Raw genomic sequence first — 66,830 nt, 5'->3', positions numbered from 1 at the left:
CATTGCGGAAAAATCCATCGTATAAGTGAATCTGGACCGTTGTCATCCGGACACTGACGCCAAACATCGAAAAATTGAACTCGCGGCACAGAAATCTCGATTCCTGAAAACAGCAAGTTAGTCTCGAAGGTCTTACGATCCCCCTGTTTGGGGCATTAGAACTCGAGAAGCGCTACGAAGCGCGGTCTCTCAACAACTTTTCTGGGAAGTTTAGAGCCGGAACTTGAAAAGAAAAAATATTTCAGGGAGGGGACACGGGGGGCATGTCTCGTATTGAATAATCTACTTCCTCCTGATTCTATGGAAATTAGGTTTCGAAGAAACACTCTATTTAAGACCGTAAACACCGATCGTCCGCTCTCAAATCGTCTTGAATGCGGACTTAAGAAGAACTTCAACTCACGGCGTGTTCCTTTTTCCATTCCGATATGTTTGTCGATACTCTTTCGAAGCAACAAAACACAAATGAGAAAAATCGCGGAAACAAGCTCCTCTGGAATCGTATGACCCATCGACTTTGGCTGTCTCTCCACTTCATTTTGATCGAAGCGGAGTCGGAAAGGATTGTTGCCCGCGTCTTCCCATGTTCCGACGAGATTCCGACGCTATGTGGGGTGTCAAATTTCGAGCTCGACTTTTGTCCGCCTAATTCGGCCATTTGGCCCACTGTGCGCCGATTGGAATGCGACAAGACGCCCGTGTGATTTTCTAACACGAGCATCCTCGGAGTGGGCTCCTCTCTCTGAGTGGGAGCTTTGTGGGTGGGACTCTCGGTTGTTCGGTATTGTCAATCCGTACGTCAGCCCTGACAGCACAAGCTTCACACATCAGAAGTGGTCGACTCGCGGCAATTTCGGGATTGATTGACAACGAGAGGTTGGTCACTGGTCACCATCGGATGATTACAAAGATGGATGATTACACCAATCATTGGTGTAATCGGTAGGACTGACGTGTGTGAAGCACGAGGACGGATCGAAAGCATTTAAAGCAAGGAAGTCATCAGGAAAATGCCTTTGAAGGATCAAGATCTGGCGAAGGTCGCAGAAATTATCGCAGCGGCGATCAGAATGGGTCTCGAGAGTCAAGCTCTGCCGATGAGCTCGGATCACAAAGCAATTCGGGGTTGAGAGCGGAGCCGTGGTTGAATCAATTGATTTTGGCAGAGCGGGTCGGTAAATGGTCGAACGAATTCGCTATGAGCGTGGTCCTGGCGAAGATGGCTGGACCCGCTAGAACCTGGCATAGAAATCATGGAGCAGACGCCGAAGATTTCGATGCGTGGATCGAGAAATTCAAAAAGGCATATGTACCGAAACGGACCACATCAATGCTGATGGATCAACTGTTTCGGTGTCGTCAGGGAAAAACGCATGGATTGGAAGACTTCGCTCGACGGACGGAAGACTCGGCTCTTCAGCTCAATCTCGAGATGGACGGAGTGAAAGACCACATACCGAAGGGTTTGTCATCAGAGTATCGATTCATAGTCAACGAGATTAGGGGGCGCTCTCACAATGATGTTTCCGAGCTAGTTCAAGATATCACTGATTTTATGAATTTCAACCGTCTTCGCAATGGCTATCAAGTGCATAGACGAGACAATAAGCCAATGTCGTCGAGCAGGAACGAAGAATCGAAGGGGTCCGACAGAAGAACCACTTGCTACAAGTGTCGAGAAGACGGTCATAAAGCAGTCGATTGTCGGAACGGAGGGCAGCCGTCGCTCGTCAGAGCAATCGAAAGCGGAGACACGAGCAGTAGTCAAGGGCGGAGTGCACCGGGACCTTCGGGAACAAAAACGGATGCTGCAGGACGAGCGGCGCCACCGAGTACGGACCCAAAGAAGTCGTGGGCGACTAAATCCAAGGTGAGTGTCACGTGTTACAGATATAACAAGCCTGGTCGTTACGCCTATCAGTGCGCAGAAATTAAGAAAATCGATACGTCGCAGGGAGAACACCCTGATGGGAAGCCAACGGTGAACAAACAGCCGAAGGGGGTCCTCATCAACGGGGATCCCTGGACTGCAAGAGTAGACAAGGAAGCCGAAGTTACGGTGGTCAGCGAAGAGGCTGCTCGGAAGCTGAAACTCAGCGTGACACCGAGTTCGCTCAAGTTCGTCGCAGGAATTGGCGGCGGTTCATGTACGCCAGTGGGACAATCAATCGTAGAGCTTGAAGCAGACGGACTTGTACACGAAGGAGTTAAGGTGACAATTTTGCCGAAGGAAGCGATGTCGAGTGGTCCTTATCGGGAAGGATCTGTTAGACACTGGTGTGGTTACAATATACTACGCGGGATCGGCGTGGATTCTGACGGCGGAAGCGTTGCCGAAGGAGTTCAGTTTGCCGGCAAGGTACTGCAAGATAGGACAAATCAATCCCGGATGAAGGTCACCATGCCCGAAAACGTTGAGCTACCAGCGAGGTCGATCAGTCTTGTCAGAGCTGAGCCAATGGAAAATTTGGATGGCACACTACTCATCAAAAGGGCGAATGATGGCGGAATGCTTTGTCGAGTGGGAAAAGGAGAAGTATAGATGCCGGTTCACAACAGAGAGAGAAGAGATAGGACAATCATGAAAGGATCGATTGTGGCTAAGAGTCAGATGATTGATGAAGCAGAGGTTTTCAAATTGGAGATGGTGCAGGGAGAGGACAGTGAGGCTCAGGTGCGTCAAGTCAAGGCGGCTTCGAAGATAGAGGAGAAGGACATCTCGGTAGGCAATGACGTTCCGAGGAGAATCGTGGAAGATCTCCTCGCGATGCTGAATGAGAGCAGCGACGTCTTCGTACGAATTTTCCAATACCGCTCATAGATGACATTCTGGACGCCATCGGAGGGAGGCAGCTCTATTCGACAATGGATCTCGCTTGGGGGTACTTCCGGGTCCCCATGGTGCCCGGTCACGAGAAGAAGGCAGCCTTCATAACTAACGCTAACGCGCTAACCTCTTACCGAACTACCGAGGATTCCTGTTTCCGTCTTGTTTAATGAAAGATACGTCATTCAGTATTGGAAATCACCCATCGAGTGTCGAAAAAGTAAGCTTCAATGAGAATGCGGAACATGCATGTCAATCAGTGTGAAGCACGAGCCGCAGAGTTCCGAGTTCCGAGAGCTCGCGCTGAGATCCTATAATTCCATCTGAAACTACAGTTGTTATGATTTATGAAATACATTACATGGTGCCCCCCCCCCCTCTTAGGGTAGGCGGCTACAATCTTAATTCTCCATAGAGATTTTTCCTGCATACGCCAGTGACACCGACGGATAGCCGAGTGGTTAGAGCGGTCCGCAGTTCCGCAGTCCGCACCGCACGTCACATGCAGATTTGCGCTAGCCACTAGCCACATCGACGCTGTCTCGTGCCGCACGAGTTGTGCGTCGTGCGGGAGGCAGCATGGGTTCGATCCCTGCAGCCGTCCACTCCAAGCATGGTTTCTGTTTCTAGTTTCTATGATATTCCCTTCGGGAAAGGGTGTGATCCTGTGAGATCACGGTGTGATCCTGCGAGATCACGGTGTGATCCTGCGAGATCACGGTGTGATCCTGCGAGATCACGGTGTGATCCTGCGAGATCACGGTGTGATCCTGCGAGATCACGGTGTGATCCTGCGAGATCACGGTGTGATCCTGCGAGATCACGGTGTGATCCTGCGAGATCACGGTGTGATCCTGCGAGATCACGGTGCGATCCTGTGAGATCACGGTGCGATCCTGTGAGATCACGGTGCGATCCTGTGAGATCACGGTGCGATCCTGTGAGATCACGGTGCGATCCTCTGAGATCACGGTGCGATCCTGTGAGATCATGGTGTGATCCTGTGATCGAGACGTTCTCGAACCACAAGCGATGTTTTTATGTCTATAGATTTCTAAGTAACACACTAGGAAAACGGAGCTGTATGAACGCATGAACCACATGAACTATGAAATACAATGTGACCACAATGAATGATGAACGGGTAAGCGGTCTATCTACAACGGTAATATACTCGGGTTTGAGCTACGGGCGCCTTCGGAGATGCTCTTCCTCGCATCCGAAATGGGCCACGTACTAGCAGATTCTCGAGTCCGCAACTCGTGTCGATTCAAATCTGTCAGTGCAGTGGAGGAGCCCTGCGTGAGACAACTCTCTGTTCAAATTCCTCATCACCAATACGATTGGCGCGGGGCGCATTAATCATCGACGCGTAGGAAAATAATCTCTCCACTTCTGCGCGCGAAGCCCGGGAAACTTTTTCGTCTGCGCGGAATCCTGCGATGCTGGAAGCTGTGACTACGGGTATGATCACGCCTGTGATTATGATTATGAATTATGATTTCAATCCCAATCATCATTATGTTTAATTATTGAATAATCCTGTATCCTGTGGTGCTAGAAACTGTGATTACGGGTATGATTACGCCTGTGATTATGATTATGGTTATGATTTATGATTTTCCCCAACCCGGAAACACCCGTTTCAGATCGCCGCTGTCTGCGACGTTGGCCTCGACTAGTGTCCGTTGCCGGACGAGTGCCTTCTCGAGTGTTTTCTGAAGACGTTTGCATTTTGCGAGCTCATGTTGGCTTTTGCTAATTTCACGTTGAAGCCTGGAGATGTGGCCGTTGATGGGTCGTTGGCCGGGCGATGATCGGAGAAGGACGAGGTCTTCAATGTTCCTGTGAAGGTGTTTTAGGAAGCGGTCGCAGGTCGATTGAAAGGGAGGTTGCAAGAACTCTGTCCCAGACGATTTCGCTGAGGGTCGAGGTGACAAGGTCATAGTCAGCTCTATCAAAGTCGTGGCCGATCGTGGAGTAGGTTTCGGACTCGTTGAGCTTGATTTTAAAGAAGATGCCGAGATGATCGCTTCGGCTCGGCGGAGTGTGCATCCTCACGCTCGTGTCTATCACAACCTCATCTTGACGCAGAACCAGGTCAATGAGGTTACCTGAGTTCGGGGTGAAGTTTGAGGGGCGGGTCACATCGGTTACGAGTTGTGAAAGATCGTTATCAATACAGAAATCGCGGAAGATCTCCTCCCGGGAGGAATCATCGCGCGATTAGAGACAGCTGAGGTTTGTCCAGTCAAGCTTGGGAAGATTAAGGTCTCCCACCAGAATGACGGGTTGTGGTACTCCACATATCGAGTCCAAGGTTTCGGTCAGCTCTAACATTGCATCCCGTTCATCCAGTAAACTGGACGTTCCGGCAGGCGCGTTTCCAGAATTTTTTCTTGGGGGGGGGGGGCATTTTTTCCGAGGACTATCTATATTTCCGAGGACAGAGCTCTTGCTTTGTTGTGACAAGCTGAGAGAAGACGAAGATTGAAGCTATGACAAATTTATGGTCTATATTTTACTTTACTCATGTCAGTGTATTCTCACAATGCCTGCCAATACAAAGTTCCATTTTGTTCACAATCATATCTCTTGGCTTTTGGAAGAGTTACGGATCGAACAATCCGTGCGTGACTTACAAAACTGAGTCCATCTTCCTCGGATCCGAGGCGATGACGTCAAGTACTTTTTCCGGAGTGAAAAAGACTGCACGCTCTATGTTCATCGAGGCAAGCCCATTCAATCGTTCTCCGCCCATCGTAGATCTAAGATAAGTTTTCAACCGCCTCAAGGCGCTAAATGTGCGCTCTTCTGAGGCGGTCGTTACTGGAAACGCTGCAAATATCTGTAGCAAGAGGGCGATTTTTGGATACGCAGTTGCGCAGCACTGATTCTAAGCCTCAATCGCACTCTCCGGGCGTTCATGTGGTCGGACTCCGGACCACTTCGCTTTCCACCGCTCGAATTTCCCTCTTATGATGCTCACGCTACAGTCCAGATCTTCTTCATAGAATTCGATAGATTCGATCAAATCCTCGAAACGGTTCTCGACGACGAATTTAGGCACCAAGTACTGAACCTTCGAAGCGTTCTGCCGAGCGTCGGCGAATAGTGAGATAAATCCTTCGATCAGATTGTCGAGGTATCGAAGGTAGCACGAAACGCGGAAGTAGTCTTCCGCGGACTCAGCGGTCTGGTTGTCTCGGTGTGACTATCGCTCACAAACACGTGGGGCCGAACATCAACATCAAGGCTGAGGCAAATTTCTCTTAATTCGACGAAAAGATTTCTAAAAACCGTATCAGCCTTCTCCCGTCGTTCTCTCAACACACCCAGGACACTGTCGACCGTCGATATCCCAGCGAAAATGTCGAGCTCTTTCGCTTGGAGACTAATGGAGAGAGGCACGAATAGCGAAGAAAAGCTTTCGATGACATGTAAGGAAACAAGGAAATCACACTTGCAAATGGAATTCAAGAGCTGATATGCGCGGACTCCAGAATCTCCTCTCTCTTGACTGAGTTCCCGCAAACTTTCGACCGCGGGAATCAGAAGCTCCTTGAAAGTTATGAAGGCATGGTGGCTTTCCACCCATCGGGTAGCGCAGAGAGTTTTCAGTCGACGTTTGTGTGAATTTGGTACGAGAGCTTCCACCTGATTCTCCAGAAGTCTTGTACGCGCGGTGGAGCTTTTGAAGAAGTTACATATGCTCCCCACGACACCTGCCGCGAGTCTGATCAAGGCAACCTCGGTGGAATGTACAGGATACGCTCCAAGAGCTTTCTTTGCATGTGAGCTGTCATGATTAGCTTGAGATGGGGCGAATGGAGAGTTCTCCGAATCAGAGGTTTCTTCCGATCACAGCGCAGTGCGCGAAGTGTTCCTTGTCGGTGTTGATGTTTCGCTCTCCGGACTCCGGATTTGCTCTATGGATCCGATAAATAGCGGAGAGTCCGGAACCCCAGCTTCACAATTTACAACTCATCAACAGGGAAAGGGGGAACAGGGGGAAACTCATCCTTGTGGTTCGACCATACTCGGTGGAGAGTGGCACCGACGGGGTGGAATTCGGGATCCTTTAACCTGCGGCGGCGGTGACCGACCCCCTCTCTCTCTGAATTCGGCAGAGATCGTCGGCGTCATCGCTCCATCTTTATTTGTGTCTCTAGCAAGAGAGGCTAGGCGCGCGGCGGATCTTGGAAGAGGTGGAGACACGCAAACACTGTCAGAAGATCTTCAGGACGGAAACTTTCTCACAGATATTTCGGCAAGTGATGTTCTGGAATTCGTGAAGTGATACCGGATTCAATGTTTTGAGGGAGGAGGTGGGGCAACGGTGAATTTTGACAAATCCAGGTGGTTCTGGACCGGTGAGAAATAAAATACCATAAAGAAGTGCCTTCTCCGTCGGCTCGAGAGATACAAGACAGGACCTCATATCGAGGGAAACTCGGTACCAGAATGCGTGACTAGGAATCGACTCCGCTTTCCCGCGAGAAATAACGTCTTCGATTTGGCCAACGTTGACGCTTTTTTTTCCATTGTAGCTCGAGACGCCGTTGCGAGTGATTCTTCGGATCGCTGATGCTTCTCACCAGCTACCTCACTCATCATACCCTCAACTGAAACACTCATCGTGCTCCAATCGCAACGTTGAAGACTCCGGATCTTAGATGATTCCGAAGAAAGGATGGGATCACACGAGAACCGGCCCTTCCGTCGAGCGGGTTCTATCCTGAAAATCAAAAGACTTCATCAATATCCAGTGAGGATGAACATGACTACAAGGAAGATGAGTTCCCTTCGGGGCATCAGAGAGAAATTAATCAAGATGTCGCAGGAAAGCGATGCCGAAGAACGAGCCTCACAAGCAGATGACCGGGATTCATGGAGATTCTGTATGAGACGCGCTGTGGTATATTTCCTCGTTCATTTTTTCACTTTTTCATTGGCCTATATCTCGCTGATCGCCTTCGGTATAATTCCTTTCGATTTCTGTTTGTGCCGCTGCCCTAGGTTCTGAACCCCCAGTTCACGTCCTGAGGAAGAACGACGCAGATAACGCGTGTATGAGACTGTAACAGCTTTTATTGTGATTGCCGCTTCCTTATAAAGGATTTCATAACGCGCCGGGGAGAGGGAACGAAGTAACTTATCGGCTTCTCGCTCTCCTCTGATTGTTCTAGAACATTCAATCACTTCGTCCACCTCGTAATCACCATAATGTTCAACCTAGAACCCATCATTCACCCTCCCTTCGAGTTTACCCTTCGGTCTGCTTATCTCTCTTCGTTATATGTACTTCGGGTTTTTCTTGATATTCCGCCCATGACGGCTCGTCGACGGCAGGAAATTCAGCCGGGGGTTCCAGAAGCCGGTTTGGCTTTCCTATTCTCTGGAATTTTGTCCCCTTACCTCCGTTTCCTCCCCTCGGAGTTCGGAAGGTTCCTGTCCCGGTGCTCCAAGGTCTTCTGAAACGTCGTTGATTTCCTCCGGATGGTCTTCCGTTTCGGCCTCCTCGTCGCTGCTGCTTTCTCCGGTGGGTTCCTCGAGTTCGGGGAACCTTGTGTCAAGCACATCGAGGTTGCCGTGCTTCAGGAAGAGCCTCAAATGAACGCCGTGATAAACCCACCTTCAGCCGTTCATCTTCGGTACGTAAGTGGGCGGTTCACACTCAGCAATTGAGTATGGCCCTCTGTGAAGCGGGACCAACTTTCTCCTTTCTCTGCATCGCTTCGGTTTTCCTCATCCTTCACGATTCTTTCGAACGACAGTTTTCTCCATTCCTCTGCCATTCGCTTATGGTCCATTTATCCATTTCCGTCGGTTCCATGTCGTCTCCGCTTCCCAAGAGCACCAGATCTCTGGGCTTCCGGCCAAAAACTAGCTCATATGGACTGAACCCTATTGAGCTGAACCCCGCCGCCAATCGGAAAGCGGGAAACGGGAAAGCGGGGAAACGGGAAACGGGAAACGGGGAAACGGGGAAAGCGGGGAAACGGGAAAGCGGGGAAACGGGAAAGCGGGGAAACGGGAAAGCGGGGAAACGGGAAAGCGGGGAACCGGGAAAGTGGGGAACCGGGAAAGCGGGGAAACGGGAGAGTGGGGAATCGGGAAAGTGGGGAACCGGGAAAGCAGGGAAACGGGAGAGTGGGGGAAATGGGAGAGTGTGGAAACGGGAAAGTGGGAAAACGGGAAAGTGGGAAAACGGGAAAGTGGGGAAAACGGGAAAGTGGGGAAAACGGGAAAGTGGGGAAAACGGGAAACGTGGGGAAAACGGGAAAGTGGGGAAACGGGAAAGTGGGAAAATGGAAAATGGGAAAAGGGAAATTGGGAAAACGGGAAGTGGGGAACCAGGAAAGCGGGGAAACGGGAAAGCGGGGAAACGGGAAAGCGGGGAAACGGGAAAGCGGGGAAACGGGAAAGCGGGGAAACGGGAAAGCGGGGAAACGGGAAAGCGGGGAAACGGGCGAGGACAGCGACTCCACGGGACCCAATGTCTCATTCGTTGGATCCTTAAGTGCTTTCGATGGTGGATGATTCCGACAGACCTATAAGGTTTCGTGCCGCGTCGCCTCTCAACACTCACCCCTCGAAATCCTTTGTCGGAATTCTTCGGTAATCTCCGTAATGAGTCGGTCGGTCGACAGACTGGTAGGCAGGCTGGCTGGCTGTCTAGCCGGCGAGCTGGCGGGAACACGTCAGCCACGCCTAGCTTGCGCACTCTCCTTAAGAAAGCCCAAAGTCTTTGAAAGGCTCGGTTCATGTTTGGGATCCGAGGAGCCCCAATCTCCTATTTGGCTCTGAAGAAAACATCCACAGCCATGAGAGCTCTGACGATGACAAGGAGCCGCCGCGTTTCCTCACGAAGAGCAAGAGAATAATTGTATCGGAACGACCGTGAAAATTGAGAGATGACTCTGAGCATTGATTCGTTGCAATAGAATCTTTGGAGCTGTCCTGATATCAGCAGGGTTATTCCCTTTCTCTCTGAGCTTTCGATTGCGTTCACATCATTCGAAAAATTCTGAGGAGTGAAACCGTGGGAAATTTTGGCGTTCACCTCAAGCTCAACACCTCATCGCAATGAATCAGCAATCGAAGGATTCCATCTCCGACCGGGAGATGGCGAGGAAATATTGCGGAAAGTTCGCGAGCCGCGCAACGGTCCTCAGCCAGTCGAACCCAACTCTCGTCGGACAGAATTATCGCACCTCTGAGATTTGGTATCGCGATATGAATCCGGAGACAGAGACACGGCTCGTTTGCGGTGCAAAGAGATGTTTTCTGCTCTTCCCCCTACCCCACCGGGCCGTCCCAACTCGCAAAGAGCTCCTTCCTCTACAGGTCCTCTCGGAAGGTAGTGGGCTATCAGATTCTCGGCACCGCGAATCGCCACTCTGTCTCAGATCCTCTAGATCGGTCTATCCAACCACCTTCAGGTCGTAGAATCCTCGTATTAGGAGCGGTCGTCCAATGCCCGTGAACGATCATTCAATTGTCTGAAGGTCCGTCTAATCACTTTCAAACGTGTGAGCATGCCGAGCAACTCGAGACAATATAGACGCGCTCAAGGAAATGGGGAGCTCGAATCGGCTCGTTGAACGGCGGCGGAGCGCGAATCCGAGGTAGATTCGCGGCAAGATATCTCAGGCTCTCAACTCTGATCGATGGAGCCGGAAAACCGAGGTGTCCGATTAGATGTGCAGTACAATAGTAGCGGACTAGGGGAGGCAGGGGGCAACGAGGGCACATTTCCCGGGCTCCAATTCCAGAATGGCGCGGAATCGAGATCCCGGTCCGCACTATTTAAGAGAGAGCCGTCATTCGAACTCAGAAAAGTGAATCCGATTCTATCCTATCACCGGGCTTCAAAAGGGCAAGGTAGATTGACATACCTCGATCGTGAGAAAAGGGCGAGAGAGGCCATCAAAGTATTCGATTACGGAACCTTAATAGACACCTTGGATATGAGTTCGTAAAGTGTCACTCCAAACATGTGGTATGACTGCAGCCATTGAATTCTCTCTGAAAGGGGAAATACACGAGACGAGGAAGGTGCATTTCTGTCCTTCTCCAAGGGCGTCGTACGGGCTAGGTAGGCCACGGATACAGCACAACCTCCTCACGACGAAAAGCGTTCGACCGAATTTTTTCCCCAAGATTTCGGTCGGCTTTCGGAAGAGCTGAGGGTTGACCAACTTCGCTACAACGAACATCCAGGTACTAATGCGGCCGACCGTGACGAGTCTTTCAAGCCAGGGAGCCTAGGATTGAGAGGGGTGCTCCTTCCATTAAAACCCATAGGACAAGCATCGACTATGGGAGAAAAATATTCGAGGGATGATTGTGGCCATTCGAAGGCTCTGCCTGGCGACAGTGGCGAACCTACTCCCGATGCTGCCCGGGACGGACCCCTAGCTCGATGCCAGCCGATTCTGGACTCTCTGGGAAGACTTTTTCGCCGAGACGAATACGTTCGGGGATTCGTGAAATTCTCGATGTCAGAAATGCGGTGTCCCCACGTGTTCCCCCTCTGATTTCTTTTATGGGGAGCTTCGGACCTCTGCAGGCCGCAGGAAAAAAATCGAGGCGCGAAACCCAGCGGTTCTCGAATACTGTCCAGCCGAAGTTGGGAGCCGATCTCGTGGATCGGGACCTTTCTCATGTAGTTTTTCGAATCCAACCCAGCAAGTCCAGAATCGGCTGACTCGACCGGAATCATGTGGGATTGCGAGATCAGGATGGGAACTGAGCGCAGAATATAATTTCCCCCCAATGCGGGGGCACGAAGTATGGTCATTTCCGAGCATCACCGATTGGGGGGAGAAATTCATGAAAATCGTCGTGAAAATAAAAAAACAATTTTATTCTCGCAGGTGCCAGGGTGGCTGGGGGATGCGGGAAATGCGGTAATCATGGTTTCCCCGCGACTTTCAGAGTCTTACGAACATTTTCAAACCCATAACCAATCAAAATTCCGGGATCGATTTCCATGGACATTTGTCCACCTAAAATTCGATTTGGCCCCACTGTGCGACGCCTTCGATCGCATTCAGGAGCAGCCGGTGGATACTAGTCGTACGGATTCCAGCCAGCAATCGTCCGAATCGCCAGTGAGTGCCAGCGTCGGAATGGTGAGCGACGGGGACACCGTGAAGCGTTGTCCAGCCTCATGAACAGTCAGTGTTTTCCGAACGAATTACGCATCCGTCAGGTATATGGCGCACAGCCGGTTCGCCCGCTGCATCAGCGGCCCCATCGCAACAGCATTCTGCACTGAGACTGGGTGGCGCGGAATTCGAATTGCTCGGTACATGACAACTCGAATCATTAGACAGCTATTTCGATACACGGCGGGGTCTCAAATATGAGAGAGGTTTCCCTTTGGAACGGCGCTTTCCTGTTTGAGCTCTCTACACGACTGCATGTACTCTCAAATGAGTTGTGGAGACAACCTAGACGATGACAGACGCTAGTCACGTTTCTGAGATTATTGCAAAAACTCGGGTTCTCGGCTCCCGGGTGACAAATCGTTTGTGAGTGAACACCTCTCGTCCCGTGCTCGAAAAACAAACACCGAAAGGAATCGGTGAAATATGAATTGACTCTCACGCGGATTTGACAACATCAAGTTGGAAAATTCCCCCGTCGAGGTGATTACCAACGACTTTAGATGCCGTGTGGGAACGCTCATTGAGACTCTCCTAACCTATTCTGAATTGTATGACATATATGACAAATGACTCTTGAGGGTGGAGTTGAAATGATTCGGAAGCTCGCACTGGGAATCCGAGAATCTGCGTTGACGGTAGATTCCATTGATCCCCCTGTACTTCAATGAGAGCAACAGCCTTTTTCGCTCGATGGGTTCGAGTGTGCGCAAGATGTTTGCTTCCCGAATGATTTTCTCTGCATGTGAGCCTTGGTGCAGCACTATTTCGGTCGGGCGATTCGCATCAATGTCTCATCGTCTCATCCGATGCGAGCGGCCCAAGCGTTCGGCAAACCTCACAAGGACAGCACGTGATCGCTTTCTATATTCCGTCACACTCAATCGACGGCGCTCGTTTTAGAAAAGTTCAAGTTTCGTCTCATGTGCCTCGTTGCGACGCTCTCGGGTGTAGGTTCCTCTCTGTGCGAGCGAAGAGAGCAGCTCGCCTTTTTTGGCTCAATGTTGCGACAGATATACCTGGCGTGAAAAACCCCCATGCCATTATTGAATCTCCTTCCGTGAGCAGGATCGTCGCTCTATCGGAATCTCTCGAGAGTGCAGAAGCGTCCGGCGAGTACGATCCCTCGTCTGGGATTTGGGGTTCACTGAGCAGAGTGCATCGATTTGATTTCGGGTCGTTACTCGAAACGTTCATAAAGATGGGTCGCCCGTAGTTGCTGCCTCGATCAGCTTGATTCTTATTCGAGAAAGGCGGTGAGACTCTCTTGAGGGTCGTGGATGGCATCGGAATGGTTGGGTCACGCGGGGATCTCCGCGTATTCAAGCAGCCGGAGTTCACCGTCCGGCCTTTCTTCTCGAATCCTTGCGCGTCGTGGCCCATTGAACGATTGAGGGGTCTCCCACTCCTCGGCTAAGAAAAGATCGTCGCTGTGTATTAGGAACACCTCCTCGAAGTTTATCCGAAATTCGAAGATCAATGCTGGCTCTGGTTTTACAGGATAATCGCTCGTATGGGACAATGAAAACAGACGGCGTCCCATCTGTAGTCGAAGAACCGGATCCTCGAACATCCATTCAGGATGAGTCTATTGAGCAAACGGAGGAGGAGAGGAGATCGTTCCTCAGCCTGGAACAGCGTATGCGGCGGAGACTCCGATTCTTCTTCATGAATCCCATAGAGAAGTTTCAAGCGAAAGGTCGACTACCTTGGAAACTGGGTCTACAAATCTCAAAAATTATCGTCGTCACGCTGCAGCTGGTATTCTTCGGCTACGATAGCTACGCCTTCCAACAACAGCATCGAGATACGAACATCGCTCTGGACCACATGTTCCTCGAAGGTTGGACTTCGATCCGGGAGGTGGCGGCGTACCCACCGTCGTCCGGACCATACGCGGTTTATACGAAAACCGACTTTTATACACACGTCAACAGCGTGATCAAGCGTTATTCGAACGTTACGCAGACTGCTATAGCATCTCTAGGCTACGACACAATCGACGGCTCGTTAGGAAACGTAACGTTCTACAAAACTCAATATAGGAACGGCCAGGTCTTCCCGCACAACGAGACCCTATCGTTCGATAATACCGAAGAGGTGACTCCTCTTCCCATCGATCCGAAACTCTATCCGATGAACGATCCACGATGGCAGAGCTTCTCGATTCAAGATTACATGAGGCAGCATAATTTCTCGCTTTCGTTCGATAAACTCATCCGAGCCAGCATTCACTTCAATTTGAAAACTGTTTATCTTAAAAGTCTGAGCACGTTCGACCTGCCTGAATGCTACAAGTATTCTGTGAGGATCATTTACAATAATGAAGCACACGATGGGCAGCTATTAATCACGCTGACAACCGCGAGTACTAAACTCGAATGTAAGACAAATGTGCATTACGCTGAAACGGGGCAGCTGGAGTTCTTATTGCGGCAGCTGATGAATGTTGTCGTCATATTGATATGTTGCGGCTCCTTAGTCCTCTGTGCTAGATCGTTGATGCGAGGCCAATTGTTGCGCAAGAAAACCGAGGCGTTCTTCTGGACGAAAAATCAAACTACACTCACGTGGGAGGAGAAGCTCGATTTTGTGGACTTCTGGTACGTTATGATAATGATGAACGATATCCTAATTATAATAGGGTCTCTGATCAAGATGCAATTAGAACAGCGCATCATCGATGGTGCACAATATAACTTCTGCAGCACTTTGCTGGGCTTAGGGAATCTGTTAGTTTGGGCAGGAGTGCTGCGGTATTTAGGATTCTTCAGGAAGTACAACATTCTCATCTTGACCATGAGGCGAGCCACACCGAACATTCTGCGTTTCCTCCTCTGCGCAGTACTGCTCTACATGGGCTTCTGCTTCTGTGGTTGGGTTGTGCTTGGTCCGCACAACATTAAATTCCGATCCCTGAGCTCTACTTCCGAGTGCTTATTCGCGCTGATGAACGGTGATGACATGTTTGCAACCTTCGCCATAATGGGCGAATCGACCGGTATCATATGGTGGTTCGCGCGGATATATCTTTATATGTTCCTGATATTGTTCATCTATTGTGTAATTTCCTTGTTCTTATCGGTGATAATGGACTCTTACGAGACCATCAGGGAATCCCATGAAAACGATGCCCGACCCTCAGACTTGTGGAAATTCATTCAAGAAATCGACGGAGATGGCTTCCCGGGGGCCGACCTAGTACGCGCACAAGGCCGACCTGAGGGTATGAACGAATCGCAGACGGCTCATTGTCTCTCATGGAATGCGCTGTGGCGTCGTCTAAGGTCTCAGCAAAGTCGAGACGGACAAACCCCGTACCGAGAAATAAGTTAGGCTGAAGCATCCTGGAGAGATAGGGACTCGATCGTCGTTTTAGCTTACTTCGGAAGGATCGATATGTAAAAATGTACATGGATGAAGCTAACGCTCTCGGCGCTGAGGAAACGCAAAGCGTGACGACCAATATGATCTGTTGGAATTCGTTTCCAGCAGCGGAATGTCCCCAATCGAAACGCACCGTGTGGAATTCTCTTAATAAAAGGAAGGTCTTGTTTCTCGCTTGAAGCTCCAGACTCAAAAGCGACTCCAGTCTTTCTTCCACTTTCGTTGAGATGAGCCGTCATTGTATTCAGGTTTCGGATCCTTCCAGCTCATTTCCGATACGGAGCATATCCGAGGAGGCGATGAGATCGCAATCAAATTCTCGTAGTCGTCCGTCCGGAACCGGTGATGGGAAACCTTGACATTATTGTTCACTTTCGATATCACCATGAGAAATTGTGAGGGGATTTTGATCCATCATGAAGAGGGTCACAGATTTTGGCCTCGAACTTCTAAGTCATCTTGTGTTTTATCGGCTCAAATATTAAATAGAAGCAACGATGGTTCGATGAGACTCCGATCCGCGTCTCGGCCCTGATACGTGCATTGCTCACGAGCGATGTTGATGCATATATCATGCGTCTTTATTGCGAAATAACATATTTGAGAGCCCAGTTGCCTTTCATCCACACTGGGCCATTGCGTTCGATATCCCTAATATTGATACAATCTGACTATCTGTCCCGGCTTCCAGATCTGATTTTGTGCCAAAACTTGAATAGGCTCTCACCATAAATAAGATATAACTTGTACCCTCCGAGGTTGTATCCGATACCGTACAGCGCACCCCCGAGGTGGGCTGCGTGATCCAAGAGAGACCATTTGCTTAGGAGACCTGCCGGAAGCCAATGATATTTATGCGGTTCATAGAGATAGCTCCGCTTCATTAGGTTAGGCCTGACCCGAAAATGTGAGTCTGTATCGCAAGTGTTGATCTCACCGATGAAGTCGAAGGCCATGATGCCCTTAATGGCGGTGATCGCTTTGAAAGTCAGCATTGGCAGAAATATGATCTGCAGCTGAGAATCCGGAGATTTCATGCACACGTAGGCGACTACTGAGAAGATCGCCCCGGATGCTCCGAGCGATACAGCTCTGTGGAAAAAAAAGTTGGACAAAGGGGAGCGGTCCAAATCGCAAGTGAATGCGACAGTCGAGCGTCCCTCAAAACTCACCGATTCTGCGTGTACAGCTTAGCGAAGTGGGAGGCCAGGGAAGAAACAACCCCGCCGGTCAAATAGGTCGCTAAAAAGTGCTCCCGTCCCATGAGACTGACGCCGACTTCCATGAAGCTGGAAGGCAAGCGTCGATTACCTCGGCTGATCGCTCCAGTCAGTAGAGGCTCCTAATTCCGTCAGCACTGCGCACGAAGAATCGGCTCCTAGCCCGGTCCTACCTGTATAATGCAAACATGTTGCAGCCCAAGTGAAGAGCGGACTGGTGACTGAATACCGACAGAAGCATCGGCGACACCTTGTTCGACGTCGGTGAGTGTGTGAAGTATTTGTACATTACGTCCGAGTATCTTGGAACTTTCCACATTGCAAAAACGATCCCGTTGACTGTGAGGATGCCGAAGAAAACTTTTTTCGCCGGCGTTAGAGACTTCCACCATCTGTGGGTCGGTGAATCGTAGTACCACGGTCGTGGGGATGATTTTGAAATCTTCGATTTATTTTCCTCTTTTTGTTTCAAGTCCTCGTATATCCAAATCGTTGACCCGGTGTGGAACAATGTCGTCGCACCGATTGTGAAAGCAATGCTCTTTCCTATTCTCGGCTTCAGCGAATTGGTTTCTGGAGTGCAATCTGGAGGAGGGAGAATCATCTTACTACTATTCGGCAGGGGTCTCGCGCGCTCTTGACAGCAGCAGTCGATTCCCCGGGCCGGGTTTCGGAAGCTTCCGTTCAGGAGTTTTTTCCGATCGAATCTGAGCTGCTAGGAATGTATCGATAAGATCGTTTCGGAGACGGTTCCCACGACGAACAAAAAAGTTCGCGCGTTTCTCAAAAGAGGTCCATGGAGGTTATCGAAAATCACCTTTACGCGTTCGGAAGTGCCGAAACCCCAACCTGGCTTGTCTGACCAGGAGTAAAGTACTCCTCCACATGATGAACTCTGTTCAATGGAGCGCACGGAAAGCACTGTGAACGAATGTTTTCTCCCAGAACTGAATTTGTCGCTGGAATTCGAACACAGCTGGCCGGTGCATGCTCATGTTTTCACGCTCTTAAGCGACGGACCGGGCCTCGACTGTCTAAGCGACGGATCCCGGCGGACCGCCGAAGGTGCGCGGAGGAGGCCTTTAACCCGCGCGCCTTTAACTAGACCCTTGGCCGCGGAGCTCCCGCGATCAGTCCGACAGATGATGTTTGAGGAACGCGTGCGGAATGCCATATTTTTCGAAAACCCACCCATTGAAAACACGTTAAGTGAAGCTCGTCTTCGGTGGGGAGGGGGAAGGGCTCATACCCAGCACATTTTATTGAGACTCGATGGAGCGATATCGGAGCACTCTGTCGAAATGAAGCTCTTGTCGCTAGACAGAATACTCGTCGTGATCGAGGACTACCGCGAAGACCGGTCGCTGAATCATACCGCCATTTCCATCTTGATGCTGGGGTGGGGACTGTAATCATTGAGCTTGAAATCTTCTGCCTTCAACGCCCAGAATGGAATAGTTTTATCAGCGATTATTTCGAGGGTGGGAAAATCCTTCGGCTCTCGTTCGATCTGCTTGCTCAGGGGTTCCACATGGTTCAGATAGATGTGGGTATCTCCGGTTGTGTGGATGAACTCTCCCGTTTTCAGATCCGTATAGTGGGCGATGATGTGGGTGAGTAGAGCATACGATGCTATGTTGAATGGAACTCCTAGACCAATGTCGGCGCTCCGTTGATACAGCTGGCACGATAGTTCCCCGTCAGCGACGTAAAACTGTGCAAGACAGTGGCAAGGAGGTAGTGCCATGCTCGGGAGGTCTTTGACATTCCAAGCAGAGAGGATCAAGCGTCGGTCATTGGGATCTTTCCGTATAGCTTCAATCAACTGGCTGACTTGGTCGGTGCCTTGACCCGTGTAATCGGTGTGCATGTCAATGTAAGTGGCTCCGAAATGCCGCCATTGGAAGCCGTAAACAGGCCCGAGATCACCTTCCTCGCGAGCCGAGAAACCCAGTTTGTCCAGAAACGCTCGAGAGCCATTAGCGTCCCAGATCGTGACATTTTTCGCTGATAACTCCTTCGCATTGGTGGAGCCCCTGAGGAGGAGACGCGTTCAAAGACGAACTCATCATAAAATTTTGATACCGAATCAATTTCCGGTCCATTCCATACACAGTCGTCGTGGAGTCCCCTCACGCACCTCAGAAACCAGAGTAGCTCTTCCAGAACCCCTCTCCAGAATACTCTCTTCGTCGTCAGGAGGGGAATGATGTTGCCGCGGAGACAGTACCGGCTTTGAGTCCCGAAAACACTCAAGGTTCCAACGCCAGTCCTATCGTCCTTTCGCCGACCATCTTTCATTATGAGACGAATGATGTCCAGATATTGCTGCTCCGGATGTCTCCGCGCAGCCCTGGGGAGGATTGAATCGAAATCAGCTGCGTCGACGGCGATCGTAGGCAAAAGATTGAATCAGAGGGAACAAACCTCGTCCCGTTGGCCAGGGCAGAGCCCTTACCAGCGCTCCCGTTCTCTGCCATCTTGGCGGGAGTAATGAGGACCGGACAAACGATCTCCAGAGAGCAAGATTCCGATGCGCCTCTGCGAAACCGGGATGCGATGTCGAGAAATCATATGCTTCATTGGACTGACGGTGCGCGGACTTTTTGCCGCCAAAACCTTCACTCGGCATCCCACTAGAAACCACGTCTCTACGGACACCCGTCCAATCGTATCGCGTGCGAGAACTCCCCCCCTCTATGCTCGAGGAACTCATACGAGAGTTGATTGACGGGTGAGCGCAAGATGATGTTCTTTCCTTCTTGACTCTCTCGCTATTCTACTGGATTCGTACGGAAAGTTCGATATTATTCTGCGTACCGCGAAGGTCGTAGAGGGAGTTCTTTAAGAGGAGGGTTCTTGGAGACGAGGGAGACAGCTGTGATTTCTCCCCTCGTTCGAGGTTCGCGAGCTTGGATTCTATGTGAAAATGCTCAGGGCGCTCGGCAAGGTAAGTGATTACAGTCGTCCGTCTTCAGCGTTTCGCCAACGCGTGGTGCCCCATGATCTAGCGGCGATCGAGGCTTCGGGGAGCCGGAGACTGTCAGAGTGGCCAATGAGCAGCAAGATCATATGATGTACTGCACAAGTTCTGATGTCGAAATTCGAATCTGAGATCCTGCCTCCATCGGGCTGCGAAAAAATGACCTGTGAAGTTTATCGGTGAAGAGCGCGGGATCGCAGAATGGCCGATTTTCTCTGTCCGGGGAACTCGATAGGGGGGAGGAGCTAGAGTCGGAGACATGCCGGTCTCCAACCGTTCCGGAGGATGCTTCATCGATGGAGTTTAAAGCTGGTTGATGAGTCCACCCGCGATTCCAGCAAAAAGATGATCGATGTCTCAGGTGGACCCGCGACGCTTCCGGATTACTATGGGCTCTAATGGCCCACGGTCACGAGAAGAAGTGGTCCGACAAGTCAGGAGGTCCCTTTGCGCAAGTGCACCCCGAGTCAGGTTTCACTGTATCTCTATCCCTCATCGCCTCAGCTTCAGCCCCCGAGCCTATCTTCTCCGAGGCTCTCCTGCCGGCGTGATTCTCTGCTCTAAATGCGATACTCGAAGAGTTTCCATATCTCGCGCGAACTGAGCGGCGAAGGAATCTCAATCTGGAAGATGAGCTAATCGACGCTTGTCAAGTTTCCGTGCGAGAGGTGTCCCTTGGACGAAAGCCCCTGGATTGCAAGGGTTTTCCGTTCTCTCGGATCATGAAGAAATCTCTAGGAGCTCGAATGTGATATTCATTTTTTTTGGTGTCTCGATCGAAACGGCGAGCCCGGCTGGCTCGATTATGATCTCGTCGTCAGTCACAGACAGATAAGCGCGACTATAAGATAGGCCTGGCCGTCCTGAGGAGTCGATGAAAAATTGAGTGAGTCGGCAAACGTCCATCGCAGAGGCTTTTTTCTCTTTTCGAAATGAAAAACGCGAGTCATTCGAGCCCACGTAATCCTACGTGGGAGAACAGCGCCTCCAAGAAACAGCTGCCCATCCAGTAGCCCTTCGTTCTTTCCGGGAACATTTCTAGTATGGGACGGCAGATGTCACCACCCTTATTATTCTTGGAGACGTCGCAGGGAATACACGGGATAAGCCCTTGGGCAAGGGGGCCCGCATTGGTCGGACTCGGGAAAGCCGGGCTCCTGAGTCGGATAACTCGTACCTAATCCAAATCATAGAATCATCATTCATTCTCGCTGACGGGCTACAGATTCATACACCTAGTCTCCATTCGCGTGGTACATGGGGTAAGCTGGTAGATATCGAGTTCTCGAAGAGACTCGGAAACCGGCAGACCCGCGAAGAGGGCAGTGTTTTACTCCTCGGGACCGATTTCGTCTCGCCCGGAACAGGGGTCGAACCTGAGCGCGACTCTGAGAAGATTGCCGCCATAAATCATAGGTCTCGCGCACTCGATGCCGGGTCCCTATATTTCACGTCGTTGGTCGTAGTTCTTTATCTCCCGGATCATCTAAACGTCGGAGACGTTGTACTGCTCCTAGCGTAGGAGTGAAGTTGGCCGTTTCTGCCACCGAGAGTGAGGGGCTGCAGTCCCTCTCTCTGTGCGGAGTGGGCACCGGCTCGGGTACAGTCGCCGCAGCCACTGCCGCCAAATAAGAAAAACAGAACTATTCCGGTGTGTGTGTGTGCTCGGGAGCTCGCTCTCTTTCCCATCTTCTTTCAACTGTGCCACGCTTTCCCCCTCTTCTGCTTCCTGATGACGTTCCTTCGTCAGGGTATCGATCTTCGGCACTGAGTCAGTAGAATATTTCTCTGCTTTGAAGAAGTAGGTGACATACAGAGAAAGACGATCAGTTGTCAAACGACTTCCCAGGGAGCTCGGGGCTTCATAATTTAGCCATCCTCAAAGCCGGGTGCTCGAGAGTAGCTCCTCGGAAGGCTCATCGACTCCTGCCAAACCCTCCTCCGGTGCAGAGGATCCCTTTAAAGCTATCAAAATCTTCCAGAATATCGCTGTGACATCATTCCGCACGATGACATCCTCAGCAACAGATGTAAGTCCATACTCTCGGTTCTGATTACGCTCTCAGATCTCAACCTTTTGCTTTCTGAGGATGTCCACTGCCTCTCCTTGAATGGATGATCTGCAGCTGATCGAGCCGCAAATTCACTCGTTCCAAATAGTTGCTGTTATCTCCGCAGGCGGTTGTTATTGTCTCGTACGCTAGAACACCAATCGGAAGTTTCCGTGGAAGTCTCGCGGCGCTCAAAGCCACCGAATTAGGATCCATCGCAATCAGAGGAGCACTCGAGAAAGCTGGTGTGAAACCCGAGCAAATTGATGAAGTTTACATGGGTGAGTGGGATTTTTAGAGCGGCAAAGCATCCGGAGGAAAACGGAGCATCTTCCGAGAGAGGGAGGAATCCTATCTCTGACATTTGCTGGCTCAGCATGGAACTTCCTCCTTCCTCATTTATTGATTAATTTCGGCTCGATGATTCTATTCTGCTCATTCGGCATGACCACCGTATTTCCTCCAGTGAGGGGGGCCTGCCCGTTATTCTTTCAGAAGCTCTAAAGGGGTGCCCAGTAATTAGGAGTGCCCGTTAATAAGAGCATGCCCGTTTAGATAGGGAGATTTATCTATCTTAGAATCGGTTCCTCCAAAGAAAAGTCAGTAACGCAGAACATTTAGCGACTCTTCCGGGGTCCGTAATGGCAACAGAGATCCGCCGGATAGAACACTTTCTGAACTTTCCGTGTGTTGTCCGTTCTGGAGTCTCGGAGGGTGCCCTGCAAACAGAGGTTCGGAAGAGTGCCCGTTAATTAGAGCATGCCCGTCTGGATAAGATCTCCGAAACCATGCTCGGTAAAAAGAGCATGCCCTCCTGCTAGAGGAAATACGGTAACTTGACTCATGTCTTGACTCACCTTTGCGCAAATCTCTGAAAGCTCTCGTGCACACTGGCTTCGGCACGGGACGAATTTATCTGACATCAATCGGCCGGACCTCTGAATATTGTTCGCTTCAATCCGGAAGCATCCGGGTTCATTTACTATACAGCTCCTCTCGAGGACCAGTGACGATAGTCGCAGGCTCGCGGACCATCTCGGCCCCTCTTCGGGGCGCCTGGGAGGACTTTTGAAGCCGCAAGGCATATCCAGGCTCAAATGTTCTGATTCACGGAGCAAAAGAATGCAGAAACCAAGTTACTCCTAATTTGCAGGCAATGTTCTCCAAGCCATGGGAGGGCAGGCTCCGGCGCGCCAAGCGAGCTTGGGTGCTGGGATTCCCACATCGGTTCCATGCACTACGGTGAATAAAGTCTGTGCGTCCGGAATGAAGGCGATAGCAATGGCTGCCCAAAATATCCTCACTGGGGATGCCGAGATCATGGTCGCCGGCGGCATGGAGAGCATGAGCAACGCACCATATTACATGGCGCGGGGTGAGACACCGTATGGTGGGATCCAGCTCAAGGTGCGTTCGGACTGATCCGTGAGATCCTTGCCTCCGTTGCGTTATGACGATGAATAATTCAGTCTCACAATCGATTTCCTCCCCAGGATTCGATCGTCCATGACGGACTATGGGACGTGTACAACCAATTCCACATGGGCATGTGCGCCGAAACTACCAACGAGAAGCTTAATATAACTCGCGAAGATCAGGACACATACGCACAAAAGTCTTATAAACAAGCACAAGCGGCGGCTGCGAACGGGATATTCAAAAGAGAGATCGTTCCCGTTACGATCAAAGGAGTTCGCGGAAAACCCGACACTGTGGTTACCGACGACGAAGAGTACAAGAAAGCCGATTTTGCCAAGTTCCCAAGTCTCCGGCCCGTTTTCAAGAAAGACGGTGGTTCCGTCACCGCTGCCAACGCTAGTTCTCTGAATGACGGTGCCGCTGCGGTTGTACTGATGTCTCAAGCGAAGGCCTCTTCCCTCGGTTTGACTCCTTTAGCCAGAATCGTTGCTTTCGGAGATGCCGCCACAGAACCCGTGGACTTTCCGTTGGCTCCGAACCTTGTCATGCCAAAGGTTCTGAAGAAAGCCAACCTCAGTCTGGATCAGATTTCCATGTTCGAGATTAACGAAGCATTCAGCTGTGTGGCTGTCGCTGCGATCAAGACCCTCAAGCTGGACCCGTCGAAAGTGAATGTCAACGGAGGCGGCGTCTCGATCGGACATCCCATCGGCATGTCTGGAACGAGGATCGTCGGCCACATGGCTGTGAACTTGAAAAGCGGCCAATACGGACTAGCCGGAATCTGCAACGGTGGTGGAGGTGCTGGAGGAATGCTCCTCCAGGGGATTTGATCGGATTCGAATCCAACGAAGTCGGCAACAAATCAAACCCTCAATTGGGGCTCGTGAAACTCCTATGCGACGGATAAGCGAATTTGCAGGAACCTCTGTGAGATCCTGCGGCTTGGGAACACCGATCCTTTCGATTCGGTGTACTTCCCTGCATCTATCGATGCGAACGGAATATTTTGCATAATTTCATCTCAATTCATCGGTGATATGATAGTAAAGTACGAATTTTATTTCCTTCGGCTGAGGTCTTCCATATATCAACGGCAATCCTAATCAATATATCTACACGCGATTCGCTGAACTACCTCTAGCTCAGTACTTCTCGGGATTTGCTCCCAGAATCCTCTAAGTCTCGTTTCCGTCTTTCCTTCCCCCTGAGAATCGCTTCTTTGAAGAGACGGATGTAGTACCTTATGGTCTCGGTGGAATCGTCGTTACCGGGAACAGGGTACGTGATGAGTCGCGGATCCGTGTCGGTGTCCACGACTCCAACCGATGGAATCATGAGTTTTGCGAATTCATTCGCAGCCGTTTGCGAACCTGAAAACATTACCAGATATAGCTCAACTCGATATCGAACAGGAAGGAATGAAGCTCACTCCTTTATCCTAGGTCGAGCGTTCAATATTGCAATGAGAGAGTTGATGGGCGGGAACATTGCTTCAACTCACCCCTGGTCGTTATGAATAAGCCCAGATCCGGCAATCTGATTTCTGTGCCGAAAGAAGTACCACAGTTCGTCAGCATTCCCTGATACCAGGGTCGAACATGGGCGAACTCCTTACATTCCATGGCGCATTTTTCAACCTGCAATGAAGGAGACATGATAAAATGACTAAGGAATTAAGGAATAAGAGGAATACAAGGACGATGGATGGGATCAGGGTATCGAAGAAATTCACAGCATCATTCGAATCGCAACCCCAACTTTGAGAAGATCAAGCCGGCCTGAGCACCCACCTCATGCGCTGTTTCATTATGACGACTTATGAGCAAGATGATACCATCATTGTACGCGATATGAGCAACGAAATTCAACGCCTTCACCATATGCTCGCGACTCTGTTCAAGATCGATGATGAGCTGATCGAAACGACTGCCATAGATGAAGGGTTTCATAAACGGGTTGAGAAGAGTTTTTTTGTGTCCGAGATGCATTCGGTTTTCCATCATCTCGCTAATGGATACCAGATCCTTGACTTTGAAGGCGTCGGGTTCTCGAAGCAATGCATACGCTGTACCGAATTAAAGTGTCGTCTAGTTTCCTCTGTTGCCATGTTTCCATATTCCCGGATCTCTGATAATGTGGAATAACTGAGAGGTCATAAGACGAACCTTTAGGAAGCAGAGCGTCATTGGCGGCGAGCTCGACGTCGGTGGACACGCCTCGAGCGATACCGAACGGTACGGTACGCCGAAAAATCGGATCGAGTGCGCGGAGTCCACGCATGGCGACCATTCACGACTGCGAGGAAGAGGGCGCGTTGTATGTTTTGATGTCGGTTCCGATGAGAATCCCACACACCAGAGAAGCCAGACACAGAGGCGAACTCGCCAGTCAGCTGCAACTGTCAGATGAGCTCGGTCGTCGTCGGTTCTCCAGGAGCCCGATAGGAAATCTCGGAATGAGTCGCGAAAGTGTATTGTACTTCAGCGGACGGGTGCCGCGTGAAGTTCTAACGCTTGGCGCTGCCCTTCAGAGCGTCGACAGAGCCACATTCAGGGGAATGGTCAAAGGTGAGACCACGGAGAAGTATCCGATATAGATACATTCAACATGATGATATTGTATCTCTGCTTCGCGACGGCATCTAGATCCAATGTGCCTGATCTCTATTGTTTCTGTCGTGACAGTTCTAGTGTCTGAGTTCGAGGGGAGAGACACCAGTGATCTGCGGAAGGCTATATCTCGGCTGCGGCAGGGCGTTAAGGACAGGCAGGCCTTCGATAAGGCATTCTCTGGACTCCATCGACTTATTCGCTCAGTTATCGCTCGAGATCCAGTCGAACTGACTTCAGAGGTAGCATCGTCGTCTCAATCAGGACAAGAATCGCCATTTGAAGCTTCTTCTTGATCTTTCGAGGCCGATTCGCACCTACCGGACGACGGGTTTCCGTTGCAGGAGCTCATGAAGGATCTCCAACAGCTGAAAATAACGGAGGACTTCTCATCGGATATATGTAGCGCTCTATATGGCTCCCGCAGGGGGGAAATGGATAAAAAGAACGAGCCTCTCCGGTTTGAGGGTTTGGAAAAACTCGACTACAAAATCGATGTCACCGTGACAACGGACAAGTGAGACGATATATTATTATTTATCCAAAGAGGGGGGGAGAGAAACTCACCTGACATGATCTTGAGTACACAATCTTGGTTGCAGGAAGGGAGTGAAGAGATGGACACCTTGTGTTCTTGTTTCTCTGAAAACGACGTCCGGCGAAGTATTAAGTGGCGAGCTCCGAATGGAGGATTTCCATAGAATGCGTCACAGCGTCGCACAAGCATTGAAACAGATCGACATCATGGAAAATCGATTAGAAGGACGATAGCCTCAGAATTTGTTAAGCGTGCAATTGTACATATGTGTATCTGAAATGAATTGATACAGGTTGGACGTATTTTTCGGACGGTTTGACAGCTTGACATTAGGAACTGAATTCTGGTTTCGCACGAGAATGCCTCAACTGTGTGCTCATTCCTCGGGAAAAAAGAGAGGGAGGATCGAGCTTCCTTGTCGATGACTCTCCCCCCCGCAATTCGAGCGATCTTCGCGGCGTCGGGTCGCTTTGCTCCTCAATCAGGAATATGAGGGAGACCCCGTCTCAAGAAATTTCACTGAGAAATCGTTCTTCCATTACTTTCTGAGGGGATATGATTACCGTTTGACTGTGGATATCTCGGTCCTCGGTAAGTAACTGATGAAATTTCTCGCTGGGAATCACGAGGTCAATAGATAGATGCTGTTCCCGAATGCTGAACATTCAGCTTCCCAGGGAACAGTCGATATTCTATTCAGGACCCCTGTGGATCTTTGGCAGCCTGTGAGAATCATCTGACAAGGATTTTCAATGACGCCATGCTGCGGAACTTCCCGACCATGAATAATGCTCACTTGACTTCACGACTCCAGGAGTTAGGGGAGGAAAGTCATAGTTTGGTCAGTTCCATCAAAGAACTCCGCTTCGAGTTAAACAAAATCAGCATTTCCAATCGCTGGAAATGTCAGTTTCGCCTGCCGGATGGGCAGTACTCTATGATCAATTTGGTGCTTCTCGATCTCGTTGTGGCCGATCAAGTAGTCTTCTCTTCGATCCTTCATTGTCTGACTGTCGATCGTCAGACGGGGAAGAGGCTAGGTTAGGTGTCGACCGCAGTGGAGCACGAGAGGAATGTGCAAATCTTCCATTTAGGTTCCAGACCTTCGAGGAGCTTCGCAAATCGGTTCGACGATACTTCCCCTACCTCTCATTTCTCTCTGGGAGAGCTGCCATTAAAGAGACACGGGATCGGAACTTCGCTGGCACTCGGTAGTGCGAGGTACGAGGTCTCTTCAGGAGTCGAAGTCCACAAAAGACAGAGGAGCACAACGAGCAGTAGTCTGGTGTCTCGTTCTTCTCGTCGGTTCCTCGCGCGATACTCGAATAGCAACAGACAGATGTTTACAGTGGAAGACGATTGCATGAGCGATCGATTAATTTGGGCCAGAGCTCCGTTTGGAGCGCAATATCGAGGAGGATTACTCGTGACGACCCTCAATTTTTTAAAATTTTTTAAATTTTTCAATTACTCAAGATTTGACTGTCTCCGAGATCGGGACCTCGAAAGTCGACTTCTGAATATTCCGATGAGCAGTCGTTCATGGCCAATAAGGCCCCGTCAACACAGGGCCTGCCGGCTCAGGACAGGCACCAGGAAGGTCCTCGCAGCGGGGTTTTCAGGCCGAGGCAACCGTGGAAAAGGACCTCATCGTGAGATTCGGAGTCGAGCGAAGAGAGTCAGGAGAGCGGCTCCGCTTCCGGACGGCCGATGAGGCGGATTGCGCCGTGATCCCGAGTTACACATCGGGAAAGCGTACGCTGTCAGAAATCGGAAGGCTCCAAAAGAAATTGTTGGCCCACCGGAGAACGAGTAGTGTACGCTACGTTCCTACGCCGCGTCGTGAAAATTCAGCTCGCAGCTGGTCCGCGTCGAGACACGGCCCGGAGCTCCATGGTCTGCTTCTGTCTCGGCGGGAGGTACCCCCTTTGAGGGTTGAGGACGTATAAGCATTTTCAGAACACGGCTGGCACGCCGGAATCACAGCTCATCTGCTTTCGTTCCTGACTTGAACAGTCATTCCGACTGAGGATTCTGTCACAGCTCGCAGTTGTAGGACCGAAGACCACCTTTTTCTTCGAATTTACATGTGTTAAAGTGCATTCACTGCATTGAATGACGTACACAGCGAAGGAAGAGTGTAGCCTGTGCTCTTGCTCCTTTTGGCACACCTGTAGGCAATCGGCTTAAGCGATCCTTCGGGATGTTCGGGATTTGCAATTCTAAGGACAACGCACCCCTGAGCCTGTCTCTGAGGGCTCGCCCTCGCCCGTGGCCCAGCGCGAAGCGCTCCGAGCTCATCTCGCGAGGGTCCACACTTCCACCTAGATTTGTATTCATCAGGATCCCAGAAAAACTCACGGAGTGGATTCTGCTCCGCCCATCGCGATAGCGTTGAGCAGCATCGTCATTTCACCTGCAACTCCGGTGGCAGAACCGCCCGGAATCGAAAGTAGTCCGAGTACGAATCTAAAATTCAAGAGAATCGGCGAGCACCTCTCGGTGAGCTCGTTTCGGTGTTCGGTAGGTTTTCGATTGACTCTCTGGCCTTTTGCCCCGTCTCCCCAACCGACTCCTTCCCTCCGACTGAGGAAACGATGATTCGCTACTGGGACGAGAAGCTCCTGAGACAATTTCCTTCGGTTTGTGACGAGCCTATGAAGGGTATAATAGCGATTCTCGGAATTATCGGGAGAAGAGGATTTTTTGATGCTCCGGATTACGGTGATTCCGAAGTCTCATCTAATTAGGGGAAGCTGCTTGGAATATCGACTGGACTCTCCGGCCGCGTCGGCGTAATTTGACCTCCAGCCGTGACTCTGGCGAGTCGGGTCACACTGGAGCGCCCCCCGCGAGCCTTCGGCCGTCGGTATCAATGGATTGATCGCGTAGAACGTCGAGGGAGATTAGGTTCAGTCAACCGGGAAAGGATGTTCCCATGGCGCTTTTTCCAAGCTGTGGCGAGGATGCCGGTCCTGTTTTTTTGCCCGCTCGAAAACCCTACTTCGAGCTCGCAGTCACACCCAATACTGTCGCTCGTGGGGATAATCCCGCTCGTTACCTCGTCTCATCTCATACTAATCGGTTCCTTCTCGAGCTCTGAGCAGCTCATTATTATATGTCGGATGGAGTTGAATTCGTCGTCCTAATCAATCGGGAACCACGGCACAGCTCACCGCCATGAGGGCCTCCTACCTTCGGCCTGAAAAATCCAGATTGACGTGTTCGCCGGAGAATCAAGAGTTCCTCCCATTTTGTGAATGAGAGCCCGCGAGCCCGCCGATGCCCGTGCATTCGGAGGAAGCTGAGGCATACACGAATTCGGCGCTCTGACGTCTGCTGCTCTTCTCCGACCGCTTTGAGCTTCTTCCACAAGGAATAATGCCCTCTCCTGTGGCTAAGATCTCGACAGCAACTACCTTGACCGAGATGATTCAACTCGGAAGAATCTCTTGCAAGGAATGAAAAAACAAAAACAGCTCGAGCATATGAATTCGACGGAAGAAATTCCATACAGATTCCTTGCTTTGGATCATGGGAAACGATCTGGGTTTCCCGAAACTCCCTCTGCCTGATGTCGGGAAAGATGATACCGCAGCGTCGAGTCGAGACATCACGGTCATCGCTCTCGAAGAAATCGTTCTCTCCGATGACGGTGGGTGGTGACCTCCAAGCGAAAGATTATTTACAGCGCCTGTTCGACCATCGTCTCGCGGAAGCTTTCACTCGAGTTCACGCAGTGAACGCGTTAGGTTCGTAAAGCCCCTGAGAACCAAAGCTAGCGAAGGCTAGATATGCCCGGAATTGAGCTCCATGTGAAGCTCGATCCGATCCAGGTGAAGTCTGACGTTTCGAGTCGCTTCCAGATCGCAATTTGTGAGATGACGACATTCACTCCCATCGAACGACGCCCGAATCCCCAGTTGATCACGTCTGTGTACAACCTGGCTGCCGGGGTCGCTCCGCATACAAACCTCGCGAGGAATATTCAGCGACACTGCGATCTGGAATTCCATCGCAAATACAATTCTCAATGCGAGATGCCGGACACCAAGTTCACTTATTGGAGGAAGAACGAGATGCGCGGCAAGCAAGTTTATGATCAATACCCGTTGACTGCCTGGAGGTAAGATGTGCCCATTCTTTTTCGGAATCTCCCTCTTGTGAGGATTGAACCTATCTCTTGTCTCGAGAAGAAAAGAAAATAGCAGCCATGATAACCAGTCCCAGTTCTAACATATGACCATTGCGGGAGCAGATACGATTTCTTGATGCCCCGCACCCCGATTCGACGGAAGAAACCTCAGGTCTGGTACAAGCACTACCGCAGAGGTGTTGAAAATATCTTCGATCTCAGTCGTTAGTCGAGGTTTGCACCGTGACTCCTGAAGTGTACACATGCCGAGTTCTGGAAGAAGCTCCATGTATGTATGTCTCAATCGATTCTGAATAAAGCTGCGGATTCTCGAAAAAGTTGCGTGCTCCCGAATCGCGGAAGCGTTTTATCAGAGCTCCCCATCGCTGGAGCGTTTTTTTTTCAAAACCGCGCCATTTCGAAGCTTTCCCGCGAGCAGACTCGGGACAGCGGTCGTTTGACCATAAACTTCTCGAAATCTTCCATCATCGAGGGTCTGTGGCAAAGTGCTCCCGCCTACCGCTATCCGGGGAGTAGACCGGGGAGTCGGCCCACTTGCCTGGCTGGGAGGATACTCGGCCAGCTAGTCGGTATCCTAATGTTCCTCTTCTCAGCCATATGACCACATTTTTAGCCGCTATTCTGCCGGCAGGCTTCCGCCCTCGCAGTCGGTAGGCGAGGCAGCTCCCAGCTCCTTATCTCCCATCGGAGGAATCATTAGGGCCGCCGCTGAGCGTTCACATTACAGTCCGTCGATACTTTGAAACAGACCACTGGAGTAGTGGAGACTTCTCACAGCGATTCGAACACTCAAGTTTTCTGCAGCAAAAAGAAGGTGATACGTCTTGTAATCTAGGATTGCGCGCACGAGCTCCTCTCTGATTTGAGAACGTCGAGTCGCATGCTCGATCGCTCACCACAAGCGAACAATTTATTGTATTGCTGCTCCTGATGTGATCTTAGGCGTGATACCTAAGGATGATTTGCTCTCGGATGGAACTCTTACCCCCTGGAGTCGGAACTACCCAGCGTCGAATCGCTTCTTAGTCAGCTTGTTTCATGGAGTCTTTCAATAATTGAATAATTTCCGAGGCGACATTGAATGCAAAAATGCCGAGCTCAAAAAAATCGGTAATTTCCAGGAGCTTCCAGGCAAGCTATTGCAGCTGGCTGAGCGTCGCAATCTCCGAAATGTCTTGTCCGAGAGGCTCGGGAGGACCAGAAACCCAAGGGGCCGACTCAGACAAGTCGTAGCTGTGATGCAGGATTTTCCAGGAATCTCCAACGTGGGAGACGATGCTGGCCTCGCCTGCTGGCAGTAACAATTTTGCCCGGCTTATGACTGTCGGCAAATCGTTAGCCGAATCCGAAAACTGCGTCGAGTTGTAATCCCTCGGCGACCTCGCAACGGATTCCCCCTTCTCGGAGTGATCGGAACTCCCGTCAGAAATTCAATAGTTTCGCGGGAACTCAATTGAGCAGAAGTTCGGAGTTCCGGGGACTTTGTGGAGGCAGCTGACAGTTTGCCACTGCAGAGATGACCGGAAACCGCGATTGACGGATAAATGCTATCCAAATCATCGTGTCGACAGAACGCCACCGCGTTCTCGTCGAGTTTTCTTGCTTGGAAAGCTCACGGCCGACATGTGCTGCTCATCTGGGCCCTATTCTAATCGCCGTCAGAGCGCTATTTCTAATGTCCCAACTCCCAACCCTTCGGTGTAGCGCATAGTGCCGCTGACGAGCGGATGGGGACACTCTTCGAGCTCTCTATTTCCTCGCCGTGACCGAATAAGATATTCTCCGAGTTCGGATAAGGTTCAGTCTCATCGAAACGTTCCGGAGAAGAATTGTATAACTCAATCTATCCAGCTGACTAAGCGGGATCCCAACCTTGCCTGAGTCTTTTGACAGTTCGACTGCGCCGCAGGCTTTCACCGTTCGGACATCGTCAAAGATTTTCCGATCTACAGAGTACAGGAGTATTCGTCGCTTCGTCGTAGTCCGAGGTTCGAGCCTAGGTACCGCACGGAGCGATAGAACCCGCTAAAGGGGGGACGGATCATCGACCCCCTATATACCATCCTCTGACCTGAGGCTTGCGCGGAGGTTCGTGATTTGCAATTTGCGTTCTCCTTGCATAACTTCAGAATAAGAGCTTCATTCAGACCGCCGACGAGCGAAGCGCTGAATCGATGCAAACATTGGCATACCACTCCTCGTTATCCGGGGACCAGGAGTCGGGTTTTCCCGGGAGGATTCAATTAGAACCGAAGCGGACTCGGTGCGATCCCGACGCACTGCGCGGCTCGTTCCTGGAATTAACGCTCGGGGAAGGCCCGGCTTCGTTTTGGATAAGGATAAGGAATTCAGCAATGACAGCGGCTATTGTGGGACACCGGCAGTACGCGGATCAGACACGCGGAGAACCTTGCAGGTGCTTGCCAAGTCCACTCCGTCGGAAGTACATATAGAGGAGATAGTCCTCTGTAGTTCAATAGTTCCTTTTTTCAGTGGCGAGTCAGCTCGACTCTTTCGAACGGGAAAAACAAGGTTTGAATGACACATAAAAAGTGTCCATTGAGGTCGGGAGGGAATTCTTCATTTCAGAGCGGTGCCATCAGTCAGTCACCAACAACCACGGTCTCGCTCGCTCTAAGCTGCGTGAACCAGACGCTAGGTGGCGTCACCAGTCTCGACTCGCAGGCTCCTGCTGTTTCTGTCTGACTGAGCAAACGAAACGACGGATTGTCTCCCGTTCCCTATTCTTCGAATGGGGCCGAGAAAATTCAGACAAAAGAAATCAATCTGCGACCCGCCGGCTGAGTGAACGTCAGTCAGTCAATCAGTCAGTCAGACGGAGCAGCCGACCGACCGGTTGACGTATGGCGCGGCGTTCAGTTACAATGTTGATTCCCTAAGACGTCGGCGCTCCAGCCGCCGTTGGAATAATTGACTCAAAGTGATTAACGAGAGCCACTTCGATGACCACGGCGACGATGGCAAACAAGTCGGCGGATAAGCCGACCGCGCATCTTATTTGCCTCTTTTTCTCGCGTGAATCTGTGTTTGCTCCTTGTTCGTGTGGGTCCGTCAGTCCATCCATCTGTCTCTTTCGCTGTCCGACCGACGAAGCGCATGTTTGTTTCTTGTGAGGGAATCGCACATTTGCAACGGAGTTTATAAACAGCAACAATGTTGCACCTCATGCTGAACGGAGTCGGAAGGTTGAAGGAGCCGACCAGCCAGCCAGCAAAGCAGCCAACCAGGCAGTTCGTCGGGCATCCGCCTAGACGGTCGTCTGTATGTCGGCAAGAGAGCAAACAAGAACGAAATTCGTTTTTATTCAGGAATCCAACGCTAGAGATGTATTCGTCAATCTATCCATTCTCCTAGCGAGCAATGTATCTCTTTAAATAAATAATGACGACACACCGCCAACAAGTTCGACGAATGTAAAGTACGAGGAAGACGAAGAGAAATTTCCAGACGGCGAGGTCGAAATTTGCAAGCGCTGTTCCAACCTGACGTTGACTTCAGCATAGTAGTCGCTCGCATCAATCGATCGCTGTGTCATCATGTTCAATGAAAACCCCGACGCATCGATACAGGAATACCCACCCAGCGACACAGGGCCGACATGGAAATGCGGCGTCGGCGTTGATTGCTCGCTGAGGATAGCTGATGATCTCGAGGCTTTCACCGACAAATGTCTCAGTCAGTAGGAAGATCTCTTAGCTCAATTGTTGCGTATTCGACCGGAGAAGGATTTCTGAATCCAGCATCAGCTTCTCGGTATTCGGAATTCGCTCCAGTTCTCCAGGAGAGTAGGTTCCTACCCCCCCCCACCCCTCCGCCCCGGCGCTGCAGAGCTCCATGGCTTCTGCGTCCTGCAACAACCAGACACAGGGATATCTGAAGTCGTTCTGACTTCCCATCCATGTGATGTTTCCACATCTGTTTCAACGACTTCCTCCTTTCACCTCTAATCGTAATTACGGCTGCGTCGAGAGCACAAGGGCGACTTCCTCTTCCCCAATGGATTGGGAGAATTGATCTATGTCTTCCAACTGATCTTGACTGAAGAGCGTATTTGCCCGAACGGGAGGCCGAAACTCCGGCTCGGATCTGTTTTGCACAGCTCCTTGACATCAACATAGGTATCTATTGTGCACCGCCATACAGTCTCCTTTGCGACCTCGCGATCGGGATGAAGCGTTCGCTCGGCCTGTCGGAATCGGACGCTTCACGATGGGTTTCCTCACAGTGTCATTCCTTCCCAATTCTCGTGTCACTCCCACGTTCTCATACTTTGGGTACGCGTGAGTTCAGGCTAGGAGCGAGTAAAATCTGAACGGCGATCTTGTGCAAGTCCGAAACCACGATATGAGTCCGGCTGGACGGTGTCGAGAACTCGTGCAGCGTTACTTTCGGCTGAGGCTTGAAAATTCGTCCTGCAGGCATCGTCCGAATTTTCGGAACAACAAGGCTAGGAGCGAGCAAGGAAACGAGCGTAAGACCAAAAGCAGCAGCGTTGGCATCACTGACAGAAGCGGCGGGAGGAGATGCGGGAGGAAGACTCCTTCTTCTCCCGCTACTTGTCGTCTTAGAGTATCTTCTTGACTTCGCTCTCCTCTGCCTTGCTGGCTGGATGACTGGTAGGCAGAAAGGCAGGCAGGCACACTCATCTCGTGGTCCATGTATCTATCTCTCTGTCTCTCGGTGATGTTCAATATTATCTCGCTGCTGCTGCCGCTCGAACTGCCGTTGGTGGCTTCGGCACGGGCGATAGTAGTGGCTTGCCTGCTGGCTGACTGCAACGACGGCTATCTCTCCATCTCTCGCTGCGCTTCTCGTCGTCGTCGTCGTCGTCTCGAAGGGGTACCCACCACGGAGGGTGAGGGGAGTCGGGGGCTCAGGGAGGGTGCCGCTGAACGAGAGTTGGCTGAGTGTGTGCCGCTGCTGTCTGTTTCCATCCCTCCCATCCGTTCTCCTTGGTCGGAGTCCTACGGCCTCCGTTGAGCGGAGTTCCTTCTTGGTGGCAGCAGCAGAAGCGACGGCAGCAGTGGTGGTGCCTCTTTTCTCGCTCGTTCTCCTTCTCTTGTGTGTTCTCCTTTTAGCTCGGTCTGACGGTAGCTCGCTCTTTTGCGCTCCCACTCGGCAGGATGCGAGCGAGCGAGCGAGTGTGGGGCCGTGTGAGTGTCTCTCAGTGAGCGGCTGGTGAGCTTCGTTGACCCGCCTCTCGATCCGCCCATCGGTGACGTCGGCTCGAGGTCTGCCAATGAGCACCGCAGCGGAGCTGGCGGCCCCTAGTGGCGATCACGCACGAGTCGGAATGGAAACGACTGGCAACGATAGTGATGTCGAAGCTTCGCTGCTGATCGCGTCGGCTCATCTGAGCAACAACACACAAGTGACTGTCTGTCAGTCATTCAGTCAGCCAGCCAGTCTGTCAGTGAACTAGCCGGGCGGGCAGGCCGGCAGGCATCCATGATAGCTGCCAGTCAGGCTGGGATCATCTGCACCAGCTGCGAGAAGCTCACAGACAACAGAGAAAAACAGCACAAACACACACATACAAACATCGCTCGGTAATAATCTAGTGCTCGTGAAATTGTGTGTTCATGTGTGCATCGACGTCCGACCATCGGATCAATTGGACCGCTCTCACGCGAAAGAAATCGTTACCTGACGAAGGAAAGTGAACACAGAGAGTGCATCACGGAACTGGTGTCGAATTATTCAGAGTCTGGACTCTTTGGTGTCCGCCGCCGTGATGACGATTACTGCCATGTTACATCTCGCCGCAGCAGCTAGAGAGGTGTGGACAAGTGAAGGAGAGTGACTTTCATGAAGTTTCGTGGATCAACAATCGATTGATCGATCAATCCACCCGAGATCCTTCGATCAATCCTCCGGGTGATCGATCGGTCGGTCGTGTGACCACCGTCCCCCGACCGTATTCGGCTTCTAAGCGGCAGAGACCGACCAGAGATAGACTCGCCCGTCAACGTATTGAGTGACTGCTAGTGCTGCTAACAAGGACCGTCGTCCATGACGTCTTGAGAAGTAACTTTCGTGCATCGCCGAAAACATCGAAGTGCGCGCGTTGTTGTGGTCGTCGTCGTCGTCGCCGCCGCCGCCGCCCAGCAGTAGTGGTGCGGGTGAAGTGACGGCGACAGATACTACGTCGTTGATTTTCGTTTTTCTGATGATAGTCTTCGGTGGGTTTTGACAAGCCCGTACTAGTGCAACATCGTCATCGTTCAACATCTCTAACCTACTCTACCGGATCGAAGCCGACCGCAAAGTGCCTCTGACTGAGAGACCTTGTCGTTTGCGAAGACAAAGCGAGCAATCGGCGAAGACGGTGGCCGCCTATCGCGGGCTCCTGTTCAGCAGCGCTTCAATAGCTTGCCGATTCCGTCGAAGTCTCCGACGTCAGCGAGGTAGACGTGGAGTTTCTGGCGGTCTCCGCCGATCGATCGAAGGTGTCTCCTCCAGCAGATCCCCCAATCTGTCGCCACGTTGGAGTTAGATTGGTGGAAAAACAGCGGCGGCGGCGGCGGTGCAGTCGAAGTTAAGACGGAACGCGACAGCGAGGACGCCGCCGATCAAATGGCGACCGGATCGAATCCGTACTTGGCCACTAGCGCCGTTTCGAGTCTATCGCACTTTTCAAATATGGCTCAAACGCAAAGCTACGGCCGAGAACCCCCCGAGTTGAAATACATGCCGCCGCAACAGCATCACCAATGGGCCATGGAATCGATGTGGGGGCCCGCAATCCAGGATATAAAGCCCCCCACAGGCCAAATGGACATGCCGACGTCGCTCGCGCACCACCGCCAGGCGCAAGCAGCGCAGGCGCAAGCGATGGCCGGCTGGCACATGGCAGCAGCTGCCGCAGCTGGTCATTCGCCGCCACCTGCATTCCATCACCATCACCAACAAGCCGCAGCAGCCGCTCAACAGAACGCCGTAGCCGCCGGAGTGTACGGGATGTTGGGCGTCGGCGGCGGAGGTGGTGGCGGCGGCGGCAACCTTGGCGGCGGCCATCTCGGTGGACACATGAGCGGTCGCGAATCGGTCCCATCTCATTCCGACCAGGTGACTTCACAGCTGAGCGGGGGCGGTGCGTTGTCATCGCCAACCCCGACATCAATCCACAACGATTTGTCCCCGCTACATTCAAGGCTATTGGGTGATCCCCGTGGTCCTGAGAGCGGCGAAGAAGAAGCTCCTAGTTCGGACGACCTGGAACAGTTTGCGAAACAGTTCAAACAACGACGGATAAAGCTCGGATTTACCCAGGCCGACGTAGGCCTGGCTCTAGGAACCCTTTACGGTAACGTGTTCAGTCAGACGACGATTTGTCGCTTCGAAGCGCTACAGTTAAGCTTCAAGAATATGTGCAAGCTCAAGCCTCTGCTTGCTAAGTGGCTTGAGGAGGCGGACAGCACTACCGGATCGCCAACCAGCATCGATAAGATTGCTGCCCAGGGTCGCAAGCGGAAAAAAAGGACAAGCATCGAGGTTTCGGTTAAGGGCGCTCTTGAGTCGCATTTCCACAAGCAGCCCAAGCCGTCTGCCCAGGAGATAGCGAGTCTGGCCGACAGCCTGCAGTTGGAGAAGGAGGTGGTTAGAGTGTGGTTCTGCAATCGTCGTCAAAAGGAGAAGCGTATGACGCCTCCTATTAACGGTGGTCCCGGTTCTACGGGTACTCCTGACCATTTGCTTATGTCAACTTCCCCCTGCTCGCCGGCCAGCTCCGACCACCACCTGCCGATGCAGCACCACCACCTGAACCATCCTTCGCCCCCCCCATCCCACCATCATCATCACCACAGTCCCCACAGTGCAGCAGCAGCCCATGCCGCAATGGCTTTGCACCATCAGAGTCATCTACACTCGCTGGGCCCACACCAATCGCTGGCTGCTCACTGACCTCCGCTCTACCCCGGTGGCCCATTCTTCAATCATCATCATCACCATCATCACGAGGTCCTCCACCAGCAACAAGCAACGAGCCAGCCGACGCCTCCTGCTCAGTCAACTAGTCCCTTGGATCCGTCGTCGTCGTCGTCGGAAAGACAGTCGAGTCTATAGAGAACAATAATTCGCTTGATCGGATGACCCAAGCCAACGGTTGTCGGATCGACGAAGGACAAGTGAGCGACTGACTGAAAGACAGACGAACGGACGGACGGACGGATGGACGAGAATGGAATCGACAGACCACCGGATTTCGGTTTGACGACCGAAGTTCGCGATCTCGTCGTCATCCGTTCCGCACCAATGGGAAGCACAACTTTTACAACCATTGGGAGCAATCCAAGATACAAGAGCAGCAGGACGAAGGCAAGGCAGGTTCTACTACATCGGAACCAGACGGAGTGAACGCCATCAGCTCCGATAAGGTGGAAAACCTCGTGGCCGCCGGGGTGCGAGCCCTCTCAACCCTCCTGGCAGACCGAGACCTCGGGATTGGAAACGCCAACAACCGTGAACTTAAAATCGTCGGACAGAAGTTCATCACTCGTAGATGCAATGCAATCGTCAGTCGAGCAAGCAAGCGAGCGAGCAGGAATCGAGCGCCGTCTCGTTAAAATCCACATCAACGTACATTCTCGCGATTGACCGATGAGTGAATGGTAATGACGACGATCTTTCACCCTTTCGCTCGTCGGTCACTCAGCCGAGCCTCGGGCCAATCAGCCGGCCAGCCGGCTCCTTATCCATCCAGATAGTTTGCCTGCTGGCCGGCTGAAACGCCCGCCCGCCCGCTTGCCCGACCAGAGTTCAACAAACACCAGCGTGGTTTGTCGCTTTTTCGACTCATACGAACCCTGTAGGTGAAAAGTACGAGCTGACTACGTTTGTGGCATATCGACAATCCTTCGACTGAATGCCGCTCGGAGCTCGTAGTTAGCCTCGCGGGAAAGTTCCAGCCAAAAACATCGGGCTGTTCAGACTCGCTGATAATCAAGAAGCAGAAGACTGCGGCAGATCTTTGAATGAGTTCTGTGAATATCGATCCATGTGTCGTTCGCCTCCGGCCTATTATAGCAGCAGCAGCCTGGCCCTTACAACTTCTTACTCCAAACGATTGATTGATTGATGGATCGATGGATAAATCCATCGGTCGGTTGATGGTCGTCGTTAGATGACCAGCATCAAAATCACCTGGACAAACAAGGAAGCCTCAACCTGATTGGAATCAGAGCTAACAGCAAGCGACATGAGAGCGACACTGCAAATCGTCAGCCAACGAAGCTAAAAAGTCAAGAACACCGTTACCTATCCGATTGAACGACAACGTCAACGTTGCCCAACAAGACTATCAGCAGAAACACCAGCAGCAGCAACAACAACGAAACCGACGCTACGAACAGGTTCTCGCTAGCGAAAAGACTGCAATACGATGATTAGTTCTGTTTAATGATTCCCTGAGAAACCTCCGTCTTTTGCCGAGGGACCAAACTCGGAGAGGTGCGCGCAGCGAAAATCGCAATTTCTCTTCCGTAGCTTCAACGTCAATGAAAGCAGCGACGGAAAGATGTTGAACGAAGGAGATAGAGCAAGAACTACAGTGGGAATTAGTATGGCAGATCTTGCTAAAAGTACGATTACTACAAGTTCCAAAACTACAATTACTACCTACCGCGAATGAATACAACAAGTGCTACAGACACTCTGTGCTGTACAAAACCCCTGTGTATAAATGTCAAAATAGAGCAATGGAAACTATGGAGACTTGGAAAGAATCAACCTCACCGTCGATACGAGTAAGAGGAGTACCATGACTTGAGACAAGCGAGAGGAGACGACGCGTCACGGGCCGTACCTGAAGGGTCCGGGGAAAAACGAGCGATCCCGTGCAAGGACTTTCATCCATCATCCAAGTCGATGGAGCTCCCGTGTGAAACCTGGGGCCTAGACCCAAACTTGCCGGATCTTCCCGTCGGATCGTTCCCGATAGCGAGCGTCGGACCGATGTCCCTAGAAACGCCTCTCGAAAGCTGCGAAAGCTGATTCTCTGCTGCGAGAGATGCGAAGCCTTCGACGGCGGACAAAGTTCCCCGACCCGGGTCCCCGCCACCAGTCTCCTCAAAGTTGATGATATATCCCTGTACATTGGAACGGCTGAAATTTCCCCAGTGCAATAGGGCAGACAAACAAACGGACAGACCGACCGACGGACAGGCTGATCACCGGAGCGAGCCGACCTCTAATAATCTGACTGACGACGGCTTGAGCCGTTTCGTCTCACGATTGACGGGCTTCTGCCGGGCAAGCGCCGATTCAGCTGGTGCCCCGAGTCGGAGAAATGTATGAGGATTGCCGCGGAAAGGCTGCCGAGTCTGCGAGTGTGACGAGCGACAGAAACCCACAGGAGATGAGAAAACTTAAAATCGGTTGATGATAAGTACGTAGCCAGTTAAATTTTTTCCAATCGTAGCCTCTATATATTGGCCGACTCGTCCGAGTTGTCGGGATTTGTGCAGCAGAGTTTGGCACACTTCGAGAAGAACCAAAAATGAAAACAGGCAATTCACATCTATCTCTCCAACATGAGCCTCAGATCTCACCTCGATGGCTCAGGAGTTCAGGTTCCTTTAGTACTCCTTTCTTTGGGATGGAGTGCTTCATCCATGTGATCTTTGGCGCGCCGTTCAGACCAAAGACGGCCACCAGGAGCCCGCTGGTGGTATTTCATTCGATTGCCTTCCTCCCTCTTCGTTGCTGCTTGGTTTCTTGGCTGGCTGGCTGGCTGCTTGGTTTGTCCGTCATTCGTACATCCCCGCTGCCGTCGACGAAAATTTTCCTCTTCTCGTTCTATCGGTTTTCGGCTTTATTTCCAAACACACCAGCATCGCGATAGACAGCCAGTCAGTCAGTCAGTCAGCCAACCAGGGAGAATAGTACGTGATCTACCACATGCTTCGAAGATTCGTCGAAGGCAGGCAGAGACTCGTTCATCGCGCGCGCCAACGTCGTTCGGCGTTGCCGCGGCCCTGCAGTCTCAGCCAACTACCTACTTCAGCTTTCTGTTGCACGGGTTGTGAACGGCGCGCCCCGACGGTACTCGTTTCGGGTGCTTCTGTTGTACAATACAATGCGATAGAGGAGAAAAGAGAAGACAATGTAATAACACACACCAGGGGGAACGGAAAAACAGTGGAGACACGAGCAGACAGACAAACAGACAGGAGGACCGATAGATAGACAGCCATACATACACACATACATACATACAGACAGACGGACAGACCAACATATATACAACATACAGACGGACAGGGGAGCAGCGCGAGCAAACAGACACGAGGACTTGCGAGGAGGGATTTTCAAGCGAAAGAGCGAAAGAGGAATCCACGAGCTGAATGTATGGACTATACAAATTGTAAATACTGAAGATGGACTCGAGGTGACCTTCACTACCACTACCATCGCAGCCGCCGCTCTTCCGACATCGCCGCCACCGCAGCTACCGCTACGAGAACATCAGCTGGACAATAATAGGAGACAAATGATGATATCCATACGGCACATTCCAAGACCTAAACTTCGGACCCTCATTATTGCTAGTGCTCCTTCTGCTCTTGCTTCGCACATGCAGACAGACACTCAGAGACAGAGCGGCCGACATGCAGACGCTGAAAGCGAAAATCCATTTTTTGAGGAGTTGAAGCCCCGACCACGAGATGCGAAAGATATTTGAATCTAATCCCGATCAAGATCAAGGACATGGAAATTTTGAAAAAAAATTATTCAGTCATCATTATTCACTGACAGTCGCGCCATCGTGGCCGAATGTCGGTGAGCGCTCCCATGCCGTAACGTGATGGAGTATCGTTTTCGCTATACCGGGCCAGCGGATATTTCGACTGTCCTAGAGAGTGTGCTCCGATAACGAAATCTTGAGGTAATTAAAACTCGTTCGTTTGTTTGTTTGTTCGTTCATGTGTGCCGTGCTGCACAGAAAACCCACACAGAGACGTGTCAGGCACGCGAGCGGCGTTCTTCGTCGAGTCGTGCGGTCGTCGGTAGGTTTACGAATTTGTGGATTTGTCCGGAAAGACGACTTAAAGCAAGGAGAGACAGGATGGATTCCGAATAAAGAATGATAATGATAAAGACGAAGTTGACGGAACAATGTACGGAGAGACACGAGCAAGGGAGAAAGTAATTTCAGCTAGACTGTATAGGTAATATTATTATTATGAGCGCGAAATATTAATAATATTATTATTACAACAAATCGTCTGTCGTCTGTAAATAGCGAACAATTGAAGAAACTGAGATGGAGTTCGTTCGGTGCAACATCATAAATCTGAAACCAAAAATAAACTTTCAGCCCGCATGAAGGGCTCCACACGAGAAAAACTACCTATTCATTTCTAATTAGGATTCTGCGTCATTCCTTCCGCGAGTACCTTTAGCATCCCGTGTTCTGGAGAGGCATCGAATATTCCGGCGATGTTTCCAGTCGAATTCTCTCCGGGTAGATCTCGTCGATACCCTAGCTCTCAGAACCTTCTCATGTTCTATGAGGGATGGCATGAAATGTTCTCGTTCCAAGGAGACTTCGTGCTTCCAGTGTTTTCGCGGTTTTCCACGGGCTCCCAAACATCTCGGCAACATCGCAATCAGACGACGACGTATTCCCGCTGACTGCCACAGATGGCGGAAAAGCGCCGTCGACGGTACAGCAATACTGGCCACTCGTGTTCTTGCTCCAAAGGCAATCTCGGGGTGAAATGAGTCGGCCAGCCTGGCGAGTTGACGAAATTCGATTCGGCTGATCCGGGCTCCAGCCTCCAGCGATGGAACTGCAAACGAGCTGGTGCAGTCCTCCGAACGGGGTGATCTCGAAAGTTCTGGCAGCTCGGGAGTCCGTCCCGGCTAAGATTATCGCAAACGGAATTTTCGCACAAATGGAGCGAAAAACGCATGAACAGATAAGCGGTCAGACAGACAGACAGATGGACGAACGGACGGACGGACGGACTGGCGCGCAGATCGACTGGGTCCGTGTTAAGAAGCATCCACGGCGGCGGTTATTGCGGCTCTGCGGGAGCTGTCCTTGCGAGCGCCGATTGCCGGTGGTGCGGGTGGTGGACACCGAGGCAAAACACGGTTCAAGGAGTTTTCGTATGAGCCAACCAAGGGAAAACAGGCAACAGTCAGTCAGTCTATCTATCTATCGGCGAGGATACGCTTTGTATGTTCTGTCGATGCGTCTGTTCGTCTGTCCAAGCGTCGTCGATCTGTCTGTCGGCTCAACTTCGTTCTGTGTGAGATTTTCTTTTTTTCTCATGTTTGTTTTCTGCTAATCCGTCCTTACGAACCAGCCGACTATCCGGGACAACTCACCGGGAGAAACGAAACGTGAGCCACAAGCTGCCGCTTCGTGACTGGGAATACATTCCATATAACGCTGTCAGAAATGACGAGTCATGTTGAAACTACCTGGGATGTATCGAGGATAAGTACAAGAGAGAAAGCCGTAGTGTTGGCAGCAGAAGCATCGGTAGCAGAAACAGCCGAAGCGTCCGCCGACGCAGGAGCAGTCGTAACAGGAAGCCGGACTGGATTCAAAGTAGAGACGTCCACGGTTTACATTAGGTCTGCCGCGGTAGATATGAAAAGGTCGCGGGGTGCAGTACCGTCCTGAGCTGACCAGAGCGTTCCTTGGGAGACCTGATGAGAATCATGTACACAAGTCTCGACTTTTTCAATCAAAAAAGGGCAGGAGTTCTCTGAAGCATCATCCGAGAGGGCCTTGAACGCAGCGAGACGCTCCAGATCGGCTGATTTCGCTGAGTCCTGATTTCTGGAACCACCAACTGAGGAGCCGACCAACCGGCGATCGGAGCAGCTGTTCTTCCCGATATTTTCAGCAGACTTTCATCGGGCGTTCTCCATCAGAGGGGATACTCGGCGGAATTCATCATCGGCAATCGGGAGTGAGCGACGACAATAATAATATAATTACTCTGGTTAGAATAAGGTAGATCGGGTAAGTCACCCAGGGCGAAGCGGAAAACAAAGAGCTACGCTCAGAAACACCTTTTGAATGCGATCGCGAAAGCGTGGCAGCAGAGCTCGGGACTCGGGTTTCCGAGAGAATTTACGTGAACAGGTGGTGGATCCCGTGTCGAGGGAGACCGAGTGACAAGTGCACTTACGGTCCGTCTGATGCACTAATTGCCCTCCGACGCTTGACAGCTTGACGAGTCGCGCACATCTGCGTCATCGTGTTTTGTTTCTTACATCAAAAACACTTCTATGTATCGTTTGACTCGGCTTTCTTCCCTTGTCGTCCCGTCAACACATGCCATTGGGTCTCTTCTCGAATACTACTGTAACATTCTCAGCTTGGAGCGGCTTGAAGAGACAGGGCGCGAGTGATTCCCGAGTCGCCACGACCTCGTATAGACGAGCTCCAGGGACGCGAAAAGTCGACGGAGGGTCGTTCGATCCTCCCGCGAGCGAGAAGACATCCCGACGATACCGTCGAATGACGAGCAAGTCAACGAAGCAAACGAGCGGCCAATAAAGTTCACTGTCTGGGAATGAGCAACCGGCAGTCGGAGCTAAATCGAAGGCCACACCAGAATTCACTGAAACGACATTAAACAAAATCTTGGAACGATTTTTATCGATACGCGGCTCCGGTGAAAAACGGTGCTGCGATCTGCGAAAAAAATGAAAAGGATTAAAGCAACGCTCCTATTTGCCTTGCCATCAGAGAGCCTCGGGACTCGGGAAGACCTGTCGGAACAATCGAAATTACCTATTGGACCTCGGAGAATTCGAAAGCACTACTGTCCCTCTACTCTGAGACTCCAAGGTCGGACGCAGCGACGAGAGCCCACTCTTTTTCGTTTTCGTCGTGAACCTCGCTCACGGAGGAACGAGATCGTTCAATCATCCGTTGTTTTCCGATTCATGAAAAAAGCGTCACCAATCGTAAGCTACTTAAGGCGCGGGGTCGCATGAGTTTCTGATGCCGTCATATGCTGCTGCTGCTGCCGGCACCGCCACCATCGTCGGTGTAGCCAGACATTCGTAGAAATGCCTTGTCGATTGTGAAGTCCGACTCTCTTGGACCGCAATCTACAATTACGCCTAAAGGATGCCGCTCACTCGGGAATCCGTTCGTCCGCTGGCCTAGCCAGACTTAACCCATTCGCTCTTATTACATCAGAGAGCCATTTTCTCGTTCTTCGAAACTATGATAAACCGAGAGTCAGGTGCCGACTGATGGCCGCTATAAGTGACGTCGACAAGAGCGACAATCGCCGCAGCGGCAGCATCATCATCGATAATTACGACAACATCGACGACGACGACGACAAGGACGATGACGCCGACGACAACATCGACCGCACTTTCAAGCTGGAGAAGAACGGGCGTCGAGAGAATTCAAGATAGGACCGAAAAGCGTACGCTGCATAACTGGCGATCGGATTGATTCGCGCACGAGACGTCGCTCCGTGAGCGTCCTCGCAAATGGTGCAATCGGGATCGCGGCAGCGTCCTCAGTCGCCGGGACAACGTTCGCTCCAGTCGCATGCTCTGGAGCGTGACGCAGTTTCCACTCATATGAGGAGTCAGTCATGATGTGAGTCGGATAGACGAAGCTGCCGTCGCTAGCACCACGGACATTCATACTATATCTAAGGGCATATCATTCAAGAACGCGCAAGCGACATGGTCGATGGCTGCGCGGAGCGTCCACCCATTCGTTCGTCCTGTAGATGCAAACCACGAGAAATTCTGCAAATGCGGCGCATCAGTTGTTGGAACAGCGGGAACGATACCGGCGATAGAGCCCAACGGCCATAGTGCAGCGGATTCTCCCGCGATACGTCGTCTCCAGCAGTCTCAAGGGCTGAACGTATATGGAATGCGTATGCAGGAAAAACCGCGATATCGCAATCTATGCCCGAATCGGAGCGAGATCCTCTCCAGGTTTTTCCTGTCCTATTTCCATTTGGCCTCGGAACAAAGGGTCCTGCGCGCTGCACGAGACGTGCCGCGATCAGAGAAACCAGAGTTCCTAGCTTCGATCGACGAAGAGCTCACGCGCGACTTTTCTCTCGGAAGATTCCCGTCTGAAATTCATCCTTTATCGTCAAATATCTATATCAGCAGCAGCAGCAGACGGCTTCCGCTTGTTCGGCGTTGAATCTCCGAATGCATCTCTCCGTAGTATTATCTGCTGATTCTGTCCGACGGGAAAGGCCAGGACACAATTGGCATGAACACCTCTGCGATGCGAACGGGTGCGCCTGGCTTTTCACTTCGCTGGCTGGACGCTCGACCGTTTGGATAGACTGGTTAGTCGGTTGACTGGTCGCTAGCTCGCTTGCTTACTTGGCTGTGGCGAAGCTTTATCGGCTGACGTTTAATTGGCATCAACGGAAGAGGCGAGCATCTGCTCCATTTGTTTTTTCCGCTGTTTGTCAGCGTTTTCATTGAATGAGTGCGTCCGCGGTCTAGCTTTCCTTGGCTTCGCTGTGCGATGCCTCGGTCAACGCAAATGTTGATGGACGTCGGAGCTTCCGGATCAGTTCGAGAAAGCCCGCAAAGCGTCTAAGACGGAGTTAGCCGAGGAGATTCCACGGAATTGATTCGCAGATAGACTGTTCTCATCACGTCCGCGAATCGAGTGAGCTCCTTACAAGCCTGAAGTGGGAATCGACCTATATTTTGTCGCAGTCGTTCCATCGACCGACACATGCCTCTACAGCTGCCTTTCAGAACGGAATCCAGTTGGAACTCTGAGCACCGTGGCTGCGACAGCATTGCTTTCCCGGCCAGGTGCGTGTTCCAGGATCAAAGGTGACGTGTATGGTGGTCGGTCGTTCGTCGCTTATGATCCCGACCAGTGCTCTCGCAGAGAGAGCCTAGGGGGAACCCTGCAACTATACATGCAGTTTATACATGCAGAGATCCCTGTAATCACGAAGCTCCTTCAGCTATCATCAGTACCTATGTCCGACTTGGCCGAATCTCCGAGTCCTCGGTGTTTTTGGTTCCTTCGAAGATTTTTGCTATAGACGAACACCGAAAGCCAACATCGAACTCAAGTGAATTAGGGCAAAACGATGTTCATTCTGGCAGCAGTCGAAATCGGAACCGGGCGTCCTACCGCTCGAAGGACGTCGTCTCAGCGAGTAGAGTTCGAGCCCATGGAAGATTAGATTCAATAGTAGTAGTAGATGGGACTGCTTTATTCGGCGGCCGCAATGGTCTGACAGGAGGCGATGATCTTACGCTGTAATTCGCCCCTCCCCCCCCTCTTCGACGACGACGATGCTTTCATTCCAATCGAAGTCTGACTTCTCTTGAATATCCTTCGCTCGAGCTCCAGCCGGTCGACATTCCGTCAGTGGTGCGAGATTAGCTCGAACTCGATCGTCTGGGGGTCTGATGCTAATTTGGGCTGACACCGGGCGAAGTTTAGCGCTCGGTAAGCTATCCGTCGACGACGTTTCTCGTCTTGCTTCATTTTGTACCCACAAAATTATAGGATACGAGAAACCAGTCCGATCGGACGAATACTTCGGATTTCTCGGACTAAAGGACAATCACTGGACCGGCGATGGAGGTAGGTACATAGGTCGACTCGCGTTCGTCGTCGACTTGCTCGCCGGTGTACGACTTGACTTGGATCCGCTGGCTTCCGAGTCGCTCACAGCCCTCCGAAGCTGAGTGACTGACTACGGCGGTCGTTGTTTGGTTCTGTCGGACCGACAAACAGGCGGACTGACGAACTGGTCGCTCACTTGCTTGCGTGTGCTCACCAAGCCTGGATGAGCTTCTAGATATGATCTCGCGTGAGAACTTCTATCCAGTTGAGTGGCACACATTTTTTTCGGAGAGAGCTTCCTCCCGCTTGTTGGACAGACCGTCGGACGGACGGATCGACGGACGGACGTCAGACGGGCTGGCTAGTGATCTACTGAGCAGTCTGTCACCGAGAGCAGGAACCGAAACACCAACGAATCCATGCTCTTCTCTCCCATTGGACTCTCGAGCATTGAGAAGATTTGCAGCGTTGCCCGATCGGATGCGACGGACACTCGAATATCTGACAGTGTGATTTATTTGATTTAATATCTCGCAGTTATTTACGAAAATAATTGCTGGAGCTCTGGAATTTCGAGCGCGCGTTATGAATGTCACAGTGGCGGCAAAGTATCGTTTTGAGGTGGAGCTTTCTCCATGGAGCTTTTCAAACGAGCGACGCAATGCCCGCCCCTCCGACAATCGCTTGTTGTGATTGTTGACCGCCGCGCGAAGCCATTGTGTGGAAGGGGCTGCCCAGATCACGATTGCTACCGTTTCTGTCCATCCGTCCGCCCGCTTGTCTGTCCTTTGCATTGTTTGCTGACCGTGCTACCACCAGTCTCTTTTTGTACTGCCGCCGTAGCCGTGTAAACCTGCATTTGGGAGCGACAGCGACGAACACTAAGGTCTCGTGCCCATTGGAGGCATCGAAACTGCTAGCTCGTTTCCTGGAGTCGGAAGCGTAGGACACCTCGGCGGCAGTGGAGAATTTTTATTTTGCTAATTGAACTCGAGGCTTATTTCCTTACCGGGAGCACTCGGATCTCTTGCGTTTTCGTTTTCCTGCCGAAAAGAACGCTCTCGATGACGCGGTATAGAGCAAGCCTTGGCAGAATCATCCTCGGAGAAATTTCAGGGGCTGTCTTCAAGGATTTCTATTCATGGGAAAGTTTTGATCGATGATCGCGAGTGCGTCCGCCAATACCCGGACAGATCATTCCGAATCAGCCATTCATAATCTGCTAGATAAATAAAACGAATTTCATAACGGTCATTTTGTACGCTAGCGTCGAGCCCACACCACCCCCGCTTCGCCGTTCAACAGCCACGGCACCCTTCCTCGCCACCCTCTAAGCACTATCTGACATTTGTTCTAAACAATATCTGGAAGTGCTCGGGACACAACCGCACTATCGAGTTCTCGCTCGCCAGTTCTGCAGAGTCGACGTTCGGTGAGCAACCCTTCGGGCCTTTTTCCTTTTCGTACCGAAATTAAGCATCGACCCGGAGTGGCAGCGAAAATCGGAGAGAAATGGAGTGTCGGGACAGCGGACAAGAGATAAACAAATGAACTGACGACCGACTCGCCCCAAGGATCTGTGGAAGCTCCGCGTACAGAACAGGGTGCCGCACTGCGATTCCTGATCAAGGACAGAAGCAGCCAAGAGGATTGCAGAAGATACGAACGAGAAGACGACGCGTCGGCCCTCGCTGCACGATGCCGTCCCACGAACAGTCGCGCGAAAGACACGGACACACACACGCGGAACGACCGAGCGACGGACAGACGGACTGACGGATAGACAAGCAGGCAGACAGATGCACTGAAACATGGGCGAATGCAGAAAAAACTCAACACACAAAGATGGGGAAATATTCTACGGCGGTGTACTATGATTTTCCCCGACTGAGTCTCACTTTTGCCGGACGTTCCTTCTTTTCTGTTCTCTTCGCTTCCGAGGGCCGCCGCTGATTCCGTCCATTCTGCCTGTCGATCGTGTTAGGCCTCAATGCATCACTTTGGACGACTTCACTCTGCCGTAAACCTCAAGAGCAACACTCCCACCAGTGGAGTCAACCGACCAGCCGAGAAAGTGGCTGGTCGGCCTACCAGTCAGCTCGAGCATCGGCCATTAGTCGAATCGACAAAATGCACCGGTTGAGGGAAACTTTACGATGTTCAAATTTTGCAGTCAGAACAAATTTTCCGTCCCAAAGTCATGGCAGCGTTTAGCGTCACGCCGCTCGCGCCATTGTCCATTACTACCTTGAGCGAGAACGATTACCAGGGAGCAAGTTATGCATCGAGAAGTCTTGTCGACCGGTGATGACGACCCTCTGATTATCTTCGGATTTGTCTACATTCCCGTCAATTTAATGTAGGATTGCATCGCTGACCACAGGAGATCAAATTCGGTCGCCGTATACAGATACGAGCGCTTACTCATCATGGATCGTATCTTCGCTGGCCTCTGCCAGCGTGGCTCTTCAGCGCCCAGAGAGAAATTCCCTCCGGACACAGCTGTGTGGACAATCAGAGTTGCCACTCGGTCGGAACTAAATACGCTGAAAATACGAAATATTTATCTGAAGGTCAAGCGTCGTCGTCTTCTCCTTCTTGTCGAAGTCATTGTGATCAGCCGCAGTGTCGATACTACGGTGGCTGGATGTTTTCGGTAGTCGATTGCCTAATTAGCGATTGGCCGCCGCGGCCGATCAGCAGCAATGCTATGACAATAGGCGCCAATCCAGTGTGACGGCAGCGTTCGATGCTGCCACTCGTGAAGCCGGCAGAAGCGGCATCGGTCACAGCTTCGTCATAGCGATCGAGTCCCACCGAAGCAAAGGTCTCCCGAAGGTTCACCAGATGATGTAGAAACTCAATCACATTCTGTGTGATATATTGCGGCTGTGCTTAAGCGGCGCGCGGGGCTAATTCTGTAGCTGCGGGTGATCCAAAGAGAAAGACAACGGTTCAGTAGAAGGATTCAGAAAAGTTACGAAGGCTGCTGATTCGGCTCCGCTATCGGCACTCTCCGTTGGCCATCCCGCTTGGTGTGGCGGCAGGCTCTCAAGAGCGTGTTAATGACACAATCGAGCGAACGACTTTTCGAGCTCCCGAAATCTCATACAGTGGCTTCTGAACTCTCCTCTCCGGAGTTCATTGTTTTCACTAAATGTGTTCGACGGAGAAATTTCCGAGCTGACGCACTCCCGTAGACCAGACCTGCGCCATTCTCATAAGGGGGTGGGGGAGGGGGCGAGGGAGGCCTGGGGCTATCAATACGCCGGGATCGATATACTTTCTCGAATATCTGGAGAGATCGTCGTGCGGGACGTTCGCTATGACGGGCATTCATGCACCCGCAATTTAATTTCAGTGAAACTGTTTTTCGAAAGCGGAAACTCCGGCTGGAGCTGATTCGCGACGCTCTGTGCGAGTCCCAAAGCGCGAGTCGGGACTGATAGATCCGAAAAAAAGGACTAGGGGATTGCCGCCGCACCTGCGACAAAGCTCGGAAATTCGAGGGCTCCCAATGAAGGCGCTGATTCCGACGTCTTGCACTAGGCGATCCGGCAAAGAGGAATCGACTTCTGCCCACTTCAATCTCCCTTCTTGCTTGGTGCTATCTCTGAACGAGATGAGGAAGGAAGCCTTTCTTTCATCATGATCGGGTGTTCGGTGAGCTCACCACTTGTGCGACCGCGGAAATTGCTAAATAAACGGGATGACAAATTGCTCACTCGAAGCTCTTTCTGACAGCTCCAATCAACACGACTCGAAGCGGATTCACGAAAGAGATTTAGCTAGTCTTTAGTTGAGTTGTTTCTTGCGCTTTGGACGACTGGACAAATTGCTGCTGACGGGTTTCGCTCGGGCTAAATAGAATTGGCCCGATGAGGAGTTGGAGGTTGAAACCAATCGCATCCCCGTGAGACGCGAAGGCAGTTCACCGCAAGAGAGAAGTCTCGACGCCGGTGTAGTGTTTTCGGGCGTCTCTCAACCACGATCATTTCACACGATGTCTGTATGCAAGTGAGCGTTCACGAACTACCAGCCATGTTGCCTGCCTCTAGTTCATGCACAGTTGTCGTGGCAGTTAGGCTCGGCAAGTCGAGTCGCACCTGCCAGGTCAAAGGGTCATCGCTGAGGAACACTGGAATACGAACGAATTTCTGGGGCTCGGAAGACGTTTTCCGAAACCGTTGCATAACGCGGCCCACGCCTGAACGGCTCGCCCGAGGGGAATCGAGCTCGCTCCGGAGCCGAGCAAGATAGTGATATCGTCTCAAACTCGATTGCTCAGTCTGATACTGACGAGTTCAGCTGATTCGCGCTTTCCGACAGTGAGTCAAAGAAAAGTTCAAGATAATTCCGGGGCCTACGGGTGGGAAACGGGACAAACGATGCCTGCGCGGTCCATCCAAAGCTGTTGGTGGCTAGGGTTTGTATGCTAACAAGCAAAAGGGCCACCGCAGCATGCAGAGCAGCGGCAATGAGATGGATAGCCAGATAGATGGGAATAGAAAAACAAACGCACGCGTAATGATATCCGACAAGTTAGATGCCTCATTTAAATTTTCAGTTCCGCCTGATAATAGAGAGAAGTCCACTAAATCAGATGATAGCTCCGCTCGTCCAATTAGTTCCCTCTGCTGTTCGTTTGTTTCTTTTTGGTGAATTCTTGAACAGTAGAACCTGTTGTTTGCGTGGCTTCGAAGAGGAACTTCCACTCAGGTATCTTTTTTCAGCTAGCTCAAAGGGGTGCCGCGTGAATGCGTCAGAAGTGTACTGCGGCCAGTGTTGCTGCGGGTTCAGCTGAGAGGAATGAGGTGACCATCGGGACGTAGTTCCGTTTCACCAACCTCGATCTCGACATACGGAGGCTCGATGCCGAAGACGGAGGCGAAGATAAAGAATCAATATCATTGCTCTCGTTGATCGCTACCGCTTACAGGGCCGGCGTATGTGACGCCACAGGGGCAAATCGCGCTGTCCATGTACAACACAATGAACTATCAATTTTTAGAAGCTTTCAGTCAATATTTGCTAATTACAGAGATTATTCGCTCACGCAGACAAAGGTCTATCTGCTCGTCAGGCTGAGGGTGTTGTTCAGTCATTTAGTTGTCTCCTGTGAGCGCCGTACGCCGAGCCGGCCGTCGCGCACATGACTACGGCGCCGGCATCGCCTTGTTCAATGCTCCCTTCGATGGTCCTCCGTTAACAGAATCTTCATATCGGGCTTTCCGCTTTTGTGATTCCTTGTATCGCTCATTCAACTGTTGCAGACTCAGTAGCCGCTGCTCCTCGGCCGACTTCTTCGTCAGAGGAGTTTGCCGAGTGGACGCTAGCCGGTCCCTCGCACCAACAGTCGACCGACTGCGTGCCCGCCAGCCGGCCGGCCGCCCGGCCAACGGGCAGGTAAGGCAGCAGCGAAGCAAGCGGGCGGGCGAACAGGCCGACAGACCGAAGGGCCAGAAATTTTTCTGCAATTGTCCGAAGATGGCGACTGTGGCGACGGTCGGTTCACAAGAGAGAACGGAGCCGCTGCAGAAGAAGAACGAGCCGCCGGCAGTGTGCGCGTACCTCACGAAAAGTTATTAGCAAAGAAATAACTGAACGAAGACCAGCAGCAGCAGCAGCGACGGCAGCAGCAGCACTAGAAGAGAAACAAACCTCTCGTAGTAGAAGACGTTGGAACTTGATTGAGTGGATGAGCAGATGGACTCATAAGGCCGAACGGCGACGACGACGACGAAATGAAGGAAGCAACGAAGGTATGGAGGGACCTGAATCCCTGGACGCTTCGAGGAAACGCACCCTCCTTCGATTTATTGAGCTCCGCAAGATCGCCGTATGTCGGATTGTTTCTTCGGGGGCGGGAAGCCCGGACGAGTCCGAGGAGTCCAAGCCGGAAGTCATGAGCGTCCGATAGTTTCCCCGCGTTCAAATATCTCTGGAACAGAATCGAGCCAAGTCTCCCTACCACCGCCGGAGGAGCGTCGTTGGGTCTCCGTATCACGCTCAATAGTATTTCCCGGGGATATGTTCCCGTGGCTCTATGGATCTCTGCAAGAGCATGAAGGGTCGCAATTAGTCGGATGGGACGCGTTCTCGAAAAAAAACAAGAGCTACTCCACCGAGACGAAGTCGGGAAAGACGACGAAGCTTATTTTCATTAAGATCAACGCCATACAACATCTCGATCTCACTTAGCACTTCTGAAGTAAGCTGAGTCTTCTACGGCAAATTACACGTCGGTGATTTACTTTTCGTCGTCATTGCTGTTGTTTTTGCAAAATAAATGTGCGAAGTATCCGTCTCGAAGAATCGTTCCAGCGAGGGTGCCTCAGAGCGAGCTGCGAGCGTGTCGAATTGAAATCTGACCCAGAGTGGAACATCTCCTGGTGAATCAGAGCTCTATCGGGTTCAAACGGGGCGGCCAGCGTGCGTAGTAATGCAGCGATGCTCCTTGATCGATACGCGAAGTTGATGCAAGCCGCCTGCCGGCAGGTTCGTCATTCGTCAGTCTGCCTATCGGCTGTTCGATTTATCTTTTCGTCCGCTCGTCGATCTGTCCGTCCTTCCGTCTGTCTGTCAGGCTGTGTTTCGCTCGGCTCTTGCCAGACCACGTGTGTGAGTCTAATACAGACGCTCACATTGTTGTGTGAACTTCACCTTGACTCCATGTGCCGCCTGAATGCTCGTGAAGGTGACATTGCACTAATTGCATGGTGCCGCTGGATTTGTGCTAGAAACATATCCGTGATGCTCCGTTTGGTCCTGCCTGTCCCTACAATCGCGCTGCACATTTGATATTACAGTATCCGGCTCGGGGTTTCGGCGAGAAAATCGACGCGATGCCACCGGCGCTGCGGGACTAAATCAGACACAGAATGTGGAACGTCGTCGAAGCTCTCGTTTGGAATGAATACGCTCGGGCGCGGAAACAAAGCCATTCGGCGTCCCTTGAATCCACCATGCGTTCTATGTAACTTCTAACCACCGTACTCCCACTCCACCCGCAAAGACAGAATATCCAAGGAGTCTTTGCTCCGCAAGGTCAACGCCGCTCCGTAGAGTCGCATAGATTGCGATGTTGTGCTAGTACCCACGACACGCGCAGCGGCAGCAGCAATACTCGTTTTATGTCCGTTTCATTCGGCGGAAATTGAAGCGGACACCCAAAGCTGGTCCCATCAACATCGTACGCGGCTCCATCTTCCCCGACGGGATTCCTCTCTCCGCCGACGAGCAAATTAATCGCCCCGAGACGCAAGAGGAAAAAACAATAAAAGTATCTCCTCCTGATATTCAGGGAAATCTGAAGTAAAATTCGGGTCTGCCAGTCGCCGACCGTGGCGCGCAGAACGAGGTTCCTACTCCAAATGCTGCGAGGAAGAAAAAACTCGACCCGGCACAGGAAGGGTGTCCTTCTTGGATCGATGGGACGTGATCGCAATGCCAACCGAATTCGAGGGCGCCCCGACTGCTGAGGTCCAGGCGAGTTGAGGCGGCTTGAGCGGCAGCGGCGTCATCGGCTCTGGGAACAGCTTACCCCGCCCGCTCCAAGTTTGTTTTCGGAGGGAAACAGACAGACTCCCATAGCCGGTGATGCTATAATATCGGACCCTCGACGATATCCACCCGCAAGCCTGCCTCCGGGTCGAAAAACGAGTCGGGAAACCGAGAAGGAAGGAAAAAAATATGTTTGGGAGCGACTCGATCGAGAATCGCACCACGCTCACAGAAAAAAAAATTCTGTCCGATGTCCTTTTCCGTCTGGGCAAACTGGTCAATAACGACGCTGTGTCTGAGTGCAGGACAGGAGGATGATTATTGCATGGTTAAAGCCTATGTAAGATCATCATTAACATCATTCTTGATAATATCACCATACGGAGAATGATATATTTACATCGAATGAGTCGGTATCGTAGCATCCAGCCGGTTCTTTCTTGGGAGGAGATCTGGAGTCGGCGACTTTCCGAATTACGATTTCCGCAAAAGTAAAAGAACCATCAAACTCCGACAGATGAGCTTTCAGCGCGGGGCGAGTCTGAGTATTGGGGTAGTCATGACTCTGTTCGATCCCACGTTTTCTGCATTTATACTCAGCTCAGCTTATCAGCGTGACGGACCCGTCGATTATTATTAGTATGGATGGATGGACGGATACTAAAATCGACGACCGATCGATCCGACGCCACCCCGTCCGTTGTCGTAGCATGGGAGTCCTCTACACATGATGGTCGCCACTCCAATGACTTTGAGCAGCTAGTGAAGCGGTGAGCCGTTGCTGCTTGGTATTCGTCCAGCGCATTCGGGCAACAACGTCAGTGTAGGTAGGTAGGTATGTATGTGCTGGAGCATACTCCGTACAAGCTCGTCGATTTGGCTCGTACTTTTTTAGTTTATAATAACAAATGTCCGCCGCTTTGTGATTCATCCACTACCTCCTCTCTCTTCCTGCTTGTTCCGGTAGGATGGGTCAAGTGTTGCTGCGGTATCTCTGTTTCAGATACTGTAAATTTCGGAATGACGTCCCGGAGAAGCGGCTCCAAAAAAAAGGAGGGTAGTTATTAATCCATTATCTGATTGAGTTTCGCTGCTGATCCTATGCGGAAAGCATCGTTAGCAGGTCTTGCCTCACCAAACTCTGTGGTTGCAGGAACGGAATCGCATCCGTTTCCCACTGAAGACAGAAAATAGAGGGAAAAACGTCGAGGAAATAGTGAAAATTGAAGGTTAGCTCCACAACGTTTCATATCGAGTAGTGCGGATTCATATCAGGCGTAAGCGAGCGTTCAAAAAGTGAGACGAGTCAGCGAGGCAGTGACCACCGAAAGGTCACTTCTGCAAATCACTGGCCGCCGATGCGGTTTCGTTCGTTCCCTGCTTTGCTCATTCGTTCAGAACTCGCTTCGGCTTCTCTTGGCTCGCTATCGGTGGAGTCGTGCGGTACCAGACGATCTCTCCGGGTCGTGAGGTCACCATTAACTCGATTAATTTTATAAAATATAATAATAACAACAACAGCAACAATATTTAACCCTCTTTACGTTGCCTGGTCCCTCCGTCCATCAGTCTGCTCGCTCGCCCGTACGGCCGGTCGTCCGTCCGTCCGTCCGGCTGTCGATCAAACCGTGTTTCTGCGGCGATTCTTCTGCCAATTGCTTGGTCGACCACGAGCGAAGTCTGAACGTTTTTCTCAAGTTACCGACATTCTACCGGATTGTGTGAGGCATTCAAGTCCGTCAGTCGAGGACGCTGGAAAGAGGTTCGAGAGAGGAACGATATGAGTCCTTTCTCTTTGATTGCGGTCGTCTGAAAGAATCTGTTTTCGGCTGCTGGCACCTTCGGCCGACCCATGCCCAGCCGATCTGGTTCGTCATCGTCGACGTCGTGAGAGACGGTGGTGGAGTACCCCGGGGAGCGCGAGGGAATGACAGAGAGAGATGACAACACGCGTCGCCTCCAATAATCATCGATTCGAATCGCTCGTTCGCTCGTGAATGGCAAAGCTTTTCTCCTCTAAGCTGTCGAGTTGTACGCATGTTAATTAGGGTCCACAAAACAAAATGGCGCGGCGCCTTCCGAGCTGTGGAGGTGGAACCGATCCGGTGTTGATCCGCCGGATCGAGGAAGAGGAAATTTGCATTTTACAACATGTCGAGACCCCGGAGTTTGTTTTTTGATAAAAGTACTGGGTGCCTGTGCTGAAATTTTGTGAACCGACTCTCCTTCTGTCTGACGGACTAATTGACGGCTTGGCTGACCGACTCAGTCAGAAATTCTCGTAGTCCCGAGACCGGAGTCGGGTGATTCACGAGTCATTCGTCATTTACGACATCGTTCGTGCGTCTAATTCGCGTCAATCGTGATCGTGTTGATCGTATCTAACAGCATCGGACAATCTAACGGAAGCTCGCGTTAGAGCAGCAGTCGAGACAAGACCAGCAGCGAACGCGAATGGGAGGAGGCGATCCGGAGGAGTTTCTCACTACGCTTTCGGAAACGGCCGGAAAGGGGTTTCCGCGGAAGATCTGGTCCAAAGGCTCGAATTGCTTCTTCGTCGTCGTCTTCGTTGTCGCCGACGCCGCCGCCGCCGCCATCATCATCATCCATCGGTAAAGTACGAGGCTGGTGCGATCGCTGTCTGCGAACGAGTTCGGTTCCTCATCGCTGACCAATAGCGAAATTCAGATCACATCTTCAGATCGTCTTCAGCATCTTCTGCATATATGTGTTCCGGCCGAGTTGACGTCGACCGAGTAGCAGAGACCTCTTTGAATCACAAAGAAGAAACTGGGTCCAAAGAAAAGTTCCACGAACGAACATCCGCCGCTGCCAGCGACGAAATCGTCCGTCTGTCCGCCTGCTCCCTCGCTTATTTGCCGACGCCGTCAACGACGACGGTGGCTGGAAGCAAAACTCTGGAAGCAATAGTAATTCTCTCCCCGGTCCCACTCTGGTGACTGCTGCCGTCGCGGCTGTGAAATGTATTCGAACCTCGAGCAGCCACAGCTTCGAACAAGTGAGCGAGCAGGCAGGCGGGCGGGTAGGCAAGTAAACCACAGACTGGCTGGCAAGTAGGCTCGCTGGCAAGCGTTCTGCATCGGGAACTGCTGATCTTCCTTCCAACTGACCGCACCCATCTGCAAGTAAAATGTTTTTTTTTCGAACATGTAACCACAGCATAAGCAGAAGATCTCACTGACGATCCGCTCGACGGAGGATCTCATCGAGAGTCGCCTGCTTGTTTTCTGTCGTCTTGGTGCCATCCGAGCCGCGAAGGGAGGAACGAAAAATGGCAGAAGAACTCGCCGAAGTTTGCGATAGCATCTCCCGTTTTCCCGTCCGCGGTCGTACGAAACCGGAGGATCTCAAGCCGGCCGATCAGCGGACGAGTGAGCAGGCTAACGTCCGGACGTGCGAGCGAGCGACCAAGAAATTCGGGGGAACAGTACCGAAATCTGGCCAGCCGATGGGCAGAGGGTGAATCAACACAGGTCTAACATATGTCGTCGTATAAATTTCCCTCGGAGCCGACAGCGAGCGAACTTTCGACGCTGCCTGATGATACGGAAGCTGGGAGAGAGGAGATCGGGCACGTTAAGATATAGACCTTCGCAACGCATGTCTAGACCCTTATCTAAAATGAGGAATTTCAGCTCCTCGAAACGGTAAATTTCAGCTTCAAGAAGATCGGAACGATGAGGGAGCTCGCGCACGGTAACTCTCGACCGACCGAGCCTGCAGACAGACAGGCATACATGCTTACATAAATTATGACGCGTTATGGACTTGAGCTCACTCCGAGAGGGAAAATGCCGATACCGAGCCCCTACGGGATCTTCGGACATTACAATCTAGAGATGATCTCATGATTTCGAGATTTGGACGGAGTTCTCCCTTTCAACTGCACATACATTGAAACGAATTCCTGGCGGACAAGCCGAGAGCCCCATCCCGTTTACCTGAGCCACCTGTTTGTTTCTTCGTTCGTTTAGGCGCAGACTCTGATTTATCTTGTGAGGAGCTATCTTCCCTCGAAACGAATTCACGATCCATGCGCGGCTATCGGTGCTGCTTGGAAGAGAGCTCGGGATCCTTTTGATTTGATGCTGAAGCTCGATGGCCGCCGCTACTGACGGCGCTGCTCCCGACGCGACATTGGGAGACGCCCACCACCTTCACAGCCGGTGGCGCGTGGAGATCGTGCTGGAGCTCGTTAGCAACGGCGAGCTTCAGTACGGACGGATGTGTCGCGAGGCTCATCCCTGGTCGAAACTTCCATGGGAACAGCAATAATTGAAATGAGAAACAGCGTCCTCAGACCCGCGCTAAAATACCGAGCTTATCGGCAGTATAGCTATAGATATGCATTTCTCGCGTCGATTCTCCCGCATTTCTCCGTGCGTAGCTCTGGCTGGGATCTTATCCTCCCTCCAATAAATCTCCTTGGAGAATCTGTCTCTCCGGCAATGAACAGAGGAACCCTACGACCTATCCGACCTGGAAGCGGTAGTGCGTCGTATGATGGCTCAAAGAAGACCACGGGAGAGCAGGCTCATGACCGAGACGACATTACGCTCAAGATGCATCACGGTCTCACCCAGAGAGTCAACGTCCTCACCCACGGAACAGGGCGAAGGGTCTACGTTCGTACCTGAGTAAGATCTACGTAATAACCTCCATTGTGGACAATCTACGGATCTCTTTTGCCCTCCGGGAGAGCGGAGGCCGAGACGAGCAGCTGATCGAATGACGCTGCGAGCGAATCGTGCAATGCATGGCTGCAATGGCTCATGTTTTACGGCGGCGATGATTCGGTGGGGTTCTGGGGCACAAGGATGGCCCGGTGAGAGCTCCATGTCTGACTCCACTATCAGAGATTCTTTGAAACGCGGAAGATGATATGAAGTCGGCGGGGGCCGCCGACAGAGTTCGGCCGGCCGAGTTTCCGCTCAAGACGGGTCTTATTTCAGCTGCAGTGAGCGCCCTGCTCGACGATATGACGCTATGGACACAGAAAAGAGTTCGATTCGGCGCTGTCCGCCGTGCGGAATTGATTGTTCAGCGAAAACTCCCGCCACCGCAACAATCGATCTCGTTGAATCGGAGCAGAAAAGCCCTTGCGAGTTCTACTTTCGTGTGACTGATATCGCTGACGTGAGCCACGGCATAATGATGCCACAGCATATCAGTCTCACACAAAGCGAACTAGCGGAATAGAGGCGGGCTTCCCGGATCACGCAAAGATGTTCACGTTGAGTTAACGCGACTGAATGTTTCGTTTTTTTCCGAACACTACAAGTTCCCCGACCGACCCGGAGCATCAATCGTCTTCTGCAGCGTTCCGTTGTCGTATCGCTTCGACTCCGCTCATTTTCTTAGGTATTTTGTTACGCTTAGCGAATTCTGAGCGCTGCTGCGTTCGAAGCTGTTGGTTTCGCCGCCTCAAATTGAAACCTCGTCGACTCTAATCCATTTTTCCTTTTTGACGGAGACGCAAGCGATCGCTCAGACCGCTGTTCTCTTTGACATCTCAAGCAAACAGTCGACACAATCAACGGAGACGAGCATGGTGAACGCTCGACGCAAACTGAAATATCAAACTGAGGGAACCAACCCCCCTGGGCAGATTCAGGTGATCCGAAGGAGGAGATGATCCAAAATGTTCAATGTCGAGAATAGAGCTGCAGCAATCCTCTCAATCCAACTGACGCACAGCTTGAAAGAACAAGCAATCGTATGTAAGTCTACCTGAGCGAGCGTTGTATGAGAATAGAGGAGCACGACTGCGGGAAGTTGCCGGCGATCAACTGCCTCACTGATTGAGTGTGAGAGTCTGCCTTGGTATCAGCCTTGAAACACGAAGACTGAGAGATGATAAGAAAATTCCCGTCCCGAGTGCTCACCGTCGTCTGATTGATTGACTCCCTACAATTCCTCTACGGAACTTAAAGTCGCTAGAAGGGTCATCAAAGACGGAACCGTTCACCTGTCAAGCTGGATGTCACGAATTAGAAGCTGGAGGTCACTCCGCTAACTCTAATCATGCATTCTCCGGATTGTCCCTCGATCCTCCTCCGCCAGTGCTTGAGTATATTTCTATCCAAGTCTTCCTCCGCACAATGGAATTAATCTGAGGGTTCCGTGATTAAAAGGTTGATTGATTCAACAATAATTGGATCAGAGATTCATTCCGCCAACTAGAAACAAAACAGATATTTGACAAGGCCGATCACGCATCGATCGCTTCCTCTTGGAACGTACGAAAAGCTGTCCCATTAGAGAAGATTATGCAAATACTTTTCACTCCACGAACGATATGCCGCGCGCTGGAAGGGTCCGCGATTCCGGCCTTCTTTCGGTCCGTTCATCCAGGTGAGCGTTCATTGTACCCACGGAAGACTCGTGACGCTGTCTTTCGTATTCTATGGAGACAGCGTTTGCAATCCCCGTGGTCACTATCAGATATCCCGTTACTTGAACGGTGGCTGAGATACCACCCGAATTACTTGAGAAATCGAACGTCGTCTATCAAGAACAACCTGTATTTTTGAACAAAATTGATTTCCGGTAACTTCAATCGCCCTGATCTCGTCTTGACAAGTGTTGATGAGCGAAGAGATTGGAATTGAAATGGAATCGAGGACGGGGAACGTCGCCGGTCACGGGGACCACGCTTCCCGGTTAGTTCCAGTCATTGTACGAGGGAAGATGTCGTTATCTTCCCGAATTCCCTGGAAGGTGGCGGGTCCCGTCCGAGGGGCCTGAGATAGTTCGAATGATCCGCTTCACTGCAATAATCTCCCTCGGCACTCCGGAGAATACTGCATCCGATTGGAGCGAATATCCATTGAGTCGACGCCATACACAGCTATTTCTCGATAAGGTCCAGCTCGTGAGCCACTAAATCAGAGTTTCCCTTCTGACGGGTTGACTTACTCACTCAGTCCCTAAATTGCTCCCACATAACCCGTTCAACCGATAGTCGCTCGCTTCTCGCTCGATTCGACCGATATTGCCTGTTAGGGTCTGTTATTATAGGTCGATAAGTGTCATTCGATGGCAGATGGAAGCTGTCGCCTTCTACCCGAGAGAGGAGGGGACGATAAACGTCACTTAGTGTATCAGCCTTTCATTCACCCTGTCCAACAGGAAAGTCATTCGGTTGGACACCGTCACTCGAGCAATGATTTCAACAAGCGCAAAGCTGGCCACAGGTGGACTTGATGCGCTACAGTCTGAATCCACGAAGATGAGGCGCGCATGCCCAAACCTGACTGAGATCCTGAGCCATTGAATAGTTACGCCAACCACCCTGGGAACAGTCTCTCACAGATATTGTTCAGAGCGTCGATGATATTGCGAAGGCTGGGTGATGAAAACAGAGAGCAGCCTCTTGAAGGAGTGTAATTCTCAGCCGAGAATGGCTAAACGGGAAGGCGCTGGAATAAATACGAGAGCCAATCGGATGATCTCGATCTTGACGGCTCCTCGCATAGCAGGAGTGCCTTCGAAGAGCGACTCACCGAAAAGCAACAATCGACATTGAACGTTGTACAGAAGGCAGCTCGTGGAGCCGATCGATGTCCGAGTCGCATATCACGGTCATGTATTCGGGTGAGCGCGCAATCGAAAGGGTGTCAAATGATGGGGAAAATTTCACTATCACCCACGTCGAATAGTGGTCGTTGTCGAAACCTATCTGCAGAGGCACGATAGAAGCCGGCATTTGCTATTGTCCGGAGTATGTCTGCCTGCCTCTCGGCCTGCATCCGGCAAAATTCAGGATCTCTCCCCATCCAGTCATTCATTCGAGCGTTCCTCATTTCATCCTGGACTTCCACCATGGACTGATTGTGAGCAATATTGGCACGATCCCCGACGACACATCGCGGCGGCCCTAGCGGCTCATACGACGGTCATGCTCCGCTCATATAAAGTTGACGTATTACCAGAAGAGAACGAAAGAGCCAGAAGTCATATACGGGCCTTTCAGACGCTGTTTACATTCGGCAGGTGGGGTCCCTTCAATCGTACCGCCGGAGCGTAGTTCTTCGAGCTCACAGGTAAACCTGGCAGCGAGCAGTCAGCTCAAGTCCGAGTTGTGAGCAATTAACCTCAAAAGAGATCCAAATCAAAAACGATGATGATTATTATGGAGCCCGGATCCGCATTCGGAGTGGTGGCACCGAATGCTTCCGCGCGGTGGCGGCCGACGAAACAGTCTTTCGGACCGTCGGCTCCGTCGTCTGTCGCAGTTGCCGATGAGGGTTTGTTCTCGTTGGCTAATTTTCTCCGATCTCGGAGAGATGCGGTCTGAACCCCCGGAGACATCTCGCTCCGGACGAACGAATGCTCCCAACACTGATTGATTCTCCAGGACTCGAGATTTCCGCGGGCATTCTCAAATGCGTACGCGGCCCTCCCGGGCTCCGTAGCACGAGAAAACGACGGTGGAGGGTAGGTATCCCCCGGAATCGGTGATGCTGCTTTTTGTGATCATGAGCATTGCGTGACGCCCGGTCGCGATTTTGTTCTCCTCAAGGCGTCGTCGGTTCGTCTCGATATCAACAGCCATGTGCTCCGAAAAAGTTCCGTGGGATAGTCGTTGTCGCAAGTGTTTCTCTTGCTTCGAGAGTAGCTCAGTGGCAATTTGTGCAACAAGTGCTGCAATAGAGCGAGATCTTTGTCTCGCTGCTCTGGGACAGTCGCTCGCTGTCGTTGTTCGGTCGTTTTCATGGTGATATTGAGTTTTTTTTCCTCGTCTCGATGGTGATCAGTTGAGGTCCTCTAGTTGAGGTCTCTGTTGAAGATGATGGATCTGCGACCAAAACCGGCGACTGCTGCCGCAGCAGTAGCAGCAGCAGCAGCATCGGCGACTCTAACAAGTTATCGGTTCAGTGTACGGGTAAAGTCGGGTATGCATGGGAACGCGGTCAGAATTTTTCTGCAAGAAGCCGGCGGACCGGTTGTCGGGAGATTCGTCGGGGATGCTGGAAGCATCAACGAGATCAGCTCGAGAGCAGAGTTATTGTACGTAGAGCAGAGCCCTCATACAGACAGCGAGGGAGTTATCAGCAGCGGCACTAACTGCATCAACAAGGGCAGCAGCCTCGTACAATAGCGATCTCCGATGATGATGATAATCGGGTGAATCTCATTAGATTATGCCTGTCCTCTTCGTCGACAGGGGTAGTGTTGTTGATGTATTCATAGGTCTCAGAAAAATTCGAATGTCTTCAGGAAGTGTATCCCCCGGCTTTTGTGCGAATGTGACTACGAACTGCTTGAAAGTAAACTCGGCGGCGGCCGTTCCGCTCATTTGGTTCCGAGATGCTAATCCACTCGGTGTGGCCGATTGTAGGATCGGCTGGTCGGCCAGTCAATCAGTTATTGGCTCCTTTTACCCGTCTGTTAAAGATCGGCAGAGGTCTATTGAGAATTGAGGAAGGATCATATAACTGCTCGAAAAGAGACATAGTGTCTGAAAACGGAAGAATCACAGCGCAGCGAGTGACCACACCCAGGTCGCAAAGAATACTCATCGATGGACGACAATCCGACCGATTGTTCGTCCCCGCTCTCTCAATGCAATCAGCTGGAGACGAACCGAACGATTTCAAGAAGGGTCCAATCGAAACTCGCTCCTAGATTTTCGGATTGACTGGAGTCGTCAGTCTGACCGACCGACCAACCGACCTATCGATCGCTGCGGCGGTTCAACGATGAAAGCACTTTCAGCACCCTTGATTTCTTTCGGGAATATGAAATATGTCCCCTCAGTGCAAGGTCGAATTGGCTCGTCCGTGCGCCGCGTCTACTCCACGTCTCCACTATGTGTATCCTACAATCAGGTATTTGGACATCTGCTCATTGCCATCCATCCATCCATCCATCCAGCTATCTAGACGGCTAGCTGCTAATCCGTTAAGCGACGAGTGCGCGCTTGGTTCAGCCCACTTCTTTAGGAGGTCGCAATGTGTGTGTGTGAGTGTATTGTGGTCGCGGAACTACCGACACCAAAGCGGATTAGCCTCTCCTTCTACGCTTCAGCATCCATGTTACGAGTGCAGTTCAGCGATTCTTCTGTTTACACTCCCGCTTACGTTTCTGTACCCTAAACAAACTCCGCTGACCGGAACTTCAAGAGTAGAATGTCGAGTCACCGAGAGTCTCAGACTCTCGGTAACGGAGAGCAGAGATGCGGGTTCAGGATACGCGCTCGGGAGCGATTTACAATAATTAACAATTGATCATATTCAGCGGTATCTAGCTGCAGCCAGACAACCGGTTAAGATCACCAAACGAGCCGAGGCACCCTCTTTCTAATTGGATACCCACACATTTGCACTCTATTTGTAAGTTTTCTCAGCGATCTGTTCGTTTCTCTTTTGCGATCACTCTCTCCCGCTTTCTCCCCTTCACTTCATTTCGAGCGGTATCTTGTCGTCGCTGTGGTCGTAGAGGCTGTTGTTGTGGCATTAGCCGTCGTCAGGCCTTTGAGAAGGTCTCTCTGTCGCAGTAACTCAATTCTCCAGTTCTCGAGACCTCGGCCAGCGTCCACTTGAGCACGATAGCTCGCGTCACTGCTTCTCACCGGGATACCGGTCAGAAGAAAACAGAGCCCAGCCTGTTTTCAAGTCGCTTCCCCCGGCACTTGTCATCATCGTCAATTATTTATTGAAGCTAGCACGATTCAGATGGATACATGCACAAGCGGCGAACTGCCACCATGGCGATCGCTTCTTTCCTGACCGCTGCATGAGCTAAAGCTATCGAAGAAGGATACAATCGTTTTCATGAACGCGAGATATGTCCTTCCGAGTCTGTCACCGAACGACTTCGACTGTTTTTTCCATCCACCGCATTCAATTGTTTCCACGAGCCCGGGTGAAGAAGAGCCCACCGGCCTTCAGAAGTGAAGGCACCCAGAGCTAAAGTGGTGAAATCTCGTTCCGACATAGTTCTTTCGAGTCTCGTTCTGTTTCTCTCTCGATAGGGATCCTGCTGCGCAACTTCTGTTTGCGCTCGTTCGTCTGCCTGCTCGGTCGTTGGCTGACTGTTCGGGTGGGTCTCTCTGGCTGTCTCGCTCTGGCTCCATCCTCCTCGTACCCAACCATTCCTCGACTTGTTTCTCTCCATCGAGCAAGAGCGGCAGCCGCAACAAAATCAGCACCCACAGCGAGGTTCATAATGCGGTTCCGGTACGATTGTATGTCTGTCTCTTGGTTGGTTGGTTTTCTCTCTGTGTACAGAAGGTACAATTGGCCGTATTTGTGTCCAGAGCAAACCACCTAATCTAGAAGATGTCGTGCTGAGTCCACTGGTACTCCAGTTGTGCTTGTTGTTATAGCGGCTTTCGTCGCCGCTG

The 66,830-nt window shown here is 51.5% G+C and overlaps 7 protein-coding genes and 1 long non-coding RNA gene across 8 annotated transcripts; 5 read left to right on the top strand and 3 right to left on the bottom strand.

Annotated features, from left to right (window-relative positions):
* The first annotated feature begins 12,178 nt into the window (after nucleotides 1-12,178).
* LOC100898374 (mucolipin-3) lies at nucleotides 12,179-15,570 on the top strand. The gene is made up of 2 exons (XM_003747627.2): nucleotides 12,179-12,486; nucleotides 13,504-15,570. The coding sequence occupies exon 2, from the start codon at nucleotides 13,525-13,527 to the stop codon at nucleotides 15,337-15,339; it is 1,815 nt and encodes a 604-aa protein (XP_003747675.1). The 5' UTR covers nucleotides 12,179-12,486; nucleotides 13,504-13,524; the 3' UTR covers nucleotides 15,340-15,570.
* A 375-nt stretch (nucleotides 15,571-15,945) lies between these two features.
* rho-7 (rhomboid family intramembrane serine protease rho-7) lies at nucleotides 15,946-17,620 on the bottom strand. Its single transcript, XM_003747626.2, has 5 exons — nucleotides 17,428-17,620; nucleotides 16,784-17,195; nucleotides 16,563-16,679; nucleotides 16,328-16,482; nucleotides 15,946-16,222 (listed from the first exon to the last, which is right to left on the bottom strand). Exons 1-5 carry the CDS (start codon nucleotides 17,495-17,497, stop codon nucleotides 16,062-16,064), a joined length of 915 nt encoding a protein of 304 aa, XP_003747674.2. The 5' UTR covers nucleotides 17,498-17,620; the 3' UTR covers nucleotides 15,946-16,061.
* A 257-nt stretch (nucleotides 17,621-17,877) lies between these two features.
* On the bottom strand, nucleotides 17,878-19,176 carry Ts (Thymidylate synthase). The gene is made up of 3 exons (XM_003747625.2): nucleotides 19,038-19,176; nucleotides 18,751-18,963; nucleotides 17,878-18,646 (listed from the first exon to the last, which is right to left on the bottom strand). Exons 1-3 carry the CDS (start codon nucleotides 19,088-19,090, stop codon nucleotides 17,980-17,982), a joined length of 933 nt encoding a protein of 310 aa, XP_003747673.1. The 5' UTR covers nucleotides 19,091-19,176; the 3' UTR covers nucleotides 17,878-17,979.
* Nucleotides 19,177-19,456: 280 nt separating this feature from the next.
* Acat1 (Acetyl-CoA acetyltransferase 1) lies at nucleotides 19,457-24,127 on the top strand. The gene is made up of 5 exons (XM_003747623.2): nucleotides 19,457-19,560; nucleotides 21,576-21,623; nucleotides 21,772-21,925; nucleotides 22,798-23,051; nucleotides 23,138-24,127. The coding sequence occupies exons 1-5, from the start codon at nucleotides 19,540-19,542 to the stop codon at nucleotides 23,894-23,896; spliced, it is 1,236 nt and encodes a 411-aa protein (XP_003747671.1). The 5' UTR covers nucleotides 19,457-19,539; the 3' UTR covers nucleotides 23,897-24,127.
* On the bottom strand, nucleotides 24,107-25,394 carry mRpS2 (mitochondrial ribosomal protein S2). Its single transcript, XM_003747624.1, has 4 exons — nucleotides 25,232-25,394; nucleotides 24,857-25,131; nucleotides 24,568-24,703; nucleotides 24,107-24,436 (listed from the first exon to the last, which is right to left on the bottom strand). The coding sequence occupies exons 1-4, from the start codon at nucleotides 25,353-25,355 to the stop codon at nucleotides 24,204-24,206; spliced, it is 768 nt and encodes a 255-aa protein (XP_003747672.1). The 5' UTR covers nucleotides 25,356-25,394; the 3' UTR covers nucleotides 24,107-24,203.
* A 59-nt stretch (nucleotides 25,395-25,453) lies between these two features.
* On the top strand, nucleotides 25,454-26,446 carry LSm-4 (COMM domain containing 5 Like Sm protein 4). Its single transcript, XM_029112642.1, has 4 exons — nucleotides 25,454-25,633; nucleotides 25,751-25,917; nucleotides 26,020-26,192; nucleotides 26,278-26,446. Exons 1-4 carry the CDS (start codon nucleotides 25,522-25,524, stop codon nucleotides 26,444-26,446), a joined length of 621 nt encoding a protein of 206 aa, XP_028968475.1. The 5' UTR covers nucleotides 25,454-25,521.
* Nucleotides 26,447-29,937: 3,491 nt separating this feature from the next.
* Nucleotides 29,938-30,647, top strand: LOC100897648 (uncharacterized). The gene is made up of 3 exons (XR_001951232.2): nucleotides 29,938-29,965; nucleotides 30,080-30,339; nucleotides 30,472-30,647. It is a non-coding gene; the product is annotated as an uncharacterized LOC100897648 (long non-coding RNA).
* A 6,319-nt stretch (nucleotides 30,648-36,966) lies between these two features.
* On the top strand, nucleotides 36,967-38,295 carry LOC100901607 (silk gland factor 3-like). The gene has a single exon (XM_003747811.3). The coding sequence runs from the start codon at nucleotides 36,967-36,969 to the stop codon at nucleotides 38,293-38,295; it is 1,329 nt and encodes a 442-aa protein (XP_003747859.3).
* The last annotated feature ends 28,535 nt before the right edge of the window (nucleotides 38,296-66,830 follow it).

Source organism: Galendromus occidentalis, unplaced genomic scaffold, assembly GCF_000255335.2.
Source record: "Galendromus occidentalis unplaced genomic scaffold, Mocc_1.1 scf7180000077524, whole genome shotgun sequence".
Classification (NCBI taxonomy): Eukaryota; Metazoa; Arthropoda; class Arachnida; order Mesostigmata; family Phytoseiidae; genus Galendromus; species Galendromus occidentalis.
This window is presented reverse-complemented; position numbering and strand designations above follow the sequence as displayed.

Bases quoted from the DNA above. Each gene is read 5' to 3' on its own strand.
- mRpS2 (XM_003747624.1), bottom strand. From the start codon at position 25,355: ATGGTCGCCATGCGTGGACTCCGCGCACTCGATCCGATTTTTCGGCGT. The intron at 25,132-25,231 runs GTTCGTCTTATG...AATTCGGTACAG, and splicing joins TGACGCTCTGCTTCCTAAAG to CGTATGCATTGCTTCGAGAA. The intron at 24,704-24,856 runs GTGGGTGCTCAG...CCTTCATTGCAG, and splicing joins ATAATGAAACAGCGCATGAG to GTTGAAAAATGCGCCATGGA.
- LOC100901607 (XM_003747811.3), top strand. From the start codon at position 36,967: ATGGCGACCGGATCGAATCCGTACTTGGCCACTAGCGCCGTTTCGAGT.
- Acat1 (XM_003747623.2), top strand. From the start codon at position 19,540: ATGCTCAGGGCGCTCGGCAAG. The intron at 21,926-22,797 runs GTGAGTGGGATT...CCTAATTTGCAG, and splicing joins AATTGATGAAGTTTACATGG to GCAATGTTCTCCAAGCCATG. The intron at 23,052-23,137 runs GTGCGTTCGGAC...TTTCCTCCCCAG, and splicing joins ATGGTGGGATCCAGCTCAAG to GATTCGATCGTCCATGACGG.
- LOC100898374 (XM_003747627.2), top strand. From the start codon at position 13,525: ATGAAAACAGACGGCGTCCCATCTGTAGTCGAAGAACCGGATCCTCGA.
- rho-7 (XM_003747626.2), bottom strand. From the start codon at position 17,497: ATGTGGAGGAGTACTTTACTCCTGGTCAGACAAGCCAGGTTGGGGTTT. The intron at 17,196-17,427 runs GTGATTTTCGAT...TCCCTCCTCCAG, and splicing joins GCACTTCCGAACGCGTAAAG to ATTGCACTCCAGAAACCAAT. The intron at 16,680-16,783 runs GTAGGACCGGGC...CTTGCCTTCCAG, and splicing joins AACATGTTTGCATTATACAG to CTTCATGGAAGTCGGCGTCA.
- LSm-4 (XM_029112642.1), top strand. From the start codon at position 25,522: ATGAGTCGCGAAAGTGTATTGTACTTCAGCGGACGGGTGCCGCGTGAA. The intron at 25,634-25,750 runs GTGAGACCACGG...CTGTCGTGACAG, and splicing joins ATTCAGGGGAATGGTCAAAG to TTCTAGTGTCTGAGTTCGAG. The intron at 26,193-26,277 runs GTGAGACGATAT...TCTTGGTTGCAG, and splicing joins GTCACCGTGACAACGGACAA to GAAGGGAGTGAAGAGATGGA.
- Ts (XM_003747625.2), bottom strand. From the start codon at position 19,090: ATGGCAGAGAACGGGAGCGCTGGTAAGGGCTCTGCCCTGGCCAACGGG. The intron at 18,964-19,037 runs GTTTGTTCCCTC...AATCCTCCCCAG, and splicing joins GCCCTGGCCAACGGGACGAG to GGCTGCGCGGAGACATCCGG. The intron at 18,647-18,750 runs GTGCGTGAGGGG...TCTCCTCCTCAG, and splicing joins GAGCTACTCTGGTTTCTGAG to GGGCTCCACCAATGCGAAGG.